This window comes from Alnus glutinosa, chromosome 13, assembly GCF_958979055.1.
Source record: "Alnus glutinosa chromosome 13, dhAlnGlut1.1, whole genome shotgun sequence".
Lineage (NCBI taxonomy): Eukaryota > Viridiplantae > Streptophyta > Magnoliopsida > Fagales > Betulaceae > Alnus > Alnus glutinosa.
In genome coordinates, this window is record NC_084898.1 from 19,467,670 (window position 1) to 19,539,471 (window position 71,802).

At 33.8% G+C, this 71,802-nt stretch overlaps 6 protein-coding genes, 1 long non-coding RNA gene and 1 pseudogene across 8 annotated transcripts in view; 3 read left to right on the top strand and 5 right to left on the bottom strand.

Annotated features, from left to right (window-relative positions):
• LOC133853819 (uncharacterized) overlaps positions 1 to 1,793 on the bottom strand; it is a 2,053-nt gene extending 260 nt beyond the window's left edge. The window contains exons 1-2 of the long non-coding RNA XR_009896751.1: positions 826 to 1,793; positions 469 to 499 (exon numbers count right to left, since the gene is read on the bottom strand). This is a non-coding gene — a long non-coding RNA (uncharacterized LOC133853819). The remainder of the gene's footprint in view (positions 1 to 468; positions 500 to 825) is intronic.
• A 6,942-nt stretch (positions 1,794 to 8,735) lies between these two features.
• LOC133854964 (receptor-like protein 56) lies at positions 8,736 to 11,972 on the top strand. The gene is made up of 2 exons (XM_062291245.1): positions 8,736 to 9,095; positions 9,381 to 11,972. The coding sequence occupies exons 1-2, from the start codon at positions 8,741 to 8,743 to the stop codon at positions 11,750 to 11,752; spliced, it is 2,727 nt and encodes a 908-aa protein (XP_062147229.1). The 5' UTR covers positions 8,736 to 8,740; the 3' UTR covers positions 11,753 to 11,972.
• Positions 11,973 to 12,161: 189 nt separating this feature from the next.
• On the bottom strand, positions 12,162 to 22,326 carry LOC133855044 (rop guanine nucleotide exchange factor 14-like; annotated as a pseudogene).
• Positions 22,327 to 27,565: 5,239 nt separating this feature from the next.
• LOC133853926 (ankyrin repeat-containing protein BDA1-like) lies at positions 27,566 to 34,544 on the bottom strand. Its single transcript, XM_062289948.1, has 4 exons — positions 34,269 to 34,544; positions 28,616 to 29,377; positions 27,684 to 28,253; positions 27,566 to 27,574 (listed from the first exon to the last, which is right to left on the bottom strand). Exons 2-4 carry the CDS (start codon positions 29,294 to 29,296, stop codon positions 27,566 to 27,568), a joined length of 1,260 nt encoding a protein of 419 aa, XP_062145932.1. The 5' UTR covers positions 29,297 to 29,377; positions 34,269 to 34,544.
• A 1,981-nt stretch (positions 34,545 to 36,525) lies between these two features.
• On the top strand, positions 36,526 to 38,869 carry LOC133853927 (receptor like protein 21-like). Its single transcript, XM_062289950.1, has 2 exons — positions 36,526 to 36,553; positions 38,145 to 38,869. The coding sequence occupies exons 1-2, from the start codon at positions 36,526 to 36,528 to the stop codon at positions 38,867 to 38,869; spliced, it is 753 nt and encodes a 250-aa protein (XP_062145934.1).
• Positions 38,870 to 39,061: 192 nt separating this feature from the next.
• On the top strand, positions 39,062 to 40,192 carry LOC133853928 (cuscuta receptor 1-like). Its single transcript, XM_062289951.1, has one exon. It carries the CDS (start codon positions 39,062 to 39,064, stop codon positions 40,190 to 40,192), a length of 1,131 nt encoding a protein of 376 aa, XP_062145935.1.
• Positions 40,193 to 41,450: 1,258 nt separating this feature from the next.
• On the bottom strand, positions 41,451 to 49,389 carry LOC133854779 (rop guanine nucleotide exchange factor 14-like). 2 transcript variants are annotated; one of them, XM_062291051.1, is made up of 9 exons: positions 49,206 to 49,389; positions 47,638 to 47,822; positions 44,600 to 44,983; positions 43,792 to 43,946; positions 43,632 to 43,706; positions 43,269 to 43,538; positions 42,293 to 42,640; positions 41,822 to 41,998; positions 41,593 to 41,738 (listed from the first exon to the last, which is right to left on the bottom strand). In XM_062291051.1, the coding sequence occupies exons 2-9, from the start codon at positions 47,711 to 47,713 to the stop codon at positions 41,736 to 41,738; spliced, it is 1,488 nt and encodes a 495-aa protein (XP_062147035.1). In that variant the 5' UTR covers positions 47,714 to 47,822; positions 49,206 to 49,389; the 3' UTR covers positions 41,593 to 41,735. The 2 variants fall into 2 exon arrangements, with proteins under 2 accessions (XP_062147034.1, XP_062147035.1); XM_062291050.1 differs by having other exon boundaries at positions 41,451 to 41,998.
• A 15,244-nt stretch (positions 49,390 to 64,633) lies between these two features.
• Positions 64,634 to 70,343, bottom strand: LOC133853673 (methanol O-anthraniloyltransferase-like). The gene is made up of 3 exons (XM_062289668.1): positions 69,845 to 70,343; positions 68,872 to 69,282; positions 64,634 to 65,541 (listed from the first exon to the last, which is right to left on the bottom strand). Exons 1-3 carry the CDS (start codon positions 70,331 to 70,333, stop codon positions 65,047 to 65,049), a joined length of 1,395 nt encoding a protein of 464 aa, XP_062145652.1. The 5' UTR covers positions 70,334 to 70,343; the 3' UTR covers positions 64,634 to 65,046.
• Positions 70,344 to 71,802: the final 1,459 nt, after the last annotated feature.

Here is a 71,802-nt window from a genome sequence, read left to right on the forward strand (position 1 = left end):
TTAACATGTAGTTATGGCTTTATAACCATGCGTATAATGCAAATGTATGAGTTGTATGAATATGCATCGTAGTAACCATTTAGTTTGTATTTTATGATCATCTTTCTTCAGACCTCTCGTTCTAGGTTATCAGAACCCGTTCACGTCCGTTGCCTCCCACTTAAAGTCTTACCTGTTTTTACTGGAATCCTACCGGTCCCAGCATTAGTTATATATTAAGACTTCGGACTCGCACTTTTTAGGGTTCACTGATGAGCCTTTCTTCCCCTTGCTACTACATCAGCTTTGGTTTTTTAACCCCCCAAGTCAACTGATGCACTGGCTATCTTATCAGCCGTATTTTATTATTTTAGACACAACATGCTATGCATGATCGGCCACATGTAATGAACAAATTAAATAAAACAATAAACACAATATTATGGAAAAACCACCAGCTTCGTTCTCAGTAAGTATAGAAATACTTACTGCCAATTCATGCAGTCTCTCAAGTCATCATCTGAAAAATTATAGGTATATCCACACAAAGTGTTAACATCATTTAGCACAAATCCTAATTCTATTTATAAAACCTCTTTGCCTAATGTTATTATTATTCTTAGTTTTAACACTTAAACCATCCTCTAATATTTTTAATAGCACCGATTATTCATTTTCCATATTATTCTACATATGATTTAAACACTCAATAAATATAATATACATTAATAAGTTATTTATCAAAATATTCAATTCTATATTTATCAAAGTTATAATCTAAAATACTTATTAATTGATTTCATGTAAGTATATACCATTAAGTTAATTAAAAACCCAGAAACTCACATTAAGGATTTTACTAGAAAATCTAGTGAAAACGGTGAGTTTGGTCACGGGAAGTCGCCGGAAAGGTTACCGGAAAAGTCGCCGGAAGACTCTGCCGGAGACGGGTCACCGGCGGGTCGGGTCTCCGGGTTCAGGTCATGGTTGGATCACTGCTGGGTCAGGCTCAGCGGGTCTGGGCTGAAATTGGTTCGTGGGCCGACTGGGTTGGGCTTGCTTGCTGGGATGGGCTGGACTGGGCTCAGCTACTGCTTGCTGGACTGGGCTCACGGGTCACGGGTTGGGCCGGGGTTCACGGGTTCAGCTGGATCGTCTGGGTTGGGCCGAGGTTCACGGGTCTGGTCTGAATCGCAGCTGGAATGGGCTTCTGGGTCGGTGGTCTTCACGGCTGGGTCATGGATCATGGCTGGATCACGCACGGGTTCGTTGGGTTCATGGTTTCACGGCTGGGTTGGACGGGTCGTGGTTCACGGCTCCACGATCGGGTCCTGGGTCACGCCGGGATGGGATGGGCTCTGCTGGGTGACGCCGTCCGCCAGCCATCGGTGCTGAGTTGTGGGTTTTGGCTGGGCTCACGCCGGATCTTCGGGTTTGCTTGGGGTTCACGGCTTCGGGTCTCTCATCTTCTCTCTCTCGGTCTGCTACAATCGGCCGGGACTCTACTGAAGGATCGGCCGGATCTCCCTCTCTGCCTCTGTTTCTCTCTTCATTTCACTCCTTCTTTCTCTCTCAAATTCTGCTTCTCTCTCAATTCTCTACTTACTCTTAATCTCTTGCTTGCTTCTATTTCTCATCTCATCTCATCTCATCTCATCTCTTTCTCTCAACTCACTCTCCTACTCTCAATCTCAATTCCTCATATGCATCGGGACAGCAAAGAATAAGAGACAGTGGGGGAGGAAATTAAGAAGATCAGAAGGAAGAAGCTTAGTTCATGGGAGGTGCGAGTATTTTCTGAAGGGAAACAGACAGTTTTAAAAGAATAAGTGTCGGCAAGAATGTCGGCAATGGATTATAGCAGGTGGACGGCTGATTAAAAATAATCAATTTATGAATAAATAAATATAAACACTGTCGGTGGAAGAGAGTGTCGGTAAGCATTTTATCAGAAAATGCATCGAATCACCTGCAGATATTATTGCAGATTTAGGTATTTTTACACTAGGTCTTTATTAATAATAATTCACTAGAGTGTAATTTTAAACCCGTTTTGAGTCTAGTTCGTTTCATAGGTAATATTATTATCTCAATAATATTTAAACATAATAAATTTATAAACCAAATATATATTGTACATATTACACATTAATATTATTTATTAATATTATTATGCCAATTAGTCTACTGAATAATTCCGTCAGTCTATTCATTTAATCTTAAATTCTAGTTTAAGACATTAATTGCATTACTAAAAATCTGGGGCGCTACAGCTATTGTGTGGTTTATGTTTTGTGTTATTCCTGTGTTTCTCCAGTCACAGACTGCCTTTGTAATGCTTAAATTTGTACTGGACTATTTATTGGCATGTTGCTAGATCGGCCCTCTTTTTTTAGGAGTGTGCGTTATTGTAAAGAGAGGCCCAAATGTTGTCCTTGTATTATTTCTGTATTGTTTAGGCAGTAGTTTTTAAGTCAAATCTTTTTGGCTTATGATGTAGGGGATCTTGTACCTCTTTGTCATGTAATTGCCTTCGGGCTTTTAGCAAATATATTGTAGCACATGCTACTTGTTCAAAAAAAAAAAAAATTGGATGTGATAGATATAATACAAACTTGTTACTAACAGAACATAGAAAGGATAAATAAGTTACTTAAAGGGAGTTGTGATTTTCAATAACTACTTCAAAAGAGTCTTAACCTTCAAAACACAACAAATTATATTATAAAACAATAAGCAACTCATACTTTTCTTATTGATAGCTCATTTTAAATAGAGAAACAATATATTACGTTTTAAATAATAAACTAATTAGGTACTGACTTTTAGGATTATGACAAATCTAATTAGGAAAGAATATATAACTCTTTATTGGACTATAAAATCTACGAAAATATACTCTTTATTGAACTTTAGGACGATATGAAAAATATCAAATAATTATGATCATATCAAGATATAAATTTAGAAACAAGTTGCCAACAGGGGCGGTCCTACATTGGGGCTAGGGGGGGCCCTGGCCCCCCCAAGACCCAAAATTTTCTTCTAAATTTTTTTTTTTTTTCACAAAAAAAAAATTAAAATTAAAATTTTACCCCCTAATTTTTTAATTTTTTCAGTTTTGCCCTCTCAATTTTTTTATTTTTTTTTTTTTTCGATTTGGCCCCTCCATCTTTTAAAGCCTGGGTCCGCCACTGGTTGCCAATGTATATGGGAGGGACAAGGTTAGTGGAAGTGACCGGATCTATAAAAACTGATGCGTATCCATTGAACATGTAAAAATATGTGCTTTTTTTATTTAGCAATAACAAAGTTGGAATGAATTTTATTAAAAAAAAAAAAGGAAAAAGATCATTTTACATACTAACGACACGGTCATTTTTATAAATTAAATTGTTAAAGAATATTTGTCCCTTTGAAATGATTGAATCCCACCCGTCAATCCTACTCACACGTTTTCTGGAGATCAGTCTTTATATTGGAAATTGCTTGAAAATTAAGGAATAGCTTTAAAAGCATGCAGTGCAATTTTCCACGCTCAAATTCAATGCAACATGAAGAAGGAATAGGTCTATCTAACCAATCTGTCTCAGTTTCCCCACCTCGACATTTAAAGCTTTTACGTGCTTCTTGGTTTGGAGTCTTCGGTCATAATTTCAAGTTTAAAAAGAAAGAAAAAAAAAAGAAAAGAAAAAGAAACCAAAAGTAGTTCATACATGTAGTAATTTTCAAGCAATTTTTTTTTATATTTTATATTTTTATTTTTATAGATATTTCCAAGCAATTTCCAATACACACTGTTCAAGACTTGGCTCATCATTTATTGAAACCACGAAAGTCAAACCGTCATCTTCTCATCTCTGATAAACAACGTAACATTGGCAGCCTTCCCCGATAGAGAAGAGGTGGCTGGAAGTTCTTCGAGCCAAAGATGAGACAGGTTAATAATCACAGCTGCCACTTCGAAAGCACCTAACCGATCGGACTAAACACAGCGTACTCATACGAAAGTATCTTGGGTAGGGCCGGGATGATCTTAATTGGGCAGCGACTTGTGTGATTAGTTCTAAACTTGCCTTATTTAAATTTAGAAAAAAAATGCATAATTCTCTTAAATTATCGTTTCATTGTTAATTTATTTTTTAAATTATTAATTGTGTCAATATATTCTCTAAATTATCAAAAAATATCAATGTCTCCTTAATAACTAAAATACCCTTCATAAAATTATTAAAATAAAATAAAAACTAAAAAAATTATTAAAAAAATACAAAATGACAAAAATTTATACAAAAAAAAAAAAAAAAAATTAAAAAACAGGTTTTTCTTTCTTTTTCTTTTTTCTTTTTTTTAAAAAAATAATATATAATTTTCAATTATTTTTTCATTTGCTTTTATTTTTTTATTTTTTTTAAAAAAAAATCGTTCTTTTTTCGTTTTTTTAATTTAATAAAAAACTATTTTTTTTTTTCATTTTTTTAAAAAAATATTTTAATAATTTTCAATTATTTTTTCGTTTGTTTTTTTGTCAAAAAAAAAAAATCGTTCTTTTTTTCGTTATTTATTTTTTTTTAAAAAAAATTTCTTAGTTTTTTTTATTTTTTTTAAAAAAATTGTTAGTTTTAGTTTTTTTTTTTATTAATTTATAAGTACATTTTTGTCTTATTCAAAAAAATTTAGGGTCATTTTTGTCTTTTTCTTGGTCTTAGGAGGGTCATTGACATTTTTTTGGCAGTTTAAGAGAGGACATTGACACAATTGGTAATTTGGGGGGTAGATTAACAATTTTTTTTTTTTAACAGAGAGGGTAGATTGACAATTAAATGGTAGTTTGATGATCAGGATATGTGCACTTTTCTCTTAAATTTATTATGAGTTTGAGTTGATTTCGAGTTCATGACGAGCTTTAAAAATTAAGCTCGACTCGGCTCACAAAAAAGAAATACCGCTCTTATGTGATAAAGTGATCCAGTTCCCACTAGTTTTTAATCTTTATAATTTACATACTATGAATTGTATTCTTATGATTTATAATTTATGAATTATGTGACATTATATGACTATAATTTATAGTTATAGCATTATAGGCTTTTATATATATATGAATCTTTATATCATATATCCATATGAATTGTTAAATTATATTACATGAAAAAAATGAGTCGTTACAGTTAAAAGAGTTTCACTGCTTAATTTCTTTATAAATTTAAACATACTGCATGTTGTGGTAAAATTGGATTCTTTAATTGATTTCTGCGTATTTATAGTTGTGTCTTCTTAATTAATATCATCCATGGGATATTGATTTGTGCTTGTTGGCTTGCAACGAGACTCACAATCTTAAAAAAGGAAACAATAAAACAACAAATTCAGTGGGTAAGATCCACAACATTTGAATTCCCAACATTTTCCTTACAACTATATGAAATCAACTTTGATACTTAAATTAAAACCGGTTATACAATCACTTGCAAAACATATTAACCTCAAAGATTAATTACAATGTGTTCTGAAATGTTGAAAATTATATGCGGTTAGTTTCCATATCAATACCCGTTATACCTTAGTACATTATTTAGAATTCTAATCTCACGAGTTTAACACTTCCATTTAATATAACAACGTGAATAGAGATTGGACAAGAGAAGCACATGACAAGTTAGAATAAAGAGTTGAAGAGAAAGCATATGCTTCCATGGCCATGCAGATTGGACCAGAGCAAGAGGGAACTTTCCAAGAAACTACCAGAAAAAAGACTTGAAGTTTCATCTTTAGAACGTGTTTGAACTTACATTACAAATACAGGAAAGCACGTGACAACACAACTTTTTACATAACTAATCTATGTGGTAGAGAATTATAGGTTCTTAAAAAAAAAAAGAAAAAAAAGAAATTACAATTATTTTATGATTCTTTGCCATATAAAATAATTATATTTTTAGTTATGTGAAAAGTTTGACAGAAATGATGTCTATTAAGTAAATGGACTTTTTCAAACACCGACATTGTGTTCCCACCCAGTTCCTTCATTGTCTCATTTAGTGGATTGAATATACTGCTACCATATTAAGGGCCCACAAATATCAAGCTACGCAATTTCTGTGGACTCAGTCCCATAGACTTTGAAAAATCAAAAGCAATCACATGTTACGGATGGAGTTAAAAAGGGATTAGAATTTGCCCAAAAAATAAGATTCTTTTCATCCCTAACAGGCTAAAACAAAACCTAGAAGTTCAAGTTATGGAATGAGATAATCCTGTCAAGTGGGTTGCACATACAAAAGATCGAATAATGCTCTTCTTTAAATTCATTTATCACGTCTATATCTGTTGAAGTAATATATTTTAAGTGATTTTTTTTTTTCATTAGCTAAGGATTACTTGTTAAAAAAAAAAACAAAAAAAAAGGACCATAAAGGATTAGGCCTAGGAGAAAAAGAAAAAGACCATGAAGGATTAGATAACTTATAAATACACAATTTCCAAAACTGCGTACTTTTCTATTTTGGTTTACAATCGAAAATAATGTGTCCCTCTTATCACTTAATTTTTTTATCCAATGTTATTGATTTACAAATTTTTTTTTTTTTTTTTTTTTGTTATTACACATAGAATTTACTCTAATGCTCTTTCTTTAGATGGAAAAACATAAAATTGGTTTTCAAAGAACAAATTAAAAATTACTGGTGTTTCGCGCACAAGATTGAAAAATCTTTTGGTTGTACGTCATACTAAGTATAATACGTTTTTCATCATTCAATATGCAAGGAGCAAATCAACCAAAATCAACTGGCCTTAGTAGCCTAGGAGATACCGATTTCGATTGTAAGTATTCTGAACATGTTAGTTTAATTAATATAGCATTGTTTATCTTGAAGATATATTTTATAGGATCGGTATTCCGCTGCGTATACTCTGATTAGCACATGATCCCTAACAGTATAAAATAGAACTCAGAGGCCCTCACGTCAAAATAACAATTTAGTTCCTACAGTAAAATTCCGTCAAAATACTTGACGAATTCTGTTGGTGTGCCATGTCAACACCAATAAAATAATGACACGTGTCACTTTTTTTAAAAAATAATAATAATAATAATAATAATAAAAAATTAAATATATAAAACTAAAAAAATTAATTAATTTTTTTTAAAAAAAAATGGTGGTTGTTGGTTCGAATGAATCGTTATTGAATTTTAAACCAATCATAATTTTAAAATTCATATCACATTTAGAGATAAAAAGAGGATATAACATTACTCTTGTGTGTGTATATATATATATATATATGAACTACTTTTAAATAATGCTTTACATGCTTCTTGGTTTGGAGAAAACGGAGACCGAATTGCCAGTTGTGAAATTGGGTCTTGAGGCATAATTTGAAGTTTAAAAAGCAGTTACAATTTCCAAAGAAACGGAAGAAAAATGCTCAAGTTATGTGTAGCTGACGAAAGTTAATGTAGAGTAAAATCCAATGGAAGCTGATGGAATACACCTATTTCATTTGAGCACACACAATTAAGCAAGAGTCTCCGTTTTTTATTTTTTTATTTTTTTTCAAACCATGAAGCGCGCTCAAGCTTAGTTAATGTACCCAAAAAGTAGTTCATATTTATATATTAATATACATAAATATATAAATATTATTTATATAACATATAAATATATGTTAAATTTAATTTCAAAATTTAAACAAAGAAGAATTTAAAGTTTTGGGAATTTTTGAAATAGACGAAAGTAACAATTTTGATTGCTGCAATATTAATTATTACTAATATATGTATCTCATATCTATACATATGTATGTATGCATACATGATACATCTGTGTACGTATTATGCTAGAAGCCTAAATACAACGCATTTTAAGGATATATACCAAGAGGGACAAATTATCCCAACATTGAATATCCAGCCCTCGTACGTTTATGCACATTATATATAAAGGCAGCCGGCCACAACCATTCACAATTAAGCAAGTCTACGTCAACATGCAGGAAGATGGATAATGGGAGGGGGTTGAGAAGAAATTTGCGATCATAAACACATACCTATCCCTTTGATCAATTGGATGTGATAGATATAAATTTAGAAACAATTAAGTTGCCAATGTATCTGGAAGGGACAGGGTTAAGAGGATCAAGTGATCCAGTCTATAAAAACTTATACGTATCCGTTGAACATGTAAAAATATGTGCTGCTTTTTTTTCTTTTTTTTCTTTTTTTTTTTTTATTATAACAATAACAAAATTGGAATGAATTTTATTTTTAAAAAAATGCATTTTATATCCTACTAAAAAAGGACACGTCATTTTTATATTAAATTAAATTGAAAGAATCTTTTCCACCCTAGTTGCAAGAAAATTTGTCCATTTGAAATGCTTGAATCCAACCCGTCATGCCCAACCACACGTTTTCTGGAGACTGGAGAGCAGTCGATCTGTATTGGAAATAATAATAATAATAAAAAAAAAAAATTGAAGAAGGAATAGGTCTAACTAACCAATCTGTCTCAGTTCCCCCACGGCCCACCTGCATCGACATTTAAAGCTTTTACGTGCTTCTTGGTTTGGAGTCTTGGGTCATAATTTCAAGTTCAAAAAGCAGCTGCAATTTCGGTCAAACATGTAGCAATTTTCAAGCAATTTCCAATACACATTTATGCTCTCCAGAAAATGCGCGCGTGGATTAATATTGCAAGACTTGCCAACATATATAAAGGCAGTTTCCGTAGTTGCATCAATCAGAATCTATTGAGAAATGGAGACTTCTTGTTTTGCTAAAAATGTCATTTTTGTTTGGGCTTTGGCTATCATTGCTTTATCCCCTTTGGCTTGTGTTAAAGCTGGATGCACCAAAAAACAGACGAGAGCTCTCTTGGAGATCAAAAACGCCACAAATGCTTCTTCCCTTGCGGGCTGGGACGGAAGGGATTGTTGTAAAGTGGGCGCAATCTTTTGTGGTGGTGTTGCTGGAGGAGTTAGCGAAATAGATTTGTATGGGGAGTACGATTCATCAAGAAGTACATGGTATCCAAATGTAACCTTGTTCATCTTATTTGATGAACTCGAAAAACTATCAATGTATGACATGCAAATTGGAGGAGGGCTCCAAGGTACGTAAGAACTCTTTTTTCTTTTCTAATCCCATAATTTGCTCAACTTCATTTAATTTTATTTGCTCAATTCATTTTGGCTAATTCCTGAAATTCTAAATGACTCTCAATTCCTACCTTGAGATCTTGTAGAGAATCCTACCTTCAAAGTTTCACATAATTCATATTCAGTCATAATATTTTCTAACCTCAATATTAGGTTGTTCATTATTTTGATGCCTTCTAAGCATATACATAATATCCTACATTGGAACTCATTTTTCACACTCGATCACTTTGATGCAGCTTTTTGCGAACTGAAGCGATTAAATCATCTAAGATATTTGGAACTTCAGGTTAATAGATTGGAAGGCGTTATTCCCTCTTGTCTTGGGATGATTGGAAACCTTCAATACCTTGATCTTTCAAGTAATCGCTTTCATGGTAATCTACCTCCATCAATATTCTCCAAACAAAGCAAGATTTGGGTGTTTGATGTTTCGGACAATCAATTAGATGGGCTTTTATCATTTTCTACATTTGCCAATGCTTCAAGTCTCCAATACCTTTATCTTTCGGGTAATCGCTTTCATGGTAATCTACCTCCATCAATATTCTCCAAACAAAGCAAGATTTCGTATTTTGATGTTTCGGCCAATCAATTAGATGGGGTTTTATCATTTTCTACTTTTGCCAATGCTTCAAGTCTCCAATACCTTAATCTGGCAGGTAATTACTTTCATGGTAATCTACCTCCATCAATATTCTCCAACCAAAGCCAGATTACGGAGTTTGTTCTATCGGATAATCAATTAGAAGGGCTATTGCCTTTTTCTATTTTTGCAAATGCTCCAAGTCTCGAAAACCTTGATCTTTCGGGTAATCACTTTCAGGGCAATCTACCCCCATTATTATTCTCTAACCAAAGCAGGATTGGGCGGTTTGACGTTTCAAGCAATCAATTAGAAGGGGTATTGCCTTTTTCTATTTTTGCCAATGCTTCAAGTCTATACTACCTTGATCTTTCAAGCAACTGCAATTTGGAAGTTGAAACCGAATCTTCCTCATGGGTTCCAACCTTTCAGCTAACTTATCTGAACTTGGCGAATTGCAGCCTCAACAAGAGGAATGGTCATGTTATCCCAAGCTTCATCTCCACCCAAGATTCCTTGAAATGGCTAGACTTGTCTCACAACTTAATAGAGGGAAGCATACCTTGTCAATTGTTATTCAGCAAGAGCATCAGCGTTTTATCCTTGAGAAGTAGCAAAATTGATGGTTCTCTTTCTCTTGGTTGCTTTGCTAATCGAACTTCATCACTTAGATCCTTTGACATATCAGATAATAATGTCACAGGTTCTATTCCTGAAAATATTGGACATCTTCTTCCAAGCTTATATCATGTTGACATGTCCTCAAATGCATTAGAGGGCATCATTCCTTTGTCTTTTGGTGATCTACATTTTGAAATATTAGACCTTTCCAATAACATGCTCTCAGGGACAATTCCGCAAAGCTTGACTAGAGATGGCACCCCACTGGTATATCTAAATCTATCAAACAATAAATTGAAAGGAGAAATGCTCCCAAGGGACGCCAACATGACATGGTTGGAGTGCTTACAACTCAGCGGCAATCAATTTGAAGGAATTATCTCTCCCACGATATCAAACAGTCCCTCTTTGGTAATCCTAGATATTCGAAAGAATAGCATGTCTGGTAATATTCCAAAGTGGTTGTATGATCATCCTCGCTTGGTTGCAGTTCTTATAAGTGGAAATCGCTTTGAAGGTCACCTACTACGAAGAATGTGTCAAATGGAAAGTTTGCAAGTTTTTGATATCTCTGATAATCTTATTTTAGGAAGTATTCCATCTTGCCTTGATAACATTACATTTTGGAAGAAGAGTTCTCCAAGCTCTACTGACTCAAACTATTTCACTCGAAAGGGTCGACTGTATTACCTAGTAAATGCAAATCAACCAGAGATTGAATTGGATAGTGGAAGAGGCTTTCCGGTAGAACTAGACATTAAAGTGGACATTGGAACGGACTTACGGGTAAAACATATTCTATATACTTTCAAAGGTGTCCCACTTTTGTTGATGACTGGAATTGACATGTCATCTAACCAATTGACAGGTGGCATTCCTTCTGAAATGGGAGAATTGTCACAGCTTCGATCCTTGAACCTATCAAATAATTTTCTAACAGGCCCCATTCCAAGTTCTTTTCAAAACTTGAAAAATGTGGAAAGCTTGGATCTTTCCCACAACAAGTTGAGTGGGGGAATCCCTTATGAGTTGGTTGGACTGACTTCTCTATCTACATTTTTTGTTGCATATAACAATCTTTCTGGAAGAATCCCATTTGAGCAGCAGTTCTCAACTTTCGGGATAAAAAGCTATGATGGAAATCCTGATCTCTGTGGAGACCCTATGCCAAGAAACTGCTCACCCACGAACCAGCTTGAACCTGGACATAAGGATGAAAAGGAAGAGACTAGAATAATTGATAGCCCTTTATTCTTCTATGCATTTGTTGCTGTCTCTTACGCATTCGGATTTTGGGTTTTCTTTGGGATCCTTATCATTAACAAGAATTGGAGGCATATTTATTTTAGAGCTGTGGATCGATTTATTGAGTCATGTTTTGAAATGCTCTCCAAGTATCGGTGATTCACAACCAACTTTGTAGCCGAAGTAGAAAACATATCTATTGTTTATCTTCAATAAAGATGTTGTATTGCAAAGTGCTTCTAGCTTACAACTGGAAGTAAAAGTTGTGTACATGTTGCAAGAGTTCTAGAATTTCATTTTAGGCTGAAAATTCATTTTCATGGGATTTGTTGCACCTTATAGAATTTGAAATTGAATTACCTTAGTTTAGATTTTCAAATGAATTGTTGTCCATTGAAGAATTATGGTTGTCATCATCATATACGTAGTTAATGCTTTGCTATATATTTCCAAGTAGTGCATCCAAAGTTTGCCAAGACCTCAGCTACACTTTTTTTAAAAGGCAAACCAAAATTATCTTCACAAAAAATAACTATTGAAGAGCACACATTTTTTTTGTTTTCATTTATCAAGGTGAATTTTTAGGAGACACACTTACATAGGGCTCTCTGTCGATGCACCCAAGTCTATTACTACTTGATGTTGCAGCCACAAAACTTGCTTTGGCCTCACTGTATGAAGATCCCAAATCACAAGTACTATTTGAATTAGAGTCACAATAATGCACATGCACCTTGTTCATCTGATCAATCAACGATTGCCTTACATCTATACTAATTGCTGAAGTTTCACAGTGATTTATACCAAAGGCATTGTCGCTGGTGAATTTGGATTGCTCAAACCATCTTCTTCCAAAATATCTCTTATCCTAAACAGTATGCTATAGGCCAAGTTTCCAAGAACACGGGAATTTGCTTCCAAAATTGAATGCCCTACATCCTACAAGAATTGAGAAGGAAAATTATCGCAAAATCTCTACAAAAATATATTTCTATAGGTCACTTCTGATTAAGACATTTTATCCATGTCAAAAGACTTTTCTAGGGCAAATAGATAAAGCTATTACATATGAGCATGTAGGATCATGGCAGAGAAATCAATATGATATGGCGGAAACCGGACTATCTCAATGAACAACAAAAAAAGCAGAAGAAATGGGGTCGAAGAGAAATGTTATGAGAAAATTGGCAGAATGAACATGAATACGAGATAACTCACCATGCCATACTGAATTTTTGTAACACTAAGAAATATATGGGGAAGGTTTGGATATCTGATCTTGAGATGATGTAGAAGGACTCCTGCTCGGTCCAACAATAACTCCATCTTATCCATCTCAGACATTGAATCCTTTATGAAGGACCATGATGTTCGAACGGGAGATTTACCACTAACATGATCCATAACTTTCACTTTCCATGTAAATATAGCAGCTTCCAACCTGTTAATGACCTCAAGAGCACAATGTTCGAATTTCAAATTAAGAGAATTGAGTATATCGAGTTCCTCACAAAGGCTTGCCTTGCCAGACTTGAACTACAAAAATAGAAATGTTGTTATAAGTTGCAATTTCATCTGTAAGTTTTAATCATAAAGCAATGATAATAAGATGACGTAGATAGTTTTCAAGTCAAAAAGTCCCACTTAATTTTGATGTGTCAAGGTTAGCTGGCTGAATCTAAAAGCATCAAAATGAACTTTTTCGATCTACTTTAACTTTGCATGTGTATCCACTTTTCGCAAGGATCAAAGATGAGGATTTCCCCTGCCCTCTGTTCATAGCTTCTAGTTTTTAATAGCTCGGTTGAGTAGCTACTGGCCAAAAAATGCACTAAACTACAATTCATATGTGAGCAATTCTGCATAGTTAGCATGTTATTCTTTTTTTTTTCTTTTCTTTAGGCCATAACTTAGCAAGTTGTTCAAGCTTTAAACTCAACCTTTTACAAAGTAAAGGGCTGGCCTCTGGTGAGGTGCCTTTGGTAAGAGAGACAAAAAATAAAATAAAAATTTAGTAAGAGTAAACTCATAAAATAGTAAGTACTCATATTAGACTTGTACAGACAGAAAGATTTCCTCGCAAAAATATCAGAAAGGCAGATTAATTAAGAATCTTTTTTTTGATAAGTAAATAATTAAGAATCTTTTAAACGGGAGAGAGTTTAATTACCTTGGAAAGAGCATCTTGGATAATGGTCGGCACAGGCATTTCATGCAAAACATTTTCATTGATTGATTTGGCATCCTTGAACCCTTGATGTACCACTCTTCCTTGATGAAGCAATTTCTTCCTTTCAGTGTCAAGAGATCCCCATCTTTGGTACTTGAGGTGATGGAAGCCACCATCTCTTGCTTTGACGTCCGTCATTATTCCTTCCTTCTGCCCGGCTACCTCCTTCTGCATACCAAAACTCAGTATTTACCATTGAATCTAATGTCTCCTGTCACATGAAAAACCAATAAGATTAATTTGAGCAATACATTGATGGATAAAAAGTTCTCTAGATTTTAATGGGAATGAAGAGATCACCTACAATGAGCATAGAGTCCAATTTTTGAAGTGCCAGTAAATTCATGTGGATGTCAGAACAGGCTTTTGGTGTCATTATCTACAAGATAAATGTCAAATCCAAATCATACCATAAGTATAATCCATTCTGCTCTATTCTTCTACCCAATTGAAATAGAAAATACCTTAAGGGTCTGGCCATTTGCATCATTTTGCTTAGCAGGAACCAACTCAACCATATAGTTGGTGGGGGAGAGTAACCAGTCCATTTCTCTTTGCCATTTGCTCTTCCTTTCTTCAGGCAGTGGTTCTACTTTCCACAACTCCCCAAAAATCGTCGCTGAAAATCCAATTATTATATTCTAAATAGTTAAGAGAAAAAGTAATTATTCTCATAGGTCACATTATAAAAACAGAAGAAGTTTTCTAATGAATAGCTAGGGCCCCAAGTTAGTCATAGAAGGGAAATGGTCCTGCATTATATCCTACCCACAAGAAGGAAAAAGTATATAAATAAATATTGATCACATTAAAAAACCAAAAAAAAAAAAAAAAAAAAACTGCTTTGAACAGTTTGAGTTGTTTAGGAAAGAATATATATATATGTATTTAGTATAATAAATTTCTGTTCAAGCAAAGGCTTGTTATTGTATTCTCAAAATCCTTTATTTAGTAAAAACTCAAATGTTGCCTTTAATTTAGTTACTAATACAACCACTTGCAAAACATATGAACGTCAAAGATTAATTATAATGTGTTCTCCAATGCTGAAAATTATACATTTAGAATTCTAATCTCACTAGTTTAACACCTCCATATATAAGACACAGAGAAACGTAATGCAGCACAAGTATCCCACACTTGTAATTATTAAAATAATTAAAGCAAATCCAGAAAATATAGCACGGGAAAATGTTAGATATAATCAACATATTATTCTTTAGGCTAACATGCGCAGCGGAAAAAAATAAAATAGGTTTAGGCTTACCTCTAGCCATATTTGCTCAAGCGTTTCCACGATCCATCTGAAGAATAAGAAAAGATTATCTGAGGGATCTTCTAACCTATGCCTATGACTGTATTGCCGTACTGATGGTGTACACAGGCTGTTTATTTATAGGCTAGGTCAGGGACCCTCAAATACGGTAAGTACCGTATTGTTCCTCCCATCAAGGAAACAATATTATTAATTGATTTTAAATCAATTAAACGATTCCATTACGGTAATCTAAATTAATTAAATTACCTAACCGTAATACCGTATATTATATTTATAATAAATATAATAAACACTGTATATGTGGCATATAGGTCATATATGGAGACAATATCTAACATTCTCCCACTTGGCCTTTATGACACATGACTTTATGGTATTAGGTTCCTTAGTTTGGCCAATCACTTATGGAATCCTCCCACTCAGATAAGAAATGTTTCACACGAATCATGGCGGTAAAACCATTATAAAATTAGGTCGTCCCTTCCATGTATCACGATGTAAAACACTCCTTACATGAGTACCTTATGGATAATCAAGCTTTATGAATGAACTTCCTATAAGTCATTCGGGTCCAACTTTATTTATCCTCATGGATAAAATAACAAATGTGCACAAAAAATCTTTATTATAATAACTTTATGTCTATAGACCAAAAAGAGACAAACCAAGCGAAAATGAATTAATGAGTCTCATATATTCCGCATGACTTTATTCTTTCTTTACCGGTAAACTTTAAGTCATGGGATCTGCAATCATTAATTCAGTACTTATATGCTCAATAGACCCTTTATGTCTCTTAATGTTATCTCTCGTACTGAGATACTTGATGTCGATTTACTTCTGCTTCTACTCTTTATAAAAAGAAGATTATAGTAGAATTACCGCAGAATATCTTTATGGTCTAACTGTAAAAATCGACAAGATTGAGACTTTCAACAAATGTCTCAACCATCATGCCTGTGTACTAAATTCATAGCACGCTAGACTTTTAGCTTTCTTGGTAGACGTAGCAACTATAGTCTGCATACTGCATCTCTAGGATATATCCTTCAATAAAAAGATATATACCCTAAAGTAGACTTTCTACTATCTACACAATCAGCAAAACTCAAATTTGAACAACTAACCACCTTCAAATGGAAAGTGTATCCTTAGGTTAAGTTGTACTTCTTGGTTCCTTGCATATACCACAAGACTTTATTTGCAGCACTTTATTGACTCAATATACTTATTATCAGTCATATGGTTATGTATAATGCAGACATATAAACTTTTCATCTGCCCTTATTCCAATACCTTTTTGGGACATTAATCTGTATTTAATTAGTCCCTCTTAATTGCTACTGAAGGTGCAAATCCTTCATTCTAAATTTTCCCAAAACTTTTTCAATGTAGGCCTTCCGAGACAATGTTAATATTCTTTATGTCTCTGTGAATCTCTATGTCAAAAGACATAAGAGGTTTCACTCAAATCCTTCATTTCAAAGTTTTGTGAACTTTATGTAGCAAACCTAAATCACCACTTGCAAAAATATAGGACTAGAAAGATTACTGTACTCCCACTGACCTTAAGGTATATATACTAATCAACAAGGTTTTCTATAAACAATAACCTTGTAAAAAGTATCTTACCATTGAGAGATCTATCACAGCCCATAAATAGAATTCTTTAATTTGCAAGCTTTCTGACTGTTATTTATAAAACATTTTGATTGTTTCATGTAAACCTCGTCTTTAAGATCCCCATTCAGAAAAGTCCTTTTCGCATCCACTTGATGTAGCTCTAGATCAAAAATGAGCTACTAATGCTATGATCATCTTGATGAACCATCCTTAGACACTGGAGAGAATGTTTCACGATAATCAATGCCTTCCTTATGAGTAAAACCATTGGCTACGAGTCTAGCTAGACTGTTGAGCAATGGATTTAACTCTTACTTCATGGCACTGAATCTCAATGTGGAGTTTTCTCCACTCATAGCATGTGAAAACAAACTTGGATCATCTTTATGTCCAATGTCAACATCAGACTCTGGGAGATATACAACATGATCACTAAGACTTGTTGATCTTCTTATTCTATAGGATTTTATTAATTCTACTTCCTCTGCATTTTTGCAATGGGAGAATAGACTTTTGAACCTGTTCTGTATGAGTTGGTTGTTCTAGAAGTGATTGTGGCTCAGGATAATCAATCTGATTTTCCCTGAATACAATCAATCATCCTCTATGAGGAGGAGATTTGGCCAACTCTAGTGCTTCCTCAAATTCCAATTTATGTTAATGAGCACTCCCACTAGGTTCCGTATCCTCTAGAAATTTTATAATCAACAACCCTAGGATTATATGAAGGATAATAAAACATTAAAACCCTTTAAAGTTTACTAGATAGCTTATAAAAGATCCGCTGGTTGTCCTTGAATCTAATTTTCTAAGGCGAGGATTATAAATCCTCTCTTTAGCAAGGCAACTCCATATGTGTAAATAATTTAAACTAAGCTTCTATCTATTTCATACTTTAAAATGTGTCTTATGGACAACCTTAGATGAAATCCTGTTTAACATATACACAACGGTCTTCAAAGCTTTACTCTATAAGGGTAATAGCAGATTAGTATTACTAATCATTTCCCCTTTGTGTGTACCTACCTTAATACTCTATGCCTATATTAGATCTTATGATCTTAATATTGTTTCTCTTCTTCTTCCTTATAGATATTGAAAGCATTCAATACCCCAGCTTTAATATTTAGAAGATAGAGATACATAAACTTTATATGGTCATCACTAAAAGAGATAAAAATATCTCTGACCATTTAGGCAGTGAGTATTAAAAAGGTCAACACCTTTCAATGTACATGATCTCAAAAATCTCAAAATGCTCTCTTTGGCACCTCTAGTGGTCTTGTTGGTATGCTTTCCCTTATGCAGCCCGCACAAGAACCAAAGTCAGTAAATTACCGACTTTTATTTACTGTATGGAGATATATTTCAATCTCCAAAGCCATAACCAGAGCATTTTAAATTCTCAAAGACTCTTCTTTACGTCAACATCACTATGCAGAAATAAACAAATAATTTTGTTTCAAAAATCGGAACGTAGGTCAATTTTAAATAGACTTTAAATAAACCCCAACCAATATTCCACCAAAGATAAGAAAAACTTCAAGTTTAAAAATAAAATTGAAATTTTTAATTGGCCAAAATAGAAAATAGATTTCAAAAAGATTATGGAATATAAATCATTTTTGAGGTCAAAATTATAACTGAATTTTAAAATTAACCTATAGATCCCAACAAGCTCAAATTATAAACACGTGTTATCTATTTTAAAAAGGACTCTGCATTTGTGTTGACAATGTGGATTATTAAACCATAATCAATCCACAATATATTTGATTGAGTCACTAAAAGAGATTCACGACATACTAGATATGGAGATTATCTTTATTTTAAGTCATTTCTTATACTTCATGCAATCTTTCTTTATATGCCCTTAATTTTCCTTATTGCATGAGAATTAGGTATCTTGATTGCCATAATACTTTATTGGCACTTTATTCTCATGCTTTAAGTGTTGGACATGATTGCATTTATTGGTCCTTCCCTTGACATGAGTAATCATGTGAACACTTTATGAATTCTCTCATATCCTTGAACACACATGGTTAGAAGTTTATTTACTAACCATTTATCCTTACGTGTGTTACAAGATAAAATTTTACACTTAGAAGAGAAAATTCAAAAAATAAAATGACCAATAATGACTTAAAAAATCTCAATCTTTAGGGACTTAAGCTAAACTACAATATCCTTCATTCCCATAATGGAATTAGAAACACTCAAATGAAAAAGTATATTAATCTTTTTCCAGTCAGAAAAATATTACCATAAAGTATTGAAATATAAAACTACCAAAGTAGAGTGATATGAACAGCTGCAATAACCAAGAAAATAAACACTTTAATGCTATGAATTAACATTATTTTAAATTAGCCAATGCCAATTTAAATAGTAAATTTCAACCTACTTGTGGGCAAAGGTTGCATCACGTATGAAATTTACTCTTTATCAATAAGACTAAGGCAAATTTAAATATTGAAAAATAAAATTCTCCGTACCTGTGGGCAACCGAGAGAAATTTTACTTTCAATACCAAATTTGTTATCTTATTCTAATTAAGTCATAAAAATAAAAACTTCCCTGTGGGGATAAGTAATTAAATTTATGAATTAATTACAAGACGATGTTAATTTTTCTATATGAAGTTCACGTGTACGATCTTTATGCAATTATTATAAAATCGAGATGTTGTGGCTCTCCCAAAATCATAATAATCAATCTGCAGTTTATGAACATCTAACAAAATTCTTTATGATGTTCATATGTGTAATCCTGATGTAATTATCATTAAAATCGGGATGCTGTGGCTCCCCAAAATCATAATGATAATTACGTGTGTGTAATCTTGATGCAATTGTCATTCAAAATTGGGATGCTGTGGCTCTCCAAAAAATTATCATGATAATTGCTACTTCATTAACATCTAACAACTTTATAGATGCCCCCTTAAAGATAGCCCAGGAATATAACAAACCAATACTTAAATGGGGTAAACAGCATTTTTCCAAGGTGCAAGCAGATGAGCTCCCAGGAAAGTGAGGGGGGTCACACCGGACACACTTAAATCCCAAGACTTTCCTTGCCAGAACTTTCCCCAACATTGCATTCTTAGATATTACTGTAAACACACCAGTATTTATGGTATTGTTGATTATTCTTAGGTCTATAGGCATCAAACAATTTATATATAACAATATAAATTCAACAATTAAAATATATTCCTCAATATATGTATTAAAGAACCAATAATCTTAAAATACAACACTGTAAATAATAAGTGGAATAAAACTGCAATATGAGGACATAATAAAAAAAATATAGCCCAATGGTTTAGTAGGTGGCCAAGGCCCTTGACACTTGGTGAACCCAAGTTCTAAACCCCACATGAGCCTACTATTCTTGATGGGTTACTGAAAAGGGTTACTGTATTGGGCTGATCCATTTGGGTCAACCCACCTAATCGGATTGGGTCTCTATATAGGGCTGGCCCAAAACAGGTCAACCCACTTAAATGGGTCCTTCAATTTTAATAAAACTGAATTAGGTCAGCCCAATTAAAAGCTCCCCTTTTTTTTTTTTTTCTTTTTTTTTTTTCCTTTTTTTTTTAACTGAATAGGGTCTCTTGGGCTGACCCAATGGGTCAGCACTTGGATTGGGCTGACCCAAATGGGTTAGTTCCTTGATTGGGCTGACCCGACTTGATATCGGGTTGTGCGTGTGGGTTTTAAACCCGACCCGATACCCTATCCATCCCGACCCACATTTCCTTATGGGTCGAAAACCCTAACCTGGTGGCCCAGGCCTTGAAATTAAGCCCCGGCCCGAAAAAACCCGACCCGCAATTTGACCCGAATATTGCCCAACCCTGACCCAGAATTCTTTTGAACCCAAACCCGGAACCCGGTTTACTTGACGGGTCAAAACCCTACCCGGTTCCTCATCACACCCACACCCGGAACCCGAAAAACTGAAAAACCCTTCTCTTCACCATGAACGCCGGCCAGATCCTCTGCCTCCTTATGCACGGCCACTGTGGGCCGCTGCTTTAGCAGCAACGGCGACCCAGAGGGGTCGCCGTTTGCCCAAGAACCAGGCGGCCCGTAAGGGCCGCCAGTTCTTGTGATGGGGAAGAGGCCGCTTGCAGCGGCTTCTTCCCTCCGGAACGACGCCGGCCCATACGGGCCGGTCCCTACTGCATCCGGCGAAAACCCGCTCAGCCTTATGCGGGTTTTCGCCAGTGAATGGCCATGCTAAGGATCGGCCGGTGAAGTTCAACCATGGGTTTCTTCTTCAGGTGCCGACTACAAAAACAAAAAAAAAAACAAAAAAACAAAAAAACAATGCAATCTGCCGATTCGCCAATCATCAGGTCACGGCGACCCTCAAGGGTCGCCGTTCACTGTCACGGCCCTTAGCCCCACCGTTGTCTCACGCAACGACGGTGGCCACGAAAAAACCGACGCCTACTGCATGAGGTAGAACCCACTCACCCTTATGCAGCTTTTCGCCGGCAAATGCCGATGCTGCTGTGTGAGAATTTTTTTTTTTTTTTTTTTTTTTTTTCATGGTGACACAGTGGTTTCACGACAATGAATCTATGGCTTTAGCCATATTAAAACAGTGAGTTATCAATCGTAGGTGAACAACAGATCTAGTTATATTCACGAAATAAAACATTGGGTTCAACATTGATAATGTATAACAAAATTAGATGCTAAGCAAAATAGCATAGAGATTGCTCTGATACCACATGTTAGATATAATCAACATATTATTCTTTAGGCTAACATGCGCAGCGGAAAAAAACAAAATAGGTTTAGGCTTACCTCTAGCCATATTTGCTCAAGCGTTTCCACGATCCATCTGAAGAATAAGAAAAGATTATCTGAGGGATCTTCTAACCTATGCCTATGACTGTATTGCCGTACTAATGGTGTACACAGGCTGTTTATTTATAGGCTAGGTCAGGGACCCTCAAATACGGTAAGTACCGTATTGTTCCTCCCATCAAGGAAACAATATTATTAATTGATTTTAAATCAATTAAACGATTCCATTACGGTAATCTAAATTAATTAAATTACCTAACCGTAATACCGTATATTATATTTATAATAAATATAATAAACACTGTATATGTGGCATATAGGCCATATATGGAGACAATATCTAACAGAAAAAGCATATCAAATTAATTATTTCTATTACGCAAACGGAACTTTATCATACCTGCTAGATTTGTGATGCCATTAGACAAAGCTAAAGCAGTGGTTTGGCCCTTGCATCCTCCTGTAACATCTTCAGCTAACAGCAGCTTTGCAAATTTTTCTTTCATTGCCTCCACATCTGAAAGCAGGTTTCTCTTTGACATAAAAATGTTGGGGGCTTTGTGAGAGCTCCCATTCATCATAACTCTGTTCGTCCCTCTTCATTGTCAACCACTATGAAGAAAATGATCCGAAAGCATCTTTGCTGGATGAACAGCTCGAGCCGTCGTCGTCCAAGGAGTCAGTTACACATTCATCCCCTCTGCTTGTTCTGCTTTCATTTTCGTAAGATTGATTATTGAGAATGCAACTCTCAAGGCCATTGTATGTCATTATTCCTGAAAGATTCCATTATAGTTTTTTTTCTGTCAGAGCTCAAATGGAAGGCGGAGAAGTTGTTTTAGTTTACCAACTACATATATGATATAACAACGTTGACAGCTTTGGAACAGGACACACAAATGCTCATTGGTCCTCAACATATAAATGATGCTCGCGCAACTAAACAAGGCATACTCAAAAAGAAAATGATAATAGTAAAATAAAATGCTAACTGCCAACTACAAACGTGGCAATAAAAAAACTTGAATATACATATCGAAGCTACATTGTAGAGTTTCCCCAGTAAAACTGCAGGCAAATCACCCAAGGACTCCCGCTTGATAGATTATTCGCAAGATTGATGAGTTTTAGCTGCAAAAGCTGTACTCCGCGTCTAAAAATATATTTCCAAACTATTATGATCAACAAGTTCATTTTATTTTATCGTATCGATAAGTAAAAAGAAACCACAAGTCCATTTAAAATTAATCCACTATCAATAACTTTTCGTCATCCAATTAAGGACCAAAACCATCGACTTCCATCTAGCAATACTTTGGATTATGTGTTAATAATCACGTATTTTTGGACTAAGATTTTATTTTTTTTTTTCTTTTATATAAATTCATGACGAGAGGATCAAAAGTTTGAGACCTGGCTTTATAGCCCCAAAATTAAGGACGTTTTCGTAGAAACACAAAGAAAAAAACAACCAAAACAAAATCTTTTTTTTTTTTTAATTTCTTTATTTTGGCAGAAAAGCACATGCATGACATGTTAGAATAAAGAGTTGAATAGAAAGCATATGCTTCCATGGCCACGCAGATTGGACCAGAGCAAGAGGGAACTTTAATTTCAAAGAAACTATCAGAAAAAAGACTTGAAGTTTCATCTTTAGAACGTGGTTGCACTTACATTACAAATACAGGAAAGCACAAGACAAACAAGCCACAACACGTAGACATAGGAACGACACAAAATGTAAAGGAATGGACCTGATACAGACTATACAGTAATTAGTAATAGGAGGGAATCCCCGCGTTGGAGCTAGCTGATACGGTAAAATAAGTTAAATGACCTTTTCCAGGGAAAAAAAGTCATCCAAACACTGACATTGTGTTCCCACCCAGTTACTTCATTGTCTCGTTTAGTAGATTAAATATACTGCTACCATATTAAGGCCCCACAAATGTCAATCAAAATAAATTGTGAGAGCTAGCTACGCAATTTCTGCGGGTTCTGTCCCATAGAGTTTGAAAAATAAAACACAATCACATGTTAAGGATGGAGTTAAAAAAGGGATTAGAATTTGTGTTGAACCAAAACATCACATTTATTTAAAATCTCTCTATTTTAAGCAAAAAATAAATAAAAATAAAAATAAAAATAAAAATTCTTTTCATCCCTAAGCACTAGTAGCAGATTCTCAATCATTTTCCTCATATTTAGAGAATAAAATTACTTTTTTTACTTCTCTATTAAAAAAAAAAAAAAAACCTCATAATAGATTCTCTTACATTTTCCTACATCAATTAAATATTATTTTTTTTACTCTTATTTTATTCTTTTTCTCTCTTTCCTACTTTTTCTCTCTTTCCTATATCAATTAAATATACTTTTTTTATATTAAAATAATACATAGGGAATGAATAGTAGACATGTATATATAGGAAATTACTATTCATTCTCAACCCCCTCATCTAAATATAGAACATTTACTGTGGGAGGTTTTTTTATGTTTTTCATGAAATTTTCCTTAAATATAGGAAAAGAAACCAATATAAGGTAACTGTTGCTAATGCTCTAACAAGCTAAAACAAAACCTAGAAATTTGCAAGTTATGGAATGGGATAACCCCGTCAAGTGGGTTGCACATACAAAAGAATAATGTTCTTCTATAAATTCATTTATCGCATCTGTATTGGTTGAGGTAACATATTTTAAGTGTCTTTCTTTTTTTTTCATTGGCTAACATAAAAAGTTATTTAAAACATATCACGTGAGCCAAAAGAGGCGTGATAAGTAGTATTACTCCATGCAAAATAGATCATAAAGGATTATTTATTAAAAAAAAAAAAAATAGACCATAAAGAATTAGGTCCAGGAGAAAAAGAAAAGAATAATGATTCAATGTCATCCAAATATACAATTTTTCACCACCTTGCCTATGTGGCAAGGTGATCCCCCACTACTTTTTGAGTTTTTTTATTTTTTAAAAATAAACTAAAGTGGGGGATCACTTTGCCACATAAACAAGGTGGTGAAAAGTTGTATATTTAGGTGGTAGTGAATCATTACTCAAAAGAAAAAGACCATGAAGGATTAGATAACTTATAAATACACAATTTCCAAAACTGCATACTTTTCTATTTTGGTTAATAATCGAAAATAATGTGTCCCTCTTATCACTTAATTTTTTATCCAATGTTATTGATTTACAAATTAATTTTTTTGTTATTACACATAGAATCTACACTAATGCTCCTTCTTTAGATTGGAAAAACATAAAATTGGTTTTCAAAGAACAAATTTAAAATTTCTAGTGTTTCACGCACAAGATTGAAAAATCTTTTGGTTGTCATACTAAATATAATATGTTCTTCATCATTCAATATGTAAAGAGCAAATTAACCAAAGTCAACTAGCCTCAGTAGCCTAAGATATGCTGATTTCGATTGTAAGTACTCTGACCATGTTAGTTTAATTAATATAACATTGTTTATCTTGAAGAAATATTTTCTAGGATTGATATTCCACTACGCATACTTTGATTAGCGCATGATCCCCAACAGTATAAAAAAGAATTCAGAGGTCCTCGCGGTAGGTCAAAGTAACAATTTAGTTACTACAGTCAAATTCCATTAAAACACTTGAGGAATTCTGTTAGTGTACCATGCCAACACTAAAAAAAAGATGACACGTGCCACTTTTTTTTTAAAAAAAAATAATAATAAATTAAATATATAAAACTAAAAAAATTAATTATTTTTTGAAAAAAAAAAAAAGCTGGTTGCCAATTTGAATGAATCATTATTGAATTTTAACACAATCGTGATTTTAAAAGTCATATCTCATTTAGAGATAAAAAGAGGATATAGCATTACTCGTGTGTGCCTATATATATATGAACTACTTTTGAATAATGCTTTACATGTAGCTTCTTGGTTTGGAGTTGTGAAATTGGGTCTCGAGGCATAATTTCAAGTTTAAAAAGCAGTTACAATTTCTAAAAAAGAAAAAGAAGAAAAATGCTCAAATTGTGTGTAGCTGACAAAAGTTAGTGTAGAGTAGAATCCAATGGAAGCTGATGGTATACACCTTTTTCATTTGTGCACTCACAATTTTTTTTTTTTTGTTTTTTTACATGTCCACACAAGAAAATGAGGGGATTCGAACTAGTGACCTCTGCTTTATGAGGCGTGGTCTCCAGCCGATTGAGTTACCCATTGAAAATTCGAGCACTCAGAATTAAGCAAGAGTTTCCTTTATTTTTTTTTCAAACCATAAGGCACGCCCAAGCTTAATTGATGATTTACCCAAAAAGTAGTTCATATTTATATATATTAGCTCATAATCCGCGTTATGTGTGGATTATTCATTATAATTTAATTTTAAAATTTAAATACATCTTGAAGAAAGAATTAAAGTTTTGGGAATTTTTGAAATAGCCGAAAGTAACAATTTTGAATTTTGATTGCTGCAATATTAATTATTACTAACATATGTATCTTATATCTATACATATGTATGTATGCATACATGATACATCTATGTGTATTATGCTAGAAGCCTAAATACAACGCATTTTAAGGATGCCCAGAAGGTCAAATTTTCCCAACATTGAATATCCAGTCCTCGTACGTACGTTTATGCACATGCATTATATATATAAATTAAGGCAGCCACAACCATTCAAAATTAAAATATAAAAAATAATGTGTATTTTACAATCCCCATCAGATTAAGCATTTCAAGTGAATTAGTAAAGCATTATGTTGTTGTGTGAGGTTAAGGGTATTATGGATTGGGGGCGCAGCCAAGAAATTTGACTTGAGGGGGAGGTGGAGAAAGGAGGAGATTAATTGGGAGGCGGTTTGGAGGAAGGCTGGAGGTACGTGTCGGTGCGTGGGCACGTCGTTGAATTGGCAGCTTTTCAAGCAACACGTGGAGGCGCACATGCAGGAGCTCCAACTGGACTGATTTCAGCAAATTAGAAAGTTTAGGTTCCAAACTTTTGATTGGTGCGGTACGTTACTCACTTGAAAATATGCTTGGAACAAATACGAGATCGCCAGAGAGAACACCAAGAAGGAGACAATGCCCAGAAAACAGTAGAAGAAGACGTACACTTGTTAGATGCCACAAAAAAAAGTGACCATAATACCATGAGAAAATATATAAAATATAAGAGAAAGAATGAAATGTAAGAAAAACAAAATAAAAAAAAATAGAGAACACAAGAATCAGTGCTAATCTAATTATTGTATTGAATATTACATTGGGTGGTATTTGTAAGGCGTGATAAAGAAAGCAAGGTAAACCAAATAAGATAGAGAATTGATGAGAAACCAGCAAGAAAACTAAATCAATGGATAATATATTGGAAATTATTCTAATAGAACCAATTAACTAAATGTTTGGCTTAATTTTTTCCATGATCAATAATTATTCTTAATTTCACGAACTAATTAAGTGGATGCTTGACTTTCTCACATGTACGTCCACATGTACGTAATTAAGGTAAACTACTTGACAAGAGCTTGATGACTTGGTATAAATGGGTTTACGCACATGAGCTTTTGGCGAGTGAGCTATGAATTAATTATAACAGCATTGGGTTGAGCTGTCATGCAAGTTAGTGGATTATAGAATAAAAGGCACACTCCTTTATATTTTTTTTCATTCAGAACTTTTGGCATGAAATATTAGCTTGATATATAGTTTAGTTCATAATTGTTAATTAGCTTAGAATCTTAGTCTACTTAGAAGGAGATTGATCATCTGGAATTGATCCAATCAATTGTAATTCCATACATTTAAATACAACAATTCGATCCTTCTATTCCATAACCATATCATCATTTACTATACATACACAACATCCAGCAAAATGCATCTCAAAAGAGTAACAACGAACACTTCGGGTGTGTTACAGACTCGGCACGGCATTAATGGCTAGTAAGAGTTGGGTCAAGCAGTTTCACTTAGAGAATTAAGAAACTAGATCTGGAGAAGTTTTCTTCTCCTCGCGATCACAATGGCTAGTAAAACCATAACTATAAAATAAAATAACAGGGAAACAAACGGCACTAAAGCAACCGGCCGAGGATCATCTAGATTAAATTTTAGGGGAGATGTGATCAATAATACCATGACAAAAAGCAAAAAGAGGGCAAAAAGGAGTCCGATGAAGAACACACTTATTAAACTAGGAGGGAGAAGGACGAATATTATAAAGACTGTTGCACTAAAGGATGCAACATTTAAACCCGCGACTACACTGAAAACGAGGTCATTCATGATTGCTGTCCCCGCAATGTGTGTGGCTTGACTGTATTCACTACTAGCATTGGTGGCTTTAGTTGTAGGAGCAGAGTTATCTTGCCAAACTCCGCCAGGGGGGCTGATTGTTGCTTGGAAGAAGACTGTTACAAGCAACGCTGCAACCACCAATAACATATTGCGCGTGTCATCTGTAATGTCATTTCTCAGACGGAAAAAGGCTATGAATATCTTCTCGTCAATTTGGACAGGAGATTTCAAGTAATCTGCATCAGATGCTACTCTCAAAAGACGCTGAAAAAAAACTGAAACGTCCAGCACAACCACCAATAACCCTTGCAACATGTCAAACGCTGTAAGACCTCTTGAATTTTTGGCGCTTATATCAACTTCACCGTGAAACAAGGATGACCTAAATTTCAATAACAACCGCACAATCTGCTTGATATAAAGATGCACAATCATAATCTCACCAATATATAATAGCCTATACTATTCAACCCCCCAAATGCTAAAGCAAACTTGAAAATGGACAAAAACAAAAGTAAATGACATGTATTAAAGAGATTAAAAAAAAAAAAAAAAAAAAACATAAAATATCCCTACTAGAAGAAGTTCAAGTAAAACGATCATTTGAAGACAATTTTTAGCATGTTTCTGTGATTGAATAGAAGGAATTGTTGAGCAGCATAAGTGGATGCTGCTTAGAAGGGATGCTGCTCAACAAGTAAGTTTGCACAGCAAGATATACCTCCACAATTCACCCTCTTTAGTACAAAACATGAGTGGAGAGAACTTGCCTGGGGTTCATTTTGGGATACTGCAATATGCAACAAAGTTTCGCCTTCCTCATCCTGCCAGTTCAGCAACTTCTCCTCCCACAGTGAGGCATTTCTAAACCAGGCCCGCCGAAGCCATCCCAACACGAGCTGAAAAGCATCTAACTTCTTGTATTTGAGGGCAATATGCAGGACAGTCTCTCTTCGAGTTGTTACATCTTCAATAGATTTGGGGCAAACTTTTAGAAATTTAGCCAAAAGATCGAGGTCTCCTGTTTGAGCTACGTAATGCAAAGGAGTCACACCCCCCTTTCCATGGACACGAACAAGGTCCTCATCAACATCAAGCAGCAGGAGAACCAGTCGGATTTGCCTATTTTGCAAAGCAAGTTGCATGGGGGATAAGCCATCTCGATTAAGCTTCCTAGCAAATGACGGCTTTAACTGCATAATCTCCATGGCAAATTGAATGTGTCCTTCAGATGCAGCTATGTGTAAAGGAGTCTCAACAAATGGAGTCTCATTGATCTTGTCCAAAATATATGCGTCTTCCCCTATCAATGAGTACAAGTCATCAATACTTCCTTTCTGAGCAGCAACTCTCAAATTCTCAGCAGCATTCCTCAAATTCTGGGTAGCATCCCTAAAATTTTGAGTAGCATCCCTCAAATTCTCAGCAGCATCCCTCAAATTCTGCTCCATTCTTACGTACGCGACTGATAGTCAGTCAGACAGTTAAAGAAGAGATGCCTTTAAAGCTTTAAAAATGTTGAGACTGGAGTACTTTAAAAAAAAAAAAAAAAAAAAAAAAAAAAAAAAAAAAAAGAACTGCATACTTTTCTATTTTGGTTTACAATCGAAAATAATGTGTCACTCTTATCATTAAATTTTTAATCCAATGTTATTGATTTACAAATTAATTTTTTTTTTATTACACAGAATTTACTCTAATGCTCTTTCTTTAGATGGAAAAACATGAAATTTGTTTACAAAGAACAAATTTAAAATTTATGGTGTTTCACGCACAAGATTGAAAAATCTTTTGGTTGTCTTATTAAATATAATATGTTCTTCATCATTCAACATTCAATAAGCAAATTAACCAAAGTCAACTGGTCCTAGTAGCTTAGGAGAGGCCGATTTCGATTGAAAGTACCATGAACATGTTAGTTTAATTAATCTATCCTTGTTTATCTTGAAGAATTTTTTTTTCTGAATTTAGTATTTTGCTGCGCATACTTTGATTAGCGCATGATCTCCAACAGTATAAAAAATAATTCATAGGTTTTCGGGGTAGGTCAAATAACAATTTAATTCTTACAGTCAAATTCAATCAAAATACTTGACAAATTTCGTTAGTGTGTCATGTCAGCACTAATAAAATGATAACACGTTCCACTTTTTTTTTTTTAAAAAAAAAAAAAAAAAAAAAAAAAAAAAAAAAGAGAGAAAAAAGAAAAAAAGAAATAATAATAAATTAAATATATAAAACTAAAAAAATTAATTAATTAATTATTTTTAAAATAAGTTAAAAAGTCATCCAAACACTGACATTTTGTCCCCACCCAGTTACTTCATTGCTCATTTAGTAGATTAAATATACTGCCACCATATTAAGGGCCCACAAATGTCAATCAAAATAAATTGTGAGAGCTGTGCAATTTCTGCGGGCTCGATCTGTCCCACAAACTTTGAAAAATCAAATACAATCACATGTGACGGATGGAGTTAAAAAGGGTTTAGAATTTGTGTTGAACCAGAACATCACATTTATTTATTTTCTTTCTATTTGAAGTACAAAGCACAAGATTCTTTTCATCCCTAACAAGCTAGAACAAAACCCATAAGTTCAAGTTATGGAATGGGATAACTCCGTCAAGTGGGTTGTAGATACAAAAGAATAATGCTCTTCTTTAAATTCATTTATCACATTTATATCAGTTGAAATAACATATTTCAAGTGATATTTATTTTTTTTTTTAAAAAAAAAGTACATATATCTCATTCATATTATCACTCAATTGTCAACGTTTTCATAAACTACCAATTGTGTCAATGTCTCCGGCCACTCAAACTATCAATAAATGTCAATATTTTCCCAATAACTAATAAAAAGACAAAAATAACCTTTAAATTTTTTGAATAAGACAAAAATGTCTTCATAAATTGGAAAAGAAAAAAACTAAAAACTAAAAATAAAAAATTAATAAATAACAACTATTTTTTTAATTTTTTTTTCAATAAAGAAATTAACAAAAAAAATTAAAAAAGGAAAAAAGAACGACTTTTTTTAAAAAAAAAAAAAAAAAAACATTTATTATTATTATTATTTGTTTAATTTTAATAATTTTATGAATGGTATTTTTGTTACTAGGAGGAGCATTGACATTTTTTTGGTAGTTTAAGGGGATATTGACATAATTGGTAGTTTCAGAGACATTGACAAAGAAGTGGTAGTTTAAAGGGGTTATGTGTACTTTTCTACTCGTTAATATAAAAAATCATTTAAAACACATCACGTCAGTTAAAATAGGTGTGATGAGTAGCATTACTCGATACAAAACATATAATAAATGATTACTTATTTATTTATTTTTTAAAAAAATTAAGACCATAAAGGATTAAGATATATAACTTATAAATACACAATTTCCAAAACTGCATACTTTTCTATTTTAGTTTACAATCGAAAATAATGTGTCCCGCTTATCACTTAATTTTTTATCCAATGTTATTGATTTACAAATTATTTTTTTTTTGTTATTACACATAGAATTTACTCTAATGCTCTTTCTTTGGACAAAAAAACATAAAATTTGTTTTCAAAGAACAAATTTAAAATTTCTGATGTTTCACGCACAAGATTGAAAATTTTTTTGGTTGTCATACTAAATATAATATGTTCTTCATCATTCAACATACAAGAAGCAAATTAACTAAAGTCAATTGGTCCAAATAGCCTAGGAGAGGTCAATTTCGATTGTAAGTGCCATGAACATGTTAATTTAATTAATCTAACTTTGTTTATCTTGAAGAATTTTTTTTCTGGAATCGGTATTTCGCTGCGCATACTTTGATTAGCGCATGATCCCCAACAATATAAAAAATAATTCATAGGTTCTCGGGGTAGGTCAAAATAACAATTTAGTTCCTACAGTTAAATTCTGTCAAAACACTTGACAAATTCCATTAGTGTGCCATGTCAGCACTGATAAAATGATGACACGTTCTACTATTTTTTTTAAAAATAATAATAATAATAATAATAAATTATATATATATAACTAAGAAAATTAATTAATTTTTTTAAAAAAAACAAAAATGGTGGTTGCCTGTTCGAATGAAATTAATAGTTATTAAATTTTGATCAAATTGTGATTTTAAAAGTCATATCACATTTAGACAAAAAAAAAATACAGCATTACTCATATATATATATATACTTTCGACTTTTGAGTAATGTTTTACATGCTTCTTGGTTTGGAACTTAAAGAATGCTAGATGTACTTAAACTTTTACAAATAGAAGTTTACAAAGTGACATGGAAGCTCATGAGAGGCTCCACATCAACTTAACATTAAAATAAGTTAAAACAAATTTTAGTACATAGACAAAAATGCCATTTTATCTCCTCTTGAACCCAACTCACCGGAACCATCATATCGCCGAAAACTCAGCACGTTAACCGACCACGATTCCGACCCCGACCACCGAAAACCCAGCACCCCGACCCACCGGAAACCCAGCACCCCAGACAATCTCAGACTCGACCTCGACCCTGAACGAGCTTCTAGTCGGGGAAGAGCCGGATCCCAGCCAGACGGCTGGGATCCAGCTGTTCTGGCCGGGGATGGGCCGGGATCCGGCAGTTCTGGTCAGGGGAACAGATCCCGGCCGTGATTGGAGAAATCACGAAAGACCAGATCTAGTCGTTCATGGCTTGATGACGCCACTGGCCGCCAGATCCCAGACAAACGGCAGACGTCCGACGACGGAGTTTTGGTGGTCTTGAAACGGCGATGTAGATCCGGCCCTTTCACATCCGGACAGATGGCGAGACGTCCGGCGAGACATCCTTGGACGGAGCATGGTGGTCTTGAAATAATGGTTTTTGCTAAAAGGGTATTTTTGTCTTTAAACATATGCCACGTCAATTTGTAAAGTTTTTTTTTGTAAAAGTTTAAGTACTCCTAGCATTTCTCTTGGAACTTTGGACAAGACGGAGACTTAATTGCCGGTTGTGAAATTGGGTCTTGAGGCATAATTTCAAGTTTGAAAAACAGTTCCAATTTCCAAAAAAGAAAGAGAAAGAAAATGAAGAAAAATGCTCAAATTATATGTCGCTGACCAAAGTTAATGCATAGTAGCAGGGGCGGAGCCAGGAAATTCCTAGAGGAGGGGGCTGAACTTTTATATATGTATAGTCCCTCTTTATGTGCGCCCGCTTGTAAAATAAACTAAAACAAATTTTAAACTTAACTTATAACAGTTTTTCTTAGCATTAACAAGCGAAAAAACAATGAATAATTAACCAAATCAAATCCATCAAATTAGAAAGAAAGAAAAAAAAAAATCCAATAATCAAAGTAAATTAGTATCTATTAAAAATCTTAATCTAGCCAAAATAGCAAGCTAAATGCTGTAAACCAATAAAAACAAATAATAAATTAGAAGAATAAATGATGGAACAGAATTAAAAAAAGAAAAAGAAAAAAAGGTTATCTTTCAAATTGTCTTCTAAATTGATTACTTATTTTAAATACAAACATTAATTTAATAGAATAATTAAAAAAAAAAAAATCCAATCTAATTTGGATGAGTTTTTTCCATTTAAAATCAAAGTGTTATATTTTAATTAGTACTTTTGCTGAAAAAGACATACTAATTTCTTCTCTTTTTTTTTTGTGTGTATTTATTTTGTAAGCTTCTTAAAAATTTTATCCAGACTAAATACTGAAAAGAAAAATTAAATAATAAAGACAAATATAAAAAATTCTATCAATCAAAACAAATATAACAATACATATTTGATTAGTTAGACAAATCAAAGACAAATATATCCAGACAAATATAAAAAATTCTATCAATAAAAACAAATATAAAATATTCTCAACTCCATCTTCACTTCAGATCTTTTCGAAGGATCTCAATTTCAGAATCTCAAGATTCTCAACTCTCATGAAAGACACATAGACCCACCTGGACCCACCACTCCCACACCTAACAACCCTCAGCCTTTCATTTTTTGTAATTTTTTTTAGAAAAAAAAAAAAAAAAAAAAAAAAAAAAAAGCTTTTCGGTCCTTATATGCTTGAGATTGCAGCACTCCTAGCTTTCTCGTTGAAGATTCTAGAGTTCCTGTCATTTTTCTTCTCACTCACAAACAAGAAATGATCGATATCCCTTCTCCAATCACTCAATCAAACTTTTTCTATTCTAATTTCTCTCTTCAACCAGTCCTCACGCCTCCCCTCCCTCTACGCAGTAATGTAGGTCTTAGTTCTCTCTTCAATCTTCATTGTCTTCACTCTTCAACCTCACGCCATCTCAAAAAAATCATAGAATCAAACGCATACTACACCTACGAATTTTTCTTTTAGAAAAATTTCAAATTTCAAAATAAAATCATATTAAAGATTTAATGCCTACAGAGAATTAAGAGCAGGTAACTCACGGTGATGAGTGTTGACTGCTGTTGGTGGTGGCCCAGTGGGTGGATCGGTGGACGAACGGCCGACAGTGGATGCACACTTGCACAGCCAAATCTCTCGCCTCTCGGTATTTACCGTATTTTTCTTGGGGTTGAATGAGTAGAAGAGATTGAGCCTTGGGGCTTTAAGGAAAATTTGACTCTTTTGAGAGTTGTTGTAAATGGAATTTTTGCCCCCTTTTCTCTTGTGCGGTGTGACTTTTTTATTGACATTATCATTTGTCACATTGGGTTGCCGGGTTGGAAAAGGCTATCTACTGCTTCTAGATAGTTTTTTTTTTTTTTTAGTTTCCTTATCTAGCTGCTGCATGTCTTTGGGTTTTTTTTTTTATTATTTTTAAAAAGTAAATTTCTTGGGCTTCATATTAAAAAAAAAATTCTTAGAGGGATTGAATTTTATTTTTGCCAGGGCCATAGATGCTTATCCCTTAAAAATAAATATATAAAATATAAAAATTAAAGGTCTGAAATTTTTTTGAACCCATGACGTGCCTCCGCCCTGCAGAGTAGAATCCAATCGAAGGTGAGGGTATTATTGGCATACACCTATTTCATTTGAGCACTCGCAATTAAGCAAGTCTACGTCAACAGGATGTCAGGAAGATGGATGATGGGAGGGGGTTGAGAAATTTGCGTACGTAGACACATACCTCAACCTTTGATCAATTGGATGTGATAGATATGGTGCCAACTCACCATTAACAAAACATAAAAAAAAAATAAAAAAATAAAAAAATAAAAAAAAAAATGATAAATTGGATGCGATAAAAAATGTTAATCCATTTGTATCTCCAAATGGCTACTTGGCATAAGCCTTCACTTCTAAAATACAAAAAATTATATTCTAAAACAATAACTACTGAATAATGATAGTTGTACATTTGTTGTACACTTGGTATACAAGAATCACTTTCCATAACTACTGCCTTTATATATATGAGTAATGATTCACTACTATCTAAATATACAACTTTCCACCACCTTGTCTATGTGGCAAGGTGGTTCATCACCTTAATTTATTTTTAAAAAATAAAAAAACTCAAAAAGTAGTGGGGAACCACCTTGCCACATAAGCAAGGTGGTGAAAAGTTGTATATTTAGGTGGCATTAAATCATTATTCTATATATATATAGAGGAATGATTCACTACCACCTAAATATACAACTTTTCACCACCTTGTTTATGTGGCAAGGTGGTCCCCTACTAACTTTAGAGTTTTTTTATTTTTAAAAAATAAAATAAAGTGGGGGACCACCTTGCCACATAAACAAGGTGGTGAAAAATTGTATATTTAGGTGGTAAAGAATCATTTCTCATATATATATATATATATATATATATAATGCAATATTGTTGGCAAGTCTTGAATAATCCACGTACGCTCGCACTTTCTGCAGAGCAAGTGTGCATTGGAAATAGCTTGGAAATGACTACATGTAGAACAACTTTTGGTTTGCTTTTCTTTTTTTCTTTTTCAGAAATTGCAGCTGCTTTCTAAACCAAGAATTGAAGCACGTAAAAGCTTTAAATGTCCAGGTGGGGGAAGTGACACAGATTGGTTAGACCTATTCGATCAATTCCTTCATGTTGCATTGAATTTGAGCGTGGAAAATTGCACCTACTGCTTTTAAAGCTATTCCTTAAGTTTCAAGAAATTTATACCGAGTATCAATTTTCCACGCTCAAATTCAATGCAACATGAAGGAATAGGTCTAACCAATCTGTGTCACTTCCCCCACCTGGACGATTTGGGGATTTTGTGATGAAAATCAATAAAAATAAATAAATCATCTTGTTTGTACATGCATTTAAGTACTCAAGTTAGTTAGATTTAGTTAACTGCGCGCTTTCATACTTTCAGGTTGCATATAAAACATGCATATATAAAAAGAGATTCAGTTCTGTAAAGAACCATATAAGTTGAATACGATCGATACACAAAGATTTCCTGATCTGTTCTCGTGTTCATCTTTTCAATTCCTTTCTTCTTCATTTTCTTCAAATAACATATATAATTTTGACCAAAGAAAATGAGGGATTAGACTTTGCAATTTCGGTACCTGGACATTTCAATCTGATCGAACTACGTACTTTTGACCAAAGCTTAATTTGGTTAGACCTATATTCCTTCATCTTAATTGCATTGAATTTTGGGCTAACCAGTAATTTCCAAGCTATTTCCAATACAGACTCATCTCCAGAGAAAACGCGTGGTTGGGCATGACAGAGTCGCATCCAACTGATGAAGGTATGTGTCTACGTACACATATTTAATTATTTCAGCATTAATCAAAATGATTGCTATTTTCACACTAGTCTCTTTAATTTATGTGGTAGAGGAGGAGTATCAAAAGTAACAATTTTGATTGCTGCAATATTAATTATTACTAATATATGTATCTAATATCTATACATATGTATGTATGCATACATGACATACATGTATGTGCATTAATTATTATGCATGGTAGAAGCCTAATACAACGCATTTTAAGGATACTTGAATATCCGGTCCTTGTACGTTTATGCACATCATATAAACCCACTAGTAACGAAACATAGAAAATGATAATTTGGTTACTTTGAGAGAGCCGTGATCTCTAACGACTACTTCGAGGGAGCCTTGATCTCTAAAATACAGAAAACTGTATTCTAAAACAATAATCAACTCATACTTTTCTTATTGATAGCTCTCATTTAAATAGAGAAACAATATATTACAATTTACATAATAGACTAATTAGGTCTTGATCGACTTCTAGGACTAGGACAAATCTAATAAGGAAGGAATATAACTCTTTATATATTGGACTATAAAATCTACGCAGATATACTTCTTATTAGACTCTAGCACGACATGAAAAATATCAAATAATTATGATCTTATCAAGATATAAATTTAGAAACAAGTTGCCAATATATCTGAGAGGGACAAAGTTAGTGGAAGTGAACATGTAAAAATATGTGCTTTTTTTTTCCTTCGCTTTTTGGGAATTATAAAATTCCTGTTATATTTCGCTTGATACTCGGTATAAATTTCTTGAAACTTAAGGATTTGCTTTAAAAGCAGTGCAATTTTCCACGCTCAAATTCAATGCAACATGAAGGAATTCTTAACCAATCTGTGTCACTTGCCCCACCTGGGCATTTAAAGCTTTTACGTGCTTCAATTCTTGGTTTAGAAAGCAGCTGCAATTTCGAAAAAAAGAAAAGCAAACCAAAAGTAGTTCATACATGTAGTCATTTTCAAGCTATTTCCAATATGCAGTTGTTCTGCAGAAAATGCAAGCGTACGTGGATTATTCAAGACTTTGCGGAGATCAACGTACAACTCCACAAATGGTTCAGCCTTTGCGGGCTGGGACGGAAGGGATTGTTGTTAAGGGAGAGGAATCGAGTGTTTTGGTATAAATTGGGGAGTAAAAGAAATGTATTTGGGCTACGCTTCATCAAGAAGTACATGGTATCCAAATGTAACCTTGTTCACCTTATTTGATGAACTGGAAGTACTCTCACTTGGTGCATGCAAATTGGAGGAGGGCTTCAACGTATGTGACAACTACTCTTACCTGATCATTTCTTCTTCCTTTTTTCTTTTCTAATTCCATAATCTAGCTCTTCACCTTCGTTTAATTTCTTCCAAACGATATGTTATAATAGAATGATTCTTCTCGCCATAAATTAGACTACATTTAACTTTATATATGTTTCATAGTTTATAATAGCTGTGTTTTGCTTCTTATACTTGGGCTAGACTAAATTGTATGGAAGAAATATTTACTCAGCTAGTCGCTCCTACTATTAGAATTCATTCCTCAAACCCTCTTAATTTGCTGCAGCTTTTTGTGAATTGAATCGATTAAAACATCTAAACTCTTTGGATCTTCGGAATAATACCTTGAAAGGCGTTATTCCCTCTTGTCTTGGGATGATTGAAATGCTTCAACGACTTCATCTATCGGATAATCAATTAGAAGGAGTTTTATCATCTTCTATTTTTGCAAATGCTTCAAGTCTCAAATATCTTGATCTTTCAGGTAATCACTTTCATGGCAATCTACCTCTATTATTATTCTCTAACCAAAGCAGGATTTGGCGGTTTGACCTTTCAAGCAATCAATTAGAAGGGGTATTGCCATTTTCTATTTTTGCCAATGCTTCAAGACTCATGTACCTCGATCTTTCGAGCAACGATTTGGAAGTTGAAACCGAGTCTCCTTCATGGGTTCCAACCTTCAACCTAAGTTATTTGAATTTGGCGAAGTGCAGCCTCAACAAGAAGAATGGTCATGTTATCCCAAGCTTCATCTCCACCCAAGATTCCTTGGAATGGCTAGACTTGTCTCACAACTTAATAGAGGGCAGCATACCTTGTCAGTTGTTATTCAGCACGAGTATCAAAGTTTTATCCTTGAGAAGTAACAAAATTGATGGTTCTCTTTTTCTTGGTTGCTTTGCTAATCGAACTTCATCACTTAGATCCTTTGACATATCAGATAATAATGTCACAGGTTCTCTTCCTGAAAATATTGGACATCTTCTTCCAGACTTTATATCATGTTAACATGTCCTCAAATGCATTAGAAGACATTATTCCTTTGTCTTTTGGTGATCTATATTTTGAAGTATTAGACATTTCTAATAACATGCTCTCAAGGACAATACCGCAAAGCTTGACTAGAGATGGGACCCACTGGTTTATCTAAATCTATCAAACAATAAATTGAACGGAGAAATGCTCCCAAGGTACGCCAACATGACATTGTTGGAGTGCTTACAACTCAACGGCAATCAATTTGTAGGAATGATCTCACCCACGATATCAAACAGTCCCTCTTTGGTAATCCTAGATATTCGAAACAATCACATGTTTGGTAATATTCCAAAGTGGTTGTATAATCATTCTCGCTTGGTTGCAGTTCTTATACGTGGAAATCGCTTTGAAGGTCACCTACTCCGAAGAATGTGTCAAATGGAAAGTTTGCAAGTGTTTGATATCTCTGATAATCTTATTTTAGGAAGTATTCCATCTTGCCTTGATAACATTACATTTTGGAAGAAGAGTTCTCCAAGCTCTACTGATTCAAACTATTTCACGCGAAAGGGTCGACTATATTACCTAAGAAATGCAAAAGAACCAGAGATTGAATTTGAGATTGGAACAGACTGGCTGGTAAAACATATTGTATATACTTTCAAAGGTGTCCCACTTTCGTTGATGACTGGAATTGACATGTCATCTAACCAATTGACAGGTAGCATTCCTTCTGAAATGGGAGAATTGTCACAACTTCGGTCCTTGAACTTGTCGAATAATTTTCTAACAGGCCCCATTCCAAGTTCTTTTCAAAACTTGAAAAACGTGGAAAGCTTGGATCTTTCCCACAACAAGTTGAGTGGAGGAATTCCTTATGAGTTGGTTGGACTCACTTCTCTATCTACATTTATTGCTGCATATAACAATCTTTCTGGAAGAATCCCATTTGAGCAGCAGTTCTCAACTTTCGAGATGGAAAGCTATGATGGAAATCCAAATCTCTGTGGAGACCCTCTGCCAAGAAATTGCTCAACCACGGACCAGCTTGAACCTCCACATGAGGATGAAGAGGAAGAGACTAGAATAATTGATAGCCCTTTATTCTTCTATGCATTTGTTGTTGTCTCATACACATTCGAATTTTGGGTTTTCTTTGGGGAGAATAACTTCTGTTCGGTTGTGGCAGAAAGGATGGGATTTTTGCCCACCAATAAAAAATGGACACGTCAACTAAAAATAAAAAAATGGGATGCTCTCGATGCACAGGATCCTCTCGCTTCTCCATTCGCAGCTCTCCATTTTTCCCTTCTAAAATCCCTCCCCACAGCAGAATATCACAATCCAGCTTGAGGAAAAAATCTCCCAACTGGAAGAGCAGCATCACCGCCACACCATGGCGGATTCCAGGCACTTTCCATTTTTCCCTTCTAAAATCCCTCCCCACCGCCCAAGAATATCACAATCCAGCCTGAGGAAAAAATCCCCCAACTGGAAGAGCATCACCGCCCCACCATGGCACTGCCCAAGCCAAAAAGCCGCCGCCAGCGACTGGGCCAGACGCTACCGCCACCGACCGGACTGGTTCTTGCCTGAAAGTTCTCATGTAGGTTCTTCCCAATCTTCAACCTTCGTAATAGGGCATTGAAATCTTCTTGAAGATGAAAGTCTTAGAAGCTGAGGCCTAGTACAACCCCAATTCCTTTTTGTGACTTCCTTCCTTGTTCCTTAGAATGTTTATCGAGGAAGATCTGTGGATGCTCATAATGGATTGCTTCAACAAATGTATCATAATTTTGGATTTTTTTTTTTTCTATTAATTCACTCTTTGGTCCTGATTTAAGAGTAAAAGATTTTTTTTCTTAAGTTTATGTATAATCTATAGGAAACAAAAATGCAAATCGCACACAAGGTGTATGATAAAATGCCTCAACCGTTTTTTTTAGCCTAATTTTTAATTGAGAGCCCCTTCTATACCAGATTTGGATAAGAACAGCATTACTCTCTTTTTTAACTGGTAAGAATTTATGAGCACAGATTTGAATTAGATTTTTAACCAGATATGTTTAGGGGTTTTTGGACAGTGGGGTTTTTCTTTTTTGTTGGAATCGTGAGGCTTCAGAAGAGAGTTTAGAAGGGAGATGGGGAGGGATTGGCTGATTCAGTAACATTTTAATTTTTTGCTTTTAGCTGATGTGTCAAGTGGTTATTGGTTGGCAAAAAACCACTGATTTTTGCCACTACCGTATAGAAGGGGCTCTCTTCTTTGGGATCCTTATCATTAACAAGAATTAGAGGCACATCTATTTTAGAACTGTGGACCGAATTATTGAGTCATGTTATGAAATGCTCTCCAAGTATTGATGATTCACAACCAACCTTGTAGCCGAAGTAGAAAACATATCTATACTTCAAAGTAATGTTTATCTTCAATAAAGATGTTGTATTGCAAAGTGCTTCTAGCTTACAATTGGAAGTAGAAGTTGTGCACAAGTTGCAAGGGTTCTAATTTCATTATAGGCTGAAATTTCATTTTCATGGGAATTGTTGCACCTTAAAAAATTTGAAATCAAATTAGCTTAGTTTTTTTTTTTGTAGGAATTGCTGTCCATTGAAGAATTATAGTTTGTCATCATCATATACATAGTTAATGCTTTGCTATATATTTCCAAGTAGTACATCCAAAGTTTCCCAAGACCTCAACTACACCTTTTTTAAGAGGCAAACCAAAATTATCTTTACCCAAAAAATAATTAAAAAAAGCTATTGAAGACCACACATTTTTGTTATTGTTTATCAAGGTGAATTTTTTGGAGACACACTTATACAGGCCTCTCTGTCGATGCACCAAAGTCTATTCCGACTTGGTGTTGCAGCCACAAAACTTGCTTTGACATCACTGTATGAAGAAGTACTACTTGAATTAGAGTCGCAATAATGCCTATGCACCTTGTTCATCTGATCAATCAACGAGTTACTTACATCTATACCAACTGCTGAAGTTTCACAGTGATTTATATCAAAATAAGGCATTGTCACTGGTGAATTTGGATTGCTCAAACCATCTTCTTCCAAAATATCTCTTATCCTAAACAGTATGCTATAGGCCAAGTTTCCAAGAACACGAGAATATGCCTCCAGAATTGAATGCCCAACATCCTACAAGAATTGAGAAGGAAAATTATTGCCAAATCTCTACGAAAATATATTTTTATAGGTTACTTCTGATTAAGACATTTTATCCATGTCAAAAGACTTTTCTAGGGCAAATAGACTAAAAAAAGAAAGAAAAAGCTATTAGATATGAGCATGTAAGATCACAGCAAAGAAATCAATATGATATGGCAGAAGCCTAACTATCTCAATGAACAACAAAAAAAGCAGAACAAATGGGGTTGAAGAGGGATGTTTTGAGAAAATTGGAAAAATGAACATGAATACTAGATAACTCACCTTGCCATACTGAATTTTTGTAACATTAAGAAATGTATGGGGAAGGTTTGGAAATTTGATCTTGAGATGATGTAGAAGGGCTTCTGCTCGGTCTAACAATAACTCCATCTTATCCATCTCAGACATTGAATCCTTTATGAAGGACCATGATGTTCGAACTGGGGATTTACCATTAACATGATCTGTAACTTTCGCTTTCCAGGCAAATATAGCAGCTTCCAACCTGTTAATGACCTCAAGAGCACAATGTTCAAATTTCAAATTAAGAGAATTGAGTATTTCATCAGATGAGCTTGATTCTGCAAACAAACACTTGTAGAGTTCCTCACCAAGGCTTGCCTTCCCAGACTGTAAGTACAAAAATAGAAATGTAGTTATAAGTTACAATTTCATCTGTAAGTTTTAATCATAAAGCAATGATAATCAGATGATGTAGATAGTTTCAAGTCACAAGCATGCAGACTAAGTCCCACTTCATTTTGATGTGTCAAGGTTAGCTGGCTGAATCTAAAAGCATCAAAATGAACTTTTCCAATCTACTTTAACTTTGCACGTGTATCCACTTTTGGCAAGGATCGATCAAAGATGAGGATTTCCCCTGCTCTCTGTTCATAGCTTCTTGTTTTTAATAGCTAGGTTGAGTAGCTACTAGCTAAAAATTGCACTAAACTACAGTTCATATGTAAGCAATTCTGCATAGTTAGCATGTTTTTCTTTTTCTTTTTTTTTTCTTTAGGCCACAACTTAGCAAATTGTCAAGCTTTAAACTCATAACCTTTTACAAAGTAAAAAGCTGTCCTCTGGTGAGGTACCTTTGGTAAGAGAGACACAAAAAAAAAAAAAAAATGTTTAATAAGAGTAAGCTCATAAAATAGTAAGTACTCATATTAGACTTGTACATACAAAAAGATTTCCTCACAAAAATATCAGAAAGGCAGATTAATTAAGGATCTTTTAAATGGGAGAGTTTAATTACCTTGGGAAGAGCATCTTGGATAATGGCCGGCACAGGCATTTCAAGCAAAACATTTTCATTGATTGATTTGGCAGCCTTGAACACTTGATGTACCACTCTTCCTTGATGAAGCAATTTCTTCCTTTCAGTGTCAGAGAGCCCCGTCTTTGGTACTTGAGGTGATGGAAGCCACCATCTCTTACTTTGACGTCCACTATTATTCCTTCCTTCTGCCCGGCTACCTCCTTCTGCATACCAAAACTCAGTATCTACCATTGAATCTAACGTCTCCTGTCACATGAAAAACCAATAAGATTAATTTGAGCAATACATTGATGGATAAAAAGTTCTCTAGATTTTAATGCGAATGAAGAGATCACCTACAATAAGCATAGAGTCCAATTTTTGAAGTGCCGGTAAATTCATGTGGATGTCAGCACGGGCTTTTGGTGTCATTATCTACAAGATAAATGTCGAATCCAAATCACACCATAAATATAATCTGTGCTGCTCTATTCTTCTATCCAATTGAAATAGAAAATACCTCCAAGATCCGGCCATTTGCACCATTTTGCTTAGCTGGAACCAACTCAACCATATAGTTGGTGGGGGAGAGTAACCAGTCCATTTCTCTTCGCCATTTGCTCTTCCTTTCTTCAGGTAGTGGTTCTAATTTCCACAACTCCCCAAAAATCGTAGCTGAAAATCCAATTATTATATTCTAAATAGTTAAGAGAAAAAGTAATTATTCTCATAGGATCACATTATAAAAATAGAAGAAGTTTTATAAGGAATAGCTAGGGCCCCAAGTTAGTCATAGAAGGGAAATTAATGGTCCTGCATTATATCCTACCCACAAGAAGGAAAAAGTAAATAAATAAATATTGATAACATTAAAAAAAAAAAAAAAAAAAAAAAAAAAAAAAAAAAAAACTGTTTTGAACAGTTTGAGTTTGTTTAGGAAAGAATATATGTATTTAGTATAATAAATTTCTGTTCAAGCAAAGCCTTGTTATTGTATTCTTACAATCCTTTATTTAGTAAAAACTCAAATATTGTGTTTACTTACTAATACAATCACTTGCAAAACATATTAACCTCAAAGATTAATTATAATGTGTTCTCAAATGTTGAAAATTATACACGGTTAGATTCCATATCAATACCCTAGTACATTTAGAATTCTAATCTCACTAGCTTAACACCTCCATATGACACAGAAAAACGTGATGCAGTACAAGTATCCCACACTCGTAAAAATTAAAATAATTAAAGCAAATCCAGAAAATATAGCCAGGGAAAAAGCATATCAAATTAATTATTTCTATTACGCAAACGGAACTTTATCATACCTGCTAGATTTGTGATGCCATTAGACAAAGCTAAAGCAGTGGTTTGGCCCTTGCATCCTCCTGTAACATCTTCACCTAACAGCAGCTTTGCAAATTTTTCTTTCATTGCCTCCACATCTGAAAACTGAATGGCATAAGCAGGTTTCTCTTTGACATAAAAATGTTGGGGGCTTTGTGAGAGCTCCCATTCATCATAACTCTGTTCGTCCCTCTTCAACCACTTTGAAGAAAATGATCCAAAAGCATCTTTGCTGGATGAACAGCTCGAGCCGCCGTCGTCCAAGGAGTCAGTTACACATTCATCCCCTCTGCTTGTTCTGCTTTCATTTTCATAAGATTGATTATTGAGAATGCAACTCTCAAGGCCATTGTATGTCATTATTCCTGAAAGATGCCATTATATATAGTTTTTATTCTGTCAGAGCTCAAATGGAAGGCGGAGAAGTTGTTTTAGTTTACCAAACAACAAAGACCAACAACATATATATAGAACAAAGTTAATATAACAAGGTGAAAAGCTTTGGAACAGGACACACAAATGCTCATTAGTCCTCAACATATAAATGATGCTCACGCAACTAAACAAGGCATACTCAAAAAGAAAATGATAATAGCAAAATAAAATGCTAACTGCCAACTACAAACGCTGCAATAAAAAAACTTGAATATACAAATCGAAGCTACATTATAGAGTCTCCCCAGTAAAACTGCAGGCAAATCACCCGAGGACTCCCACTTGATAGATTATTCGCAAGATTGATGAGTTTTAGCTGCAAAAGCTATACACCGCGTTTAAAAATATATTTCCAAACTATTATGATCAACAAGTTCATTTTATTTTATTTTATCGATAAGTAAAAAGAAACCACAAGTCCATTTAAATTAATCCACTATCAATAACTTTTCATCATCCAAGGACCAAAACCATCGACTTCCATCTAGCAACAATTTGGATTATGTGTTAATAATCACATATTTTTGGACTAAGATTTAAAAAAATAAATAAATAAATAAATTCATGACGAGAGGATCAAAAGTTTGAGACCTGACTTATAGCACCAAAATTAAGGATGTTTTTGTAAATACACAAGAAAAAAAAGAGATCTTTTTTTTTTCTTTGTTTTGGCAGAAAAGCACATGACAAGTTAGAATAAAGAGTTGAATAGAAAGCATATGCTTCCATGGCCATGCAGATTGGACCAGAGCAAGAGGGAACTTTCCAAGAAACTATCAGAAAAAAGACTTGAAGTTTCATCTTTAGAACGTGGTTGCACTTACATTACAAATACAGGAAAGAACAAGACAACAAGCCACAACATGTAGAGATAGAAACGACAAAAAATGGAAAGGAATAGACCTGATACAGTAATAGGAAGGAATCCCCACATTGGAGCTGATACGGTAATAAGTTAAATGACCTTTTCCATGAAAAAAAAAAAGTCATCCAAACACTGACATTGTGTCCCCACCCAGTTACTTCATTGTCTCATTTAGTGGGAGTGGTTAGTGGTAGATTAAATATACTGCTACCATATTAAGGGCCCACAAATGTCAATCGAAATAAATTGTGAGAGGTACGCAATTTTTGCGGGCTCTGTCCCATAAACTTTGAAAAATCAAACACAATCACATGTTACGGATGGAGTTAAAAAGGGATTGGAATTTGTGTTGAACCAGAACATCACATTTATTTAAAACCTCTCTATTTTAAGCAAAAAAAAAACAATATTCTTTTCATCCCTAACAAGCTAAAACAAAACCCATAAGTTCAAGTTATGGAATGGGATAACCCCGTCAAGTGGGTGCAACATACAAAAGAATAATGCTCTTCTTCAAATTCATTTATCACATCTATATCGGTTGAAGTAACATATTTTAAGTGACTTTCTTTTTTCCACTAGCTAATATAAAAAGTTATTTAAAACATATCACGTCAGCCAAAATAGGTGTGATTGCATTACTCCATACAAAATAGATCATAAAGGATTACTTATTCAAAAAAAATAAAATAAAATTAGACCATAAAGAATTAGGCCCAGTAGAAAAAGAAAAAGACCATGAAGGATTAGATAACTTATAAATACACAATTTCCAAAACTGCATACTTTTCTATTTTGGTTTACAATCGAAAATAATGTGTCCCTCTTATCATTTAATTTTTTATCCAATGTTATTGATTTACAAATTAATTTTTTTGTTATTACACATAGAATTTACTCTAATGCTCTTTCTTTAGATGGAAAAACATAAAATTGGTTTTCAAAGAACAAATTTAAAATTTATTGGTGTTTCACGCACAAGATTGAAAAATCTTTTGGTTGTCCTACTAAATATAATAAGTTAAAACTAAATTTTGAGTGGCTTGGGGGACTAGGCCTTTTATATGAATGTTTCGATGCTTAACTCGAACATGACTTTCAAGAAAAAAATTTGAAATATATTTTAAAGGTCCACCACCATTAATATTCTGTTCAGAAATTGAACAGAGGCTCCATTGTCATGGGGCCATGGCTGTCCCACTAAGAAGGATTAATGGGCTCTCTCACACATCTCCCAATCTGCACTTTTATGAGCCCCACCAATCATCCCCTTAAATCAAACTCAGCCCTTCATATCACCATATATTTATAAAATGTATAAATTACTCTGGCTCAAATCCATCTTCCTCAAAAGAACAAACAATTGGAAAAGGGAAATGATATTTCAAACTTCTATATTTGAGCAGCACCACCACCCATGAAAAATTAGTTGCCCCATCTGACAAAGTCTAAGCCTATATTTATATTTCTTTTCCAATAGTCACCCCCCCATGTGGTAGGTTTGTTATCCAACTAAAAGCATCGGATGGTCAAGATAAGATTGCTAAATTAGTTTATCAGCTATGAATCACGTGAGACTACTAAGCATCAATCACGGAAGATTCAATTTAATTAATTTGTTAACACTAATAAACTATTTCTTCTTGTTTTATTACCAGAAATTACAACATTGAGGAAGAGAGGGCCAAAGTGAGTAGGAAAAAATGAGAGGGGCCTTACTCTCTTGCTCGTCAAAGTCGATGCTAATCTCTCTGTCTCGGGTGCAGCAAGCAAGCCTTCTCCTCATCCCCATCATCTTGGCTCTATTTTTCAACGCCTTTTTGTCTTTGTCTTTTGGATTGAAAAAATAACACTAGCTTTTAGTGCATGATTTAACAGACAATCCCACAGCTGTGCTCCACGCCCTACATCAATTAAGAACCATTATATACTTACAGTAATTATGTTATCTTGTTTAAAAAATATATATATATTCTCAACAACATGAGAGATGTTCCATCAAGACTATAATTTGAATTTTTCTTTCAGAAAAAATAAATGCTCAGACCACATGAACCATAATGTCTTCTTCTTTCTTTCTTTTTTATCACTACTTGTTCTTATCCTTAATTATAATCTTAATGTATATATATTTTTGGACACTCTTCCCTTGCAAGACGGTTTTTAAGGGTAAGTTCTACTTGAGACGTGTATAAATTGGTATTAGAGTTGTCACCACGCCGAGTATGGGGCCGGATGTCACTAGTAGAGTATAAGATTGAATGGGTTGCAACATTGCGGCCGAATCTCAAAGGGGCCGACCTATAGGCTCGATGAAAATGCCTTGTTATTATATATAGGCATATGTTAAGTCATTCAATATTGATAAATGAGCGGAGAAAAAAAAAATAAAAAGCAAAAAAAGCTACCATCGAGTGGTATATTACCATTCCAAGTGACCGACATAAATTAATCAAGTGGGACATGAACTTTAGTAACTCTACTTTTTCAAGTTGAGTTCTACCTAACACTTGAATCACAACTAACCTACTCAATACATATTTTAATAAACCCTATTAAGTAAAATCACAAGTGGAGGCCTTGAGTCATTTTAATGATTTTAATTGTCTTTTCGAGAACCGGAGTGTCTAGTTGAACCTAATTGTGGAGCCGAGAGCAAAAAGACGACTTGAAGCTCACTATCTTTTGCTTGATATCATTGTGAAACAAAAGGAAATAATTAGGAAGTTTTTCTATGAATAATAAAAAAGTTGGTAAAAAGAGGTGATTGTGTAACCTTTTTGGTCAAATCTAAAGAAATTAGAAAAACTTTTTTAACATTTAATAGATAATTTTAGGTTCTGTCTTTTAAAGTCTTTTATTTCAAACAGTAGCGCATGAAAAGTTGCAGGTAAAGTTTAAAGAAAAGGAATTTATTTTTATCCAACCAAAAAGGATCGACGCAAAGAACAGAGATCTGAAGATTCTGAACACATTTTTTTGAAAACATTTTTTTAATTGCATTTTCAAAACATTTTTTTTCTCATTTTCAAAACCGATTTTGGTTTTTTGAAAGATAAACTCTCACCTATACACATTTATCATAAACTTTAATTCAGTATAATCGAAGTTATTTTAAGATTTTAGTATCAGTTTGATTGTTCCCTCCGTCCAATCAGCTGTTAAACCAGGAGGGAAATGCAAGAGCCAGATAGAAGAGACTGAAGAAACAGGAAAACGATGCTTTAACCATGTCAAGACAAATAAAAGGAAAGAAACAGGGCAACAATTGGAAAATGGGAACAGACCTTTGTGAAGGGAAGCAAGGCATTCTTCTTCAGAGCTGCAATTGGACTGTGGAATCAGAATCTTCTCCCATGAACTTGAATATGCAATATACAAGGTGTAGGTAATGTGAAGCTATTGATTTCGATCAGACTTCTCACACACAGAGAGAGAGAGAGAGAGAAGGCAATGGAGTTGGTGAGAGAAGAGTACAGAGGGTGCATTTAAGGAGAGAGAGAGAGAGAGAGAGAGAGAGAATGGGAGGCTCCTCTGCAGTATCCGGGCCAAACTGCATCTCAGCCGCTGGATATGTGGGTCTCACATTCTAAACGCATCTTGACTGTTCCTACACGTGTGTTTATAGATTCTGCGGGAGCTATTGATGTATGGACGGTCGAGATGTGAGAGGGCTCTTTCTTTTCCTGTCCGATGTGGGATTGGGCCCACTAAAATGGGGAAAAAATGGTGCGGTAGCGCCGATTTCTCATTCCAAAAAAATCACTATAATGATGGAATAATGGGCGTCCGCACCGATTTTAAAATTTGAAGTGAAATTATAAAAGAAAATTTCAAATAATTTTCGGTAACAATTTCTTTTCACCTTCACAAACAATTTTCTCACCAAAACTTTTTATTTTTATTTTATATCTAATCAATCAATTTGTTCTTCACTTTTTCACTCAAGACTCTTTGTCAAACATACAATTTATTTATTGACCTTTTTTAAAATATGAATTGATTTAAGGACGGATAAACAAGGCCACATTAACTCATTGCGATAGAGTTTAGTTTGTAACATTGTTCATTAGAAAATATGTATGTTTTTAATGCGTTATTGGAAATTTTTTTATTTTGAATTTAAATATAATATTGATTATTTTGTGTTTTAGATTGTTTCTTAATTTAATTTTATTTTTAGAACAGAAAACAAGCAACAAAAACGAAGGAAGCATGGGATTATGGGGCATAAAACAAGGTTAGTTGTAGATTATTGATGGGTTCAATGTTAAGTATTGATGTGATAGATGTTAAGGGCTCGTATGGATGTGCGATTTTTTTGTATTGTATTCTATTATTCTTTACTATATTTAAAATTGTAAATATTGAAAAAAATTTATTTTTTAAAATTATGTTACGATGGTTTAGAGAACCTGAAGCAAAAATAAATAAAACTTAAATAGAATTTGAATTTAAAAAATCCATCCAAACATATTTTTTAAAAATAATACAATATAATAATAAAATACGAGTAATCCAAACATAGTAGGGATTATAATATTTTAAATAAATTGTGCCCTACATGCCATGTGCATAAACTTGACTTCCGATTTTCAAATTTCGTATTGACAGCCTTGCAATAATAGTTTAAATTGACTTTGGCCGTCCTACTTTTCATCCAATTGAGTTTTACAAACATATATCACAACACATGCATCTTAAGCCATGTTACGTCTAAAGACATATAAAATATTTTTACTTTTAGGAATAATTGTATCACCGGCCTTTAAGCTTATATAGATTTAAAGAACACGAAAGTGTTATTGGAAAGGCTTACTTTTTATTTTTTAGCCTAAACAGTTTCCGACCCTTCCATTGTTTCATTATCATTATTCAAATCAAAGAATAACTTTTAGTCACAAGAGTTTTAGGTTGTAGCAGATAAGGTTTGTTCGTAAATGTAATTTCTATAGAAAAATGTTAGAGATTTTGGGGCTACTATAGTGAGAGGTGGCTTATATAGTTATAAAGAAAACTTAAGTTTTTAGACTAAGTTGTTTAGGTTTAAAACAGTCAATCTGCCACAGTCTCTTTTGAATGAGATTAAGTCTTGTTCGAACGAGATTTAGAGTTTCACAATTTTTGCATAGCGACAATCGAATAGGGTTCAAACAATACTTCAATCGAAGCATTCTAAGTTCCTCTAATTCGAACAAGACTGCGATTGAAGCTCATTAAAGTGCCTTTAATACTACATTCCAATGGGATTCGAGATCCAAACATTGTTAAACTTTTTAAAAACTTGATGCACACTCTCGTACGAACTAGAGTAATCTAATCTGGTGCAAATGAGAGATCTTCAATCTCCAAATTTTAACACTGTATTTCCACCAAATCAACCCTAGCCTTAACCCTATAACTCATTTTGTTTTGATATTGAACTTGCCAACTTTAAAAACCTAAGCAACTTCCCTTTTCACAATTTTGTGACAACCTAACAAAATTGCAACTCAAAAAAGAATATAAGGGGAAAATACCTTAATCCCAGTATCATAACTAAAAATTAAAAACTAAAAAAAATGTTAAATACAAAATAAAAAATAACTAAGAGCTCTTAAAAGTTACTTAGAGGTCTTAATGGTTGCATGGCCTCCCACAAAGGGGGGACCATGCAACCGGCCCCATTTGAACATAGGATTGGCCTCACCCTCCTACAATGAGGGCATGCAATAACAAATGCCTATTTTGAATTTATTGGCTGCCATAATGAACTTTTAGCTCCTTATTTTTGTTATTTTAGAGGACGATGACTCCTCATTGTTTGTTTGTTTCTCTTTTTAAAGCACCTTATTGGGGTGGGCACTCAATTCTTGAATTAATTATTGCATCTCACATTTCATGGACCCCATTTCAGACTCTAATCGCTCAAAATGTTGGTATGACACGTCTGACTCTAATATCACTTTGTTACGTTCTTTTGAGACTAAATGTATAATACATTTTTGAACTGAGAAAATACAAGGATCGTACCTCCTTAGTGATTTTGGAAAATATAAGAAAAAACATTTGTAACAGTAAGATTTTCGGTGAATCTTATAGCTCATTTGTTAGAGCAATTTGAGCTCTCACCTCTTAACAAACACAAGGTTTCTCTTGATGGAATAGTTGACCGATATTTTTATCCATGAATAGTGCAATATTGCAGGACAAGTTACGAAGAAAAGAGTTCCACTTGAAATGGGCCTTTACCGAGACATAACATAAATCTTATATCTTATCTTCCTCTAATAAAAAACATATCAACTCCCACATAATAAACCACTAGTGACGGTAGTTCAATGGTCTCAAAGAAATTCCCATGAGATTAAGCAAGAATTAATGAGTGAATTCGAATCCCGCAATGAAAATTACTCGTTTTTAATTAGTGTTAGCCATCTTGGGTCCTACTGATGTTATGGTGGACTGTCCGAACAGGTATGCTACATGTTCGGACATGAACTCTAAGGAGTGGTCTTTCGCCAGGCTCGTCCGGATAGGAACCCCAGAGAGCGACTTTTGTTGAGGCATGTCCGTACAGCGCGTTGGTGTGTCCAGACATGCAGGGCATTAAGCTACGAAACCCTAGTGGGCGTTCGGACATAACCGCCTGAAAACTTCAGTTTTATATTTAAAGACCTGTTACGAGACACTGATGTTATGAGAAAATTGTGAAAACATTGAGATGTCTTTTCTAGGTTTTCTATAGAGGTTTTCTTTAAAGGAGATTGGGAGTTAAATAGTTTAATTAACGTCTTTGAATTGTAAAAATCTATTGTATTATTTTCTCCATCATAGTAAAATCTACTACAACTCTATGTACGTAGCCTTTAGTAGTGAACCACATAAATCTTGTGTTCTTTTGTGGTTGCCTGTTTATCTTTCTTCCGCTTTCTTCATCTTCGCATCTCACGAGTCTTGGAAAATATGACATATTTCCTAACATTAGCCTCCTCAACTGATAACTATTTTTTTTTATAAAGCCCCATAAACTGGTAGGCGTGACACTTAGACTCGTCAAACTACCAATTTGTTGCATTTAAGCTACTCCGTTAGAGGTTGTCGTCTGTTTGGATGGAAAAGTGGTCACATGCCACACGCGTGACCACTTTTCTGTCATTCTTCCTATAATACCCTTCATTTCTTTAAAACCAAAATAATAGAATAATAATAAAAACCAAATCTTGATTTTGCCCGTTTCTACTTTTTTTTTTTAATATATTTAACATATTTAATTTTAGGATTTTTTTATTAATTAATAAATATAAGGGATAAATTTGGTTTTCCAAGTGCCAAAATAGGGTAGTTTTGAAAGAATTTGGTAAAATATGATTTTTTTTTTTTTCCCTATCCACTTTAACAATCAACCCTAACGAAATGACTTAATTGCAACAAAATAATAATTTGATGGATCTAAGTATTACACGTGTCAATTCTTATGAATAAAAAAAAAAAAGGATGTTAATTAAGAGGGCAAAAGTATATTTATCCCTTGTTTTTTCTTTCTTAAACAGTACCTTTTAAATATAGTTATCCAAATAAGTTTTCATACATGAATCCTATAAAACAATTCTCGGTTTTCAAACACTGAATACATTTTTCAAAACACAAAGTAAAAAATTGAAATTTTAGTCGAGGTTAGGTATTACCATTTAAGTCTCATAAAGTCTTGCTCATAGAAGACATGTCAGCGTGTCAAATGCAACTGCCGAAGCTCACATGGGTGCTTGAGCAGGTGGATTTATTTATTTATTTTTATTCTTTTTTTAAAAAAAAAAAAATTGGAAAAGGATTACAGGAATAAAAAACTTCAAAACAACCGACCAAAAACAAAATACAGTGAAAAAAATAATAAAAAATGGATTAAAAAAAAAATCCGAAGATATTGCAAGATCGAAATTGAAGATTTAAATTTGGTACAAATTTGCAGAATGCAAGTCGATCTTGACTGCAGATGGGGGACCTCTATTAAAGTGTCTTTATTCCAACTACAATACTATATATATATTCTATTTCCAAATCAAAATGGGGAGACATTATATTTTGAACTGCGAATGCGTACAAAGAATTAATACTGGATATGATCAACTTGTCGCATGCAGCCAAAAACGTACCATGCCAGGTTCAGTATACTACTGTACAAGAGCTTGTTTTAGGAGTGATAATTCGTATCTACATGTTGAGTTTAGGTTGTGTTGGTGTATGAGTAGAAGACTATATAAGTTAACTCAAAATCGATCTATTTAATTAAACGGGTTAGACCTTTTAATCATTATCTGTTAATTTCGCAATGGGCTCATGTTGGGCTTGCGGAGGCGTGGATATAAGAGTATATAGGTCATCCTAACTTGACCCATTTAATTAAATGGATCAAACCATTCAGCTCTAACTCACAAATTTCGTATTAAATTCGTATCAAGCTCCCGTATCGTGTAAGAAATTGTCCATCATAACTCATATATTAAATAAAAACCAAATGTCCAACCTCTGCTTGTCGGTCCAACTTACTTTAGCTATATTCCAAATCTATTAGATTGTATATAGATTTTGATTCAAGGCTGAATTTAATCTTCAGTGGATAGTTGTACTAAAAAAAATAAAAATAAAAATGTTACAATATATATTTCATATTTGGTTGATATTGAAATATTCTCTATTTACGGGTTAATTGTAATCAAATATTGATTAAATCATAGGAATTTGATTACTATACTTGTATTTATTCTATACCGTATAAATATAAACATTTGTATTGTAAATAAATAAGTTAATGAGACACAACGTTGTCTTAAAGATCATTTAGAATAGAAGACGTAAGTATCTAACACTGAATGATCTATAATACTTTATGCTTCTTCTTTTTTTTTTTTCTCTTATTTTTACTTTTATTCTCGTAATTTAAATTTCCACACAAATTTCAACAAACAAGATGAGAATAAGAGATTATAATTGGAGAATAAAAAGTATTGAACAAAGCAAAATATTGGGATTTGAGACCTAATATATAATTATATTTAGGAGAGCAAGATCGTTGGCCCTAAAAAGAAAAGAAAAGAAAAAAAGAACATCGCATGAGGGAGGGTGTTTTTGTGATTGTGAGAGTGTCCCTTGTCTCGTTCCAGCTTTTATGGGCCGGGAAAGGCGCCGGTAGGTGGGGGGCGCTGTCTGCTGTCGCGTCTTGACGTTCAGTTCCCATCATTGGACGCAACTGGGAAGGAGCGGCTGTGCCCGTTTTTGTCTCCATTTGAAATTTGAGCAACTTCGCATTGCCTTCGCCGCTCCTATTGATTGTCACGTACAGTGAGCTTAGAAAATCCCCACCCACCACCAACCTTTGTCCCCATTTCGTTATATGTTTATGCACGGAGATATATGGAGGGGGCATCGCAATTATATACTTCCTTTGTCGTGGCGTTTCTAAGCAAGGGAATAGAAGGTTGCATGGAAACAACAACATACATACATCAATTGTGTGGCTCTCCTTTGCTCCCCTTTTCCAAGGGACTTTTGGTTCTAGATTTGAGGGAGCGAGGCTCCTCTTGGGTGTTTCCCATTACAACATGGGTTTCTCTATATTTTATATATGCTACTTGTATGTTTTAAACATGGTGTACCACATACTAAACCTCTTAGGAAGTAGGCCTCTCGTGGTAGTTAAATTGGCCTATTTTCCAATATGATCCCAAGCCAGGCCCATTGGCAATAAAGCCTACAAGCCGGGCGAACGTTATCCACTCTTAAGCCAAGATGAATCAGTACGACTTAATCTAGGCCGAGCGGACCTAATAACTCAGTAGTTAGGTCTGCTGGGTTTTGTTCAAATTAAACAAAACACACACACGGGTCATAAAGAGAAGTTGCATCTACAGTATTCTAGTCAACAAAGTCCACATATTATATCAGTGGGGCTGTGGTATCCATTATTCTTTATAGGATCCTTCTAAAGGGCCTGCAGCTCTAAGACTTGGGCCGGGGCCTTCTTTGAGTTTTCTTTTCTTTTTCTTTTCCATTTTATTTTATTTTGAATTTTCTATTATATGGTATCAAGACTTAGGTGGAGTCTCACCATTTTGTATGTAATCTATATTATACATATATAAATTGTCAACCTCATTACAAAAATATTATGCTCATTTTTGCACAGAATTTTCCAATGTTATACGTCGGCGATTGAAAAATAATTATTTTATAACTCTTGATATAATTTTTATACAACTCCAACAACTTTTTATTTTTTTTATTTTTTTATTTTCTTTTTCAAACTAATTATTAGATCTATTTTTTTACATCTAGGTCTTACATATCCAATAGTTAACCTTAAAAAAATTATTAAAATTGTACAAAAATTATACGAATGTTATAAATATATCATACCTCTTGGCGATTCCCGTCTCACTTCCAAATTCTTAACTGCAAAATACTCTATGCTACTACTCTTCAAGGCATCGTTGCTACTTAATCAAAACATGTGATTCAATTTTGGATTGCGTTTGGAGGTTTTTTCTTTTTTCTTCTCTTATTTATTAAAGTGGTTTAAATTTGTTTTTTCTATAAGAGGGGGTTATGGTGCATAAGAAGTAACTGAAATCACATGGTTGAGTCTCATATATTAAACCACATGGATTACGTTGGGTCCTCGTATTACCACCGTATGTCAAATTATACACTTTTATATTTTTTTTCTTCAAAATACACTTAAAATTATTAAAAAATAACAATTTGTAAAAAATAAAAATTATTGAAAAAATTAAACTAAAAATAAATAAAAACTGAAAAATATCAAAAAGGGGTAGCTCTTTTCATATTACCCCCTTTAATTTTTTTTCAAATTGTTATTTTTAAATAACTTCATGGGTATTTTATAAAAATACAAAAGTGTCTAATTTGACACGTAATGGCAATATGGGGGCCTCAATGTTACTTTTTTAAAGTTTGGAGGCATAAATGAAAATGTGATGATAGTTAAGGAGGATAGAGTATATTTTATAGTCTTATCAATCAAAAGTCTCTACTTCTATCATTAAAATAGATTATTATGATTGATATGTTAAAGTCTTATAAAATGGAATGTCTAATTCTATTACTAACTATATACTATATGTATAAGTTACAAGGTATATGACTTAAATCTTTAGTGTAATAATCTCATTAACACATAAACCATATTCAATATAACTTATGGAATCCATATATATATAAAGAATAATATGCACATGTACACAAGAATATATCCAATGTTCTCATAAAATTCATAAAACAAACAACTTTATTAATAGACCAAAAATGTCTTACATGTAAAATTGGCTTCTAGGGCATATACCCGAAAACTAATATTGCCTACATGTTAACTTTTTATTTACCATACCTTTAAATATAATAAAAACATAATGTATAAAAAGATTAAAAAAAAAAATTATCTTATCATGACATTATATTATTTTAGTTCCGCCCCAACTAAGATAAATTCATGGGAGGAGTTGTACAATCCATTGGTAATGTTATTACTAAGTTAAGTTTTTGGGTTACCTATAAATTGGCCTCTTATATCTAGGTATGGATTTAGACATTGAATTCTATTTCATAAGAGTACTAGCCGCAGTTTTCATTAGAGTTTCTTAAATTCAGGAAATCATGGTACTTTTTGCTTCCATTTTCAAATAAACTCGACAATAATTTCTTTTTATATACCATTAAAATATTATTTCTTTACAAAATATAAGTTCATTACCTACCATCGCATTTTTAACAAAATTCCAACATAATTGCCAACGAAAGAAAAAAAGAGAAGAGATGAGAGAAATATTTGGTGTTAAAAATAATGGATATGAAAGCTATAGGAAAGCTAAAGTAGCATTCACAATGTTTATGGAAGCAATAAAGAAGCTGATGCATGTGACTTTTTTTGTGTGTGTGTGTGTGTGTGTGTGTTTTTTTTTTTAAGATTTTCCCTATATTTAAGGCAAGAAAGAGGTTATAGAAAAGTTGTTGCTAGTGCTCTAAGTTGTCCTCAAATTTGGACCAATCTCCAACTAATTTAACTCAATTCAACGACTAAGATTAAACTCAACAAGTACACGTTTCCTGTCTTTTTTACTTACCATCGTATTTGATATCTCTACATCGGCTTCAACATTGTAACAAGAGATATGCTTTCATGTATTCTTCCATCTTTCTCTTATTCTCTTATTTTGAAAATCAACCATTGAATCTATAAGACGGACCTACATATCTAATGGTTAATTTTCAAAATGAGAGGATGGAAGGATAACTAAGGTCTCGTTTGGTTCACGGAATAGGTATTCCATTAGGAAAATGAATAGTTATTACTGGGAATGAAGAAGAGTGGAATGAAATAATTATTTCAATTCTTTAGTTTGGTGACAACACATATACTACAATTAGAATTGACCCAAAATTACTAAAAAAAACCTACATAATTTCTTATTTTTCAAAAAAAAAAAATCAAATCTTAAAAAAAATTATAATAAATGTTGGACCTTAGATCTGTTGGCCACCCACAGATCTGATCTAAATTCTTTGTTTTTTTTTTTAAAAAAAAAAAAAAATTAAATTTTTAATTTTTAATTTTTTTTTTTAATTTTTTTTTTAGGAAAAAGTTGTTTATTCTCTCAAGAATAGCTATTCCTCTAATTTTTTTAAAGGAATAACTATTCCTCTTCGTAAAGAAATAGCTATTCCTATGGAATAGCTATTTCAAGGAATAGGTCCCTAACTACCAAATAAAAAAAATAGCTATTCCAATAGAATAGTCATTCCATTCCAAAGACTTATTCCGCAAATCAAACGAAGTATAAGTATACTAAATAGCATGTCCCTCGTAACAAACATTTTCTTCTCCTTCCTCCTCTTCAATAAAAATCTCCCCAATGAAGACTTTAGAGACAGCAAAATTGTTTTTTGTTTTACCGTCCACTTTCAGGATTGTTAAAAGCAAGTTGGAGCAATGCAAGATCGGCTCCTGTAAGCCTTTTCTCAGCTGTCGGTACGCTGAAATTTGAAGAAAGCCGCTCAAGCCATTTTAGTTCTTCATTTGAGGGGTGTACGTGTGGACGTATATTAACGTCTACATTTACTATCCGCACATGCGGATGCAGATATAGTAGTTTTAAGAATATCAAATAATTATCATTTTGAGGGAAAGGCCAGAAAATCAGGAAAAGATCGAACAGGTAAACAAAATCTTGATGGTGCTGTTTGAAATCGACATCCATAATGCCTACAAACTGAGCTAACGTTATCCACCGTAGGCCAGGTTGAATCAGTGCAACTTAATCTAGGCCAAGCCGACCTAATAACTCAATTAGGTCTGCCGAATTTTGTTCAAGCTAAATAAAACACGCACACATATATGTCATATATGTAATTACACTTAATTACTTTCCTTCTCATGGAGTGTTTTATTTTAGGGATAATTGCATTATTGGTCCCTCTATTATACCATAATTATTTTTCACTCCCTATAGTTTAAAAAATTCATGGGAGGTCCTTGTGATTAGCAATAATTACAAATCAATCCCTGAAGTCAAATTCCATTAAAAATTTTAACAGATTTTATCAAATGCCACATCAGCACCACGTGTGGCCAATATGATGGCGACACGTGTTCATCTTAATAAAAAAAATATAAATTTAGTAAAAAATAAGTAAATATACTTTTTTTTTTTTTAAATAAAAAAAAAGGCAAGGGGTGGCTGGGGGGCCACCCCTTGTTTTTTTGTTATTTTTTGTTTTGAATTTTAATTTTAATTTTTTTTTTAAAAAAAAATAAGTATAAACAGATTATTTTTTAATATTTTTTTTTATTAAGATGGACACATGTCGCATTTTTATTTGTTTGACGTGGCGCTGACGTGGCATTTAACAGAATATGTTAAAAAATTTAATAGAATTTAACGTCAGGGATCGATTTGTAATTATTGCTTACCACAAGGACCTCCCATGAACATTTTAAAACATAGGAAGTAAAAAATAATTATAACATACTACAGGGACCAATGGTGCAATTATCTTTTTATTTTACAATTTCCATTCCCAAACTTTTGATTGAGAGAGCTCATGGCAAGTCCCATCAGAGGGGGAGGGCTGTGGTATCCATTTTTCTTTTTGTGATCCTTCTAAAGGGCCTGTAGCTCTAATACTTGGGCCGGGGCCTTCTTTTGAGTGTTCTTTCCCTTTTTTATTTTTATTTTTATTTTTTGAATTTTCTAGTATATGCCATCAAGACGAAGGAGGAGTCTCACCATTTTCTATATGATACATATATAAATTATCAGCCTCATTATAAAAATATTATGCTCATTTTTGCACAGAATTTTCAAGTGTTATCCATTGCCAATTGAAAAATTATTGTTGTACAACTCTTGACATAATTTTTGTATAACAACTTTTTTTCAAACTAATTATTGGATTTGTTTTTTTTTCAAATGTGTTATTTTTACATTACTTTGGTTTACATCAAATCTACAACAAGGGCCAAGGCATATTAGGTGTAGGATCCATGCATGTAGGACCTATATATATAAGACTCACATGCATGGATTCCATACCTTATGTGTCTTGGTGTCAAAATTGAAGTATACCAATGTGATGTAAAAAAATCATTATCCTTTTATTATTATTATTATTATTATTATATGTGGGTCCTATATATAAAATGGTTAATCTTAAAAAAAAAAAAATTGTTAAAATTGTACAAAAATTACACAAAAATGGTAAATATATCATATCTCTAGACAATTTCCGTCTCACTTCCGAATTCTTAGGGGTAATTACATTTTCCCCCCATGAACTACCAAAAAATGCGCGATGCTCTCATGAACTACCAACTCGACCAAAATAGAGTATTCAACTACCAAAGACAACCCTTTTCCCCCCTTCCGTCAGTCAAAGGGGTTAAAACAAACGGTCAACGGGTCACGTGACCATCACACGCCGTTTGATCCTCATTTTCTTCCTCTTTTCCCCCCATAAACTACCACCATCTTCCTCTTTTCTCCCCATGAACTACCACCATCTTCCTCTTTTTCCCCAATGAACTACCACCATCTTCCAACATGCCCCCTGTAAAACGGCACATGACCCGTTGACTATTTCTTTTAACCCCTCTAACTGACGGAAGGGGGAAAAATGGTTGTCTTTGGTAGTTGAATACTCTATTTTGATCGAGTTGGTAGTTCATGAGAGCATCGCGCATTTTTTGGTAATTCATGGGGGAAAAGGTAATTACCCGAATTCTTAACTGCAAAATACTTTATGCTACTACTCTTCAAGGCATCGTTGCTGCTTAATCAAAACATGAGATTCAATTTTGGATCACATTAGGAGGTTTTTTCATTTGTCTTCTCTTATTTATTGAAAAAAGAAAAAAGTGGTTTAAATTTGTATTTTCTATAAGAGGAGAAGAGTAGGGGGCGACAGGAACTGAAATCACATGGATGAGTTTCATATATTAAACCACATGGATTACATTGGGTCCTCGGACTATCACCGCATGTCAAATTACATATTTTTATATATTTTTTTTTCCAAAATATTCTTAAAATTATTAAAAATAGTAATTTATAAAAAAATTAAAATTATTAAAAAAATAAAGAATTTAAAAAAAAAAAAAACTGAAAAATACCAAAAAGGGTAGCTCTTTTCATATTAACCCCTTTAATTTTTTTTTTTTCGAATGGTTATTTTTTAATAACTTCATGGGTATTTTATGAAGAAAAACACAAAGGTGTCTAATTTTACATGTGATAGCAATATGGGGCATCAATGTCACTTTTTAAAGTTTGAAGCGTAAATAAAAATGTGATGGTAATTAAGGGGGATAGAGTATATTTTATAGTCTTATCAATCAGAAGTCTCTACTTCTATCATCAAAATAGATCATTATGATTAATATGTTAAAGTCTTATTAAATGGAATGTCTAATTCTATTACTGACTATAAATTATAATTTATAAGTTAAAAGGTTTATGACTTAAATCTTTTGTTTCATAATTTCATTAACACACCTAAATCATATTATAGCATATGGAATACATACGTCTCTCTCTCTCTCTCTCTCTCTCTCTCTCTCTCTCTCTCTCTCTCTCTCTCTCTCTCTCTCTCTCTCTCTCTCTCTCTCTCTCTCTCTCTCTCTCTCTCTCTCTCTCTCTCTCTCTCTCTATATATATATATATATATATATATCAAATGTTCTCATAAAATTCATAAAACAAACAAGTTTATTAATAAACTGAAAATATCTTACATATAAAATTGTCTTTTAGGGCATAAATCCGAACACCAATATTCCCTACATGTTAACGTTTTATTTACCATACCTTTATATATAATAAAAATGGGTAATTACATTTTTCCCTTGTCAACTACCGGCCATTATCAACATGCCCCTATGAACTGACATATCGACCAAAAGAGAATATCAAACTACCATATTTATATAATTTGGCCCCTTGGGTCAAGGAATCCTGTTAAATTGGACGGAATATGCCATTTTTGGGTGTTAATTTTGGTTTAAAGACCAAAATGCCCTCCACAGTAATTAATAAAAAATATTAAAATTAAAATATTAAAACAAAAAAACAAAAAAAACAAAGAAAATAATAGGGCATTAGTCTTTGCATTAATTAGACTGACGGAAGGGGCCAAAATATGTAAAGATGATAGTTGAATACTCTTTTTTGGTCGAAGTGTCAGTTCATGTGGGCATGTTGACAATGACTAGTAGTTGATTGGGGGAAGAAAAGGTAATTACCCATAATAAAAACATAATATATGAAAAGATAAAATAATAATAATAATAATAATTATCTTATCATTACATTTTATTATTTTAGTTCCGGCCCAACTAAGATAAATTCGTGGGAGGAGTTGCATAATCCACTGGAAGTGCTATTAGTAAGTTACGTTTTTTGGGTTACCTATAAATTGGCCTTTTATATCTAGGGATGTATTTAGACATTGAATTATATCTTGTAAGAGCACTAACATCAGTTTTCCTTAGATTTTTTGAAATTTAGGGAACTAAGCTACTTTTTGCTTCATTCTCCATATAAAATCTACAATATCTTCTTTTCTTATACCATTTAAATATTATTTCTTTATAAAATACAAGTTCACTACCTATCCTCGCATTTTTTTACAAAATTCCAACACAATCGCCAATAAAAAGAAAAAAGAGAAGAGATGAGAGAGAAATATTGTGTTAAAAATAATGGATAGGAAAGCTATAGGGAATCTAAAGTGCTACTTAATGCATTGGGTAGCACTATACGTAGCATTCACAATGTTTAGTGAAACAATAGAGAAACTGTTGCATGTGACTATTTATGGTTTTTTTTTTTTTTTGTTATAGAAAAGTTGTTACTATTGCTCTAAGTTGTCCTCAAATTTGGACTGATCTTCAACTAATTCAACCCAACTCAACAACTAAGATTAAACTCAACAAGGATACGTTTCATATCTTTTTTACCTACCACTGTATCTGATATCTCTACATCGGCTTTAGCATTGTAACAAGAGACATGCTTTCTTGTATTCTCATATCTTTCTCTTATCCTCATATTTTGAAAATCAATAATTAGATATGTAGGATCCGCAGATCTAATGGTTAATTTTCAAAATAAGAGGATGGAAGAATTAATGATCGAGTGTACTAAATAGCATGTCTCTCGTAACAAACATTTTCTTCTCCTTCTTCCTCTTCAGTAGAAATCTCCTCGATGAAGACTTTAGAGACAACAAAAATTGTATTTTTTTTACCGTTCACGTTCAGGCTTGGCAAAACCAAGTTGGAACAATGCAAGATTGGCTCCTGTAACCCTTTTCTCAGCTGTTGCTACGCTAAAATTTGAAGAAAGCCGCTCAAGCCTTGTTCGTTCTTCATCTTTGGGGTGTACATGCGGATGGATATTAACGTCCGCATTCGCTATCCACACATGCAGATGTAGATATCAGTTTTAGGGTATGCGGATGTTATTAATAACCTCATCTACGTACCCTTTATATAAAATATATATTTTATATATTATATTTAATAAAGTCACCAAAAGGATGCCATTTTGGATTGAGTATAGGTTATATTTACGTTTTTTTTGTTGGCTGTATTGAATTAAACTATTTTCAAAATTGTTTAAAATATGCCCTAATAGATGCCTAAAGACGACTCAAAAGACCCATTAACTAGTATGTGGATAGCAGATAATAACCGCAATAAACGCGCGGATACAGATTACAAAAACATGATACAGATGTAGATATAAATATCTAAAAGTGATATCCGCATTTTGCGGATGCTGCGTGCGCGGATATGACAAATACCGCATATACATGTAGACGCTCATTTCATCTGTTGATCGTGTTCTTAGATCGGAGGCTTTTTTTTTTTTTCACGCAGTTTTGACTTTTGACTGGCAGTAACTATTTAATTATAAGTTGCTTTCTAACAGGGAAAAAAAAAAGTTTTAATAAATAATTGGTTATCATCATGTTATGAATAAGTTGCAATGAGACATTTTTTATTCTTAAAATATTACATTTGATTATAGGAAAAATATATTTTAGCCTACTGAACTATCACCACATTTTCTTTTACATTTTCAAAGTGTAAAATGTGACATTGAGGTTCCCATACTACCACCGCATGTCAAATTACACATTTCTATATTTTTTTTTCTTCATAAAATTCAGAAAAACAAACAACTTTATTAATAAACCGAAAAAGTAATACATATATATGTTAAAGTGTCCCACATTGCTAAGAAATCCTTGTCTTGTAGACTTTATAAGCCATGTACACCCCCTTCTCTCTCAAAGCGTCTTAGAGAGAGGATTGGACCTTCCCTCCTGTTGCCGTATTGATGCAATACACGTGTTCGGACAATAGTGCCACACGTGAGTGGGTGTATTAAGTGTCCCCCTTTCCTAAGGTGTCTTTTGAGAGTAAGGCCATGGACTCTTACAATATACATATGAAAGTGGCCGACTTTTAGGGCATAAATCCGATCACTAATACTTTCTACATGTTAACTTTTTATTTGCCATACCTTAATTTATATATAATAAAAACATAATATATCTTCTACAACAACTGCTTTAGAGCATGGACATAATCCTATTCGGCTTCTGATCAATTATTTTCAGCAGCTCTTGTTGAAATCTTTCCATTACAGGCAATGGCAACCATATCGGCACTACAACCCCATCCTCACCTTTGCTGTTTCTGAAACTTGCATAGAAGCTTATAAATGGTATGGCCCCGCTCGGACCCCCATAAACCGGCTTGCCCCACCCGAAATCAATGGCTCCAAAGCCGACACGTGTTGTATCAGCAACAAGATAGTTCCCAGCTGTTGTATACTTAGGGCGTCCTTTGATCACCAGGAGATCTGCCACTGATCTGATGTACTCTTCACTCATTTCTGACTTTTTCTTCTTCACCATCTCCAATGCATATTCTAAAGGATTTTCGCAGAGTAATCCAGCCTTTGTAACTGCAGTTGGGAAAGCAAATGCATTGCCATAATATCCATCAGGCACTTGTATCCCTTGCTTACCGCGTGCATTTATCATGGGTGATAGACGAACAACCTGTTACAAAATAAAGACGTGGGAATTTCCAATTAAAGAAAGCAAAACTTGCTTACCGCGTGCACTTGCCACCCCAAGTGCCAAACCACCTTACTACAACAATTTATTTATTTATTTATTTTTTTTTGTGAACTACTCTTGTGGCTCATGGGGTGGCTCAGCAAAAGAGGAATTTTTTTTTTTTTTTATTAAGAAAAAAAAAAAAAAAGTTAGGAGGTTTGACTCTTGGGGGTGCGTGGTTTGGCCAGTACCAAGCGCCAAACCACCTTATTTTTTATTTATTTATTTCCTCTTTTTCTCTTGGGGTGGCCGAGCCAACCCCAAGGGCCAAACCCTTTTTTTTTTTTTTTTGGTTGGGGGGGGGGCCAAACCCCCTTAATTTGTTTTTTTGTTTTTTTTTTTTTTTGCTTGCACTTTTGCCCTTAGGTGTGTCTCAACCACCCCTCCTTTTGTTTTTTTAATTTTTTTTCTTTAAGTTTTATTATTTTTAATGTTTTAATGCATATGACACATGTCAATATCTGAGAGTAGGCACGTGTCAATACCTGAGAGTAGACACGTGTCAATACTTGTCAGTACGTTAGTTTTTGGACGAAAAAATTGACGGAAGTACTATCTCTGTCTTTTCTCAAAACTCAGGTACCATCTGTAATACGAATTGAAGTACAAGGGGGCAAAAAATAAAGACTTTAAACCACATGTACCAGTACCCTATTTAACCCTATAGATGATCCGAACACTATTCTGAACAATAAAATGTGTAACAAAAAGAAGAAGAGGTGAAGAAAGTGTGTAAATTAAATTTTTGAAATCATTCTTTTATAAAGCTAAAAGATTAAGCAGTTTATGACTATTGAAATACGAGTTTAAAACGGTTATTTATGTAAAATTTGAACAAAACATTCGACTGTTAGAATAACAATTGTACATGTCGGGAATGCACATGAAAATAATAAGCACATGGCTCATATAAAGTGTGTCTAAAATGTCAATGCGTTACACGTGCGAGCATGTGCAACTAATGCTACAAACTGAGTGACACCACTAGCATGTATCTACTCAAAAGTCATTCTAGAATAAGTAAGACAATTCCTTATAAAACACAAAAATAAAAATTCTTATAGCTTTTCAAATTAAAAAATAGGGTAAACTTCACTTAACCCTCCTAAACTTTCATAACTTTTGCAATCTCCTTTCCAAAATTCAAAAAATTCTCAATTTAATGTATCGAATTTTAAACAATTTTCAATCTCATCCCTCTCTTACAGAAAATCCTAACAAAGGGATGAGAAATTCTCAAAATACTCTAAAATTTTATTTATTTATTTTTTTAAAAATATAATTGTAATTTTACAAGTAATTTTATAAAGTTTACAAAGATATAATGTTCATTTTATCATTTGACTATCTTATTTAACCCCAAACCCTTATGAGATGGTGAAATTGTAAAAAATTAGATGTTTAATATACTAAATTGAGAGCTTTTAAATTTTTTTAAAAAAAATTGTAAAAATAAAGTTAGAATTATTAAGTGAGGTCTCAATAACTTGTACACAACGTCATTGGGATCAAACTGAAGGGCGCAATCGTGCGGCATCTCCATAAACAAGCGCCGAGTATCTCAAAGGGGGAGATGTCCAAAGGTGTGATGGAAGATGCTCCCGTACTGATCTCATCTCCTTGGGACCGAAAGAGAAAAACCAATGGACCATGCTGCCCTCCATTAATTTTGTTGTTGCTGTTATGTTGTTGTCAATCACTCGCTTCTCGTACTCGTGATGTACGCATGTTATATATTTGTGGTGGCAACCATCCCTTAGCTAGAAGGACAATGTTACTTTTACAACATGTGCATAATTTGTGGACGTACTCCTCTCCTCCACATAAGGGTGGCCTACACACTCGGTTCACCCTCATGTGAGGGGAAGAGTGCACTTATTGTACACTCTTGTAGTGAAGTAATCAGTTTCCTAGCTAAAATGAGGTGAAAATGAGGTGGTACTATGGCTGGTTTGGAGTGGCTCAAAGTCTTTCGGGTGGTTTGGCCATTCCAAGAGTCAAACCACCTTTTTTTTTTTTTTTTTTTTTTTTTTTTTTTTTTTTTTTTTGTACTCTTGGAGCGGCTAAACCAACCCCGTGTCCTATGGAGGTGGTTTGACTAACCCCAAAGGCCAAATCTCCTTACATTATTTTTCATTTTTTTTTCTTTCTTTTTTGCCCTTGGGGGTGGCCGAACTACACCCGTGGCACGGGGGTAGTTTGGCCACTCCCAATGGCCAAACCCCCTTAATTTTTATTTTTATTTTGTTTTTTTGTTTTTTTTTTTTTTTTCTAGCCTTTTGTCCTTGGGCCAACCCTCCTTTTGTTTTTTAATTTTTTTAAATATTTTTCTTTAAGTTTTATTATTTTAAATTTTTTTAATGCATAGAACACGTGTCAATACTTGAGAGTAGACACGTGTCAATACCTGTCACTATTGTTAGTTTTTTGGCAGAAAAATTGACGGAAGTACCATTTTCGTCTTTTCTCAAAACTCAAGTACCATCTGTAATACAAATTGAAACACACGGGACAAAAAATAAAGACTTTGAACTATAGTTACCATTACCTTATTTAACCCTATATAATATGCAAACACTATTATGAACAATAAAATATGTAACAGAAAGAAAAAGAGGTGAAGAAAGTGTGTAAATGCACATGAAAATAATAAGTGTGTGGCCCGTGCAAAGTGTCTAAAGTGTCCATGCCTTACACATGCGGCCAGTTCTACGGACTGAGTGACGTACACCACTAACATATGTCTGCTCAAAAGTCATTCTAAAATAAGACAATTTCCTTATAAATCACAAAAAAATTCTTATAACTTTTCAAATGAAAAAAATAAAACTTCACTTAACCTTTCTAAACTTTCGTAACTTTCGCAATTTTTCTCTCAAGATTCAAAAAAACTCTTAATTTAATAAATCGAATTTTAAACAATTTTCAATCTCACCCCATCGTTACAGAAAATCCTAACAAATGGATGAGAAATTCACAAAATACCCTTATTTTTTTAAAAAAATAAAAAAATAAATTGTAATTTTAAAGGTAATTTTATAAAGTTTATAAGGGTATAATGATTATTTTATTCTTTAACCATCTCATCTAATCTTAAACCCTAACAGGAAGGGTAAGATTACAAAGAATTGAATGTTTTATATATTAAATTAAGAATTTTTAAACCTTTCAAGGGAGATTATAAAAGTAATAAAAGTTAAAGAATGATTAAGTGAAGTTCCTCTCAAAAATAAAAAATAAAAACCAATGAAATAATTTCAACACAATTACCTCATTGGGATCGAACTGAAGGGCAATCGTGCGGCATCTCCATAAACAAGCGCTGAGTATCTCAAAGGTGGAGGATGTCCGAAGGTGTGGTGGAAGATGCCCCCGTATTGATCTCATCTCTTTGGGACCGAAAAAGAACGACCAATGGACCATGCTGTCCTCCATTAATATTGCTGTTGTGTTGTTGTTATCAATCACCTGCTCCTCGTACTCGTGATGTACGCATGTTATCCGTGGTGGGTCTCGCGCACTAAAGATCTCTCTTTGCCACACAGGCTGCTGCGATGGTGCATCTGCACCATTTGCCATCTCTGAAACAGTGTTAAGGAAGTGGACCAACCCAAGAGAATCGCTAATGGTGTGGTTTAGTCGTACTGCCAGGATGAATCCCCCACATAGCAGACGGGTCACCTGCATGAGTTGGATCGGAGGACGAGTTAGGCAAACAAGTGTTAGAATATATATTGTTTAAAAAGTACTCAGTATAGATCCACCGATTTGGGGCTAAAAAAACCCTTTTTGGAGCTAGGTTATTTTGCCGAAAACTGATACGATGGCCGCGCGTCCAGTGGTTGGTGGAGACGGATCTTTAACGTATATATTGATAGATCTAGGCCTTGCAAATCTTATTCTGGTTTTAGATGTTCAAAATCGGGTTCAGGGAAGGTTGGGAAGACACTGACAGCGCAAGCAGAGGCACGCAAAGACTTGTAGATGGCTGAAACCACTTTGAGATTGTCGGAGAGCTCACCCAGAAAGAGACATTTGTAGAAGGCCACAAAAAAATGGCTATGCTACTATAGAGAAATATATAATGGATCGGAAAATATAATATGAAAGAAAGGAAAGAGCGAAAATGATGAAAGAAATTGATGAAGCGTTAGGGTTACATCTTAAAAGATGAAATTGAAATGTATTATAAATTATATTGAATATTTTATTTTAATATAAAATATTAGAACATTATATACACCTGAATGAGTAGCAAAGGGCATCCAAGGATAGCGTTAGAGCCAGGCACATCATGTAGAAGCTCATCAATATATGGGCATGGCGGTTGAATTGTGTCAGCAAGCTGCTCGAGTGTGATGTCCGCCTCAGCTTCAACGAACAAGATACCTTCTCCGGTGCAATCCACCGTAAGTTTCCGGTTATGTCCTTCTCTAAGCCTGCCGGCGAGGGGATAGTAATACACCAGTGCTTTAGCTAAAGCTTCTCTAACGACCTTCACGGGGTCTTTCTGTAGCATCAACGGATTATTGTTTGAGTAAAACATAATAAATGGAAGCTGAAAACGGAGGCCTTCTTGGTCATCTATGTCTGACAGTCGCTTCAATTCATTACGTGTTTTCTCTGCCGGCACCACTAACTCCGGCGGGCTACGTCTCACCGAGAAAACTATAGGGGAAGAAGGTGCCATACTGGTGCAACCTTCAATGCGTCTGCCGTCTCCTGTTTTCATATGTAAATGGCAGAGCGTCGAAGTGAAATATATGTACGAGGTAACGTGAGGTACATTGATAAGCTTTGCTCCACTCGTTTAAATGGGACCACTTGAAAGTTCTACTGCTAAGCTTGTCTTCCCCTCATTTTACACGACGGTGGGGTCGATCAATAAAAATGGAGGCAAAAAAGCATTCACATTCTATTCACGTTTTAATTAAAGTCATATATATATATATATTCAAGATTTTTATTTTCTTTAATTTGTCTTCGCATATGTGACACAACTAAAATACAGAGTGAAGTTTCCATCTTTTAGAAAATAATAATGTTATATGCAAGATTTTTATTCTTATTTATCCTTCTAAATATGATATGACTTTTAATTAAAAGGGAAAATATCATTTTAACCTTCTAAATTACCACCCGTTTTGCGTCTAACCTCACAAACTACCAACACTCTAACTCCGGCCCCCCAAACTATCAAAACATTTGAAAAATGCTTCATTTGACGAAATATCCTCATATTATTCATGTCACGTGTCATTTTTCAATTTTAAAAAAAAAAAAACTAAATTTTTATTTTTATTTTAAAAAATAGAAAATATGGTGTCTTGGGAGTGGCTACCATCGGAAGGGGGGGGGACCAGCGAGCCACCCCGGCCCCTGGGGTTGGCCGCGCACCATCCCCGACCCCCTAGGGGTGGCTTTCGGGCCAACCCGAAATCCATTTGGGGTGGCCCAAAATCCACCCCCAGGCCACCCTGGGGGTGGCCACGAGCCACCCCATTTTCCTTTTTTTTTTTTGAAAAAAAAAAAAGTTTTTTTTTAAGTTTACTTTTTTGGTTTTTTTAGTTTTTAGTTTTATTTTTTACAAAAAAAAAAAAAAAAAAAAAAATTGAAAAGTGACACATGACAGGGATAATATGGAGATATTTCTCCAAATGGAGCATTTTTCAAAGGTTTTGGTAGTTTTGAGGGCCGGAGTAAGGGTGCGTTTGGGATTGCGATTTCGTAGACAATAAGTGCGATTTTAAACCAAATCGCAGAACATAGATCGTTTGGGAACTGCGTTTTTAAAAATTGCGATTTGAAAACGCAGGAAATCTGCTTTTTCAAATCGCAAATAAGATGGTGCTTTTTTGAAAACGTAAAATTCTAAAGGTAAATTCGCGATTTTAAAGGCTAAACTGCGATTTTGCCAAACGCTTAACTGCGTTTTTAAAAATCATTTTTTTTAAATTACACATTTTAAAATCGTTATTTTAAATCGCACTTTTTAAAACCGCAAACTCAAACAGACCCTAAAAGTGTTGACAGTTTATAGGGTTAAACGTAAAACATGTAGTAATTTAGATGGCTAAACTATAATTTTTTTTTTAATTAAAGTTATCATTAAATTTAATATAAAAGCCATTTATAATAAAGTAGAGGTCTTAAGAGGTAGCCTAATTGGCCTAGCCAGTAGGCCATGATGACAAGCAAAAT

What these genes read in the sequence shown, in the direction of transcription:
- LOC133853927 (XM_062289950.1), top strand. Translation starts at nt 36,526, where the DNA reads ATGACAGAGTCGCATCCAACTGATGAAG. An exon ending in GTCGCATCCAACTGATGAAG is followed by an intron (nt 36,554 to 38,144) that starts GTATGTGTCTAC and finishes AATTTGCTGCAG; the next exon opens with CTTTTTGTGAATTGAATCGA.
- LOC133854779 (XM_062291050.1), bottom strand. Translation starts at nt 47,713, where the DNA reads ATGATGGGGATGAGGAGAAGGCTTGCTTGCTGCACCCGAGACAGAGAG. An exon ending in AATTGGACTCTATGCTTATT is followed by an intron (nt 43,539 to 43,631) that starts GTAGGTGATCTC and finishes TTCATGTGACAG; the next exon opens with GAGACGTTAGATTCAATGGT. An exon ending in TCCAAGATGCTCTTCCCAAG is followed by an intron (nt 42,641 to 43,268) that starts GTAATTAAACTC and finishes TTGTACTTACAG; the next exon opens with TCTGGGAAGGCAAGCCTTGG.
- LOC133853926 (XM_062289948.1), bottom strand. Translation starts at nt 29,296, where the DNA reads ATGGAGCAGAATTTGAGGGATGCTGCTGAGAATTTGAGGGATGCTACT. An exon ending in TATCCCAAAATGAACCCCAG is followed by an intron (nt 28,254 to 28,615) that starts GCAAGTTCTCTC and finishes TATATCAAGCAG; the next exon opens with ATTGTGCGGTTGTTATTGAA.
- LOC133854964 (XM_062291245.1), top strand. Translation starts at nt 8,741, where the DNA reads ATGGAGACTTCTTGTTTTGCTAAAAATGTCATTTTTGTTTGGGCTTTG. An exon ending in AATTGGAGGAGGGCTCCAAG is followed by an intron (nt 9,096 to 9,380) that starts GTACGTAAGAAC and finishes ACTTTGATGCAG; the next exon opens with CTTTTTGCGAACTGAAGCGA.
- LOC133853673 (XM_062289668.1), bottom strand. Translation starts at nt 70,333, where the DNA reads ATGAAAACAGGAGACGGCAGACGCATTGAAGGTTGCACCAGTATGGCA. An exon ending in GCCCTTTGCTACTCATTCAG is followed by an intron (nt 69,283 to 69,844) that starts GTGTATATAATG and finishes CAACTCATGCAG; the next exon opens with GTGACCCGTCTGCTATGTGG. An exon ending in TTCAGTTCGATCCCAATGAG is followed by an intron (nt 65,542 to 68,871) that starts GTAATTGTGTTG and finishes ATTTTGTAACAG; the next exon opens with GTTGTTCGTCTATCACCCAT.
- LOC133853928 (XM_062289951.1), top strand. Translation starts at nt 39,062, where the DNA reads ATGACATTGTTGGAGTGCTTACAACTCAACGGCAATCAATTTGTAGGA.